This window comes from Sceloporus undulatus, chromosome 9, assembly GCF_019175285.1.
Source record: "Sceloporus undulatus isolate JIND9_A2432 ecotype Alabama chromosome 9, SceUnd_v1.1, whole genome shotgun sequence".
Lineage (NCBI taxonomy): Eukaryota > Metazoa > Chordata > Lepidosauria > Squamata > Phrynosomatidae > Sceloporus > Sceloporus undulatus.
Window position 1 is genome coordinate 5686091 of NC_056530.1, and position 63301 is coordinate 5749391.

At 42.3% G+C, this 63301-nt stretch overlaps 1 protein-coding gene across 1 annotated transcript; it reads right to left on the reverse strand.

Moving 5' to 3' along the window:
* Positions 1–27226: 27226 nt before the first annotated feature.
* YTHDF2 (YTH N6-methyladenosine RNA binding protein 2) lies at positions 27227–58736 on the reverse strand. The gene is made up of 5 exons (XM_042440435.1): positions 58454–58736; positions 58127–58151; positions 54794–54873; positions 42807–44396; positions 27227–28100 (listed from the first exon to the last, which is right to left on the reverse strand). The coding sequence occupies exons 1-5, from the start codon at positions 58478–58480 to the stop codon at positions 28077–28079; spliced, it is 1746 nt and encodes a 581-aa protein (XP_042296369.1). The 5' UTR covers positions 58481–58736; the 3' UTR covers positions 27227–28076.
* Between the last annotated feature and the right edge of the window lie 4565 nt (positions 58737–63301).

Here is a 63301-nt window from a genome sequence, read left to right on the forward strand (position 1 = left end):
GTACGCACTTCTTCCTCTATGACTAGGCCTCAGCCCTGGCTTACCCCCATCATTAAGTTTCTCTGGTCCTGCTCTAGAGCGGCCGAATATCTTTGGAGAAAGTCCAAACAGTGGGCTGACTTTATTCATTACAAATTTGTTCTTTCTTCCTTCTCATGTGCCCTCTCTATGGCAAAACAGAATTATTACAAATCATTGATCTCTGCCAATGAGAGGCGCCCGCAGCGTTTGTTCTCCACCTTCAACACTTTGCTTAAATCTCCCTCTCCTCCTGTCTCTTCATCATTCTCTACTAATGACTTCGCTAATTACTTCATCTCTAAGATTACCACCATTCGCTCTGAGATAGTCCCTCCCGATTCTTCTTCTGCTCATAATCTTCTATCGCCCTCGCCTAAAAAAATTTATGTGTTTCCTCCTGCTTCTTTGGATGAACTCTCTATACTTCTGAACTCTTGCAAACCTGCAACCTGTTCTCTTGACCCAATTCGTACTCGTCTTCTAATTTCCATAGCTCCCTCTTTTCTGTCCTTGCTTCTCCATATCTTCAATCTCTCTCTCTCTACAGGCTCCTTCCCTTTGGACTTTAAACATGCTCTCATTTCCCCAATTCTGAAAAAAACCTTCTCTTGACCACTCCTCTTTGTCTAGCTATCGTCCGATTTCTCTTCTTCCCTTTCTTTCTAAGGTTTTGGAACGGGTTGTTTATTCTCGCTGTCTTGAGTTTCTTGAAGCCAACTCCATTCTGGATCCCTTTCAGTCTGGTTTCCGCCCAAGGCATTCTACAGAGACAGCTCTCACTAAGATCTCGAATGACCTTTTACGGGCCAATGGCCTTTACTCTGTTCTCATCCTTCTTGATTTGTCTGCAGCCTTTGACATCGTTGATCACTGTCTTCTAGTTGATATACTCTCTGACCTTGGGTTCTCAGACTCTGTTCTTGACTGGTTTAGATCTTACTTGTCAGGCAGATCTTTTGCAGTGGTCACAGGTGGTCAGACTTCATCTCCTGTTCCCTTATCTGTTGGAGTTCCCCAGGGCTCTATTCTGGGTCCCCTTCTGTTTTCTCTCTACACATTGTCCTTAGGTAAACTCATTAGCTCTTTTGGTTTTTCCAACCATCTGTACGTCGATGACACCCAGTTGTATCTTTCCACCCCTGACCTTTCTCCAAGGCTTGAACACCAAGTTTCGGCTTGTCTCACAGTGGATGTGCCATCGGCGTTTGAAGCTCAACATGTCCAAGACGGAGCTTCTTGTCTTTCCTCCTAAGTCCACCCTTCAACACTCCTTTTCTGTCTCTGTGGACAACATTTCTATTCAACCAGTTCAGCAAGCCCACAGTCTTGGTTTTATCTTTGATTCTTCTCTGTCGTGTATCCCTCAGATCAGACCACAGCCAAGGCTTGTAGATTCTTTTTATACAATATTGCCAAAATCTGACCATATCTCTCTGCCTCTACTGCCAAGATCCTGGTCCATGCCCTAGTGGTATCACGACTTGATTTCTGTAACATCCTCCTGGCTGGGTTTCCTCTTTCTCACCTCCGTCCTTTAATTTCTGTCCAGCATTCAGCTGCACGCATTATCACATCCGCCCACCGCTCTGACCACATCTCTCCTGTGTTGGCATCCCTTCACTGGCTCCCCCTCCCTTTCCGCATTCAGTATAAGCTCCTGCTGTTGACCTTTAAAGCCCTCCATGGGCTGGCCCCTCCTTATTTATCTGACCTTCTTTCTCCTCACCTTCCCACCAGGGCCCTCCGTTCTGGTAGTCAAGGTCTGCTGTCCCAGCCCAGGATTTCCTCTGCCCCATCTCAGATTCGCCCCTTTTCACTTGCTGCCCCTCACTTCTGGAACCTTCTTCCCCCGCAAGACACAAGGGCCCTTATCACTTCTTTAACCAGCTTCAAAATGGAGCTGAAGACCATCCTGTTCAGAGAAGCGTTCCCAGGCATTACGTGATTGTCACTTGCTATTTGATGTTCTTTTTGTTGCCTGTTTTATTGAACCATTTCCTGTATTGCTATGTATTTTATATGTATTATCCTATTATTTCTTAGATTGTACGCCATAAGCAGTTTCCTCTTCTATATTTATTGTTTTATGTACAGCGCTGTGCAAATCTACAGCAATATATAAATATAATAACAGCATTTTCCTTATATACAATATTACCATGAGGCAACCACTAAGTCCAGCCTCTTCAGACAAGTTGCTATGCACCACAGACAAGTTGCTGTGCATCACAGTCACCAATCCATCTTGAGACTGAAGACATAGCATGTTTACATTTAGTCTTAAGTTGATCTTGAACGTCCAGCTGCTGCTCTGGACTCCAGCTGTAGCCAATTTAGGCATCTGCAGCCATTGCCACATCTGAACATTTTTACCTTCAATATACATTAACATGCTTTGCTGGCGAAGAATATCGCACTGCACTGTTTAACACGGGGAAAAACCTGTGGGCCTCAGTGTTGTTTGAATATGACTCCAGATCCCATCAGCCCCACTATTGGACATGTTGTAGTAGCTGACTGGCATTTGACATCCAGTAATATCTGAAGGACCACAGGTTCCTCTCCCTCATTTAAAGGGTGTACTTGCTATGTGCCTACAAGTTGACACTGACATCAGGTGATCCATCCCTTCTGTTTTCTTGGCAACAATTGTTTAGAGGTTTGCTATTGCCTTCTTCTATGGCTGGGAGAGTGTAGCTTGGCCAAAGACATGAACCTAGTGGGTTTCCATGGCTGAGAAAGGATTCAATCCTGGTCTATCCAAGTTCAAGCTCACATGGGCGATTTTTATAAAATAAAATAAAAAGTAATCAAAGTGTTCCCTCTGCTGGTCTCATTCAGAACCACAAGTTCTATTTGCAATTTAGACAAACTTGAGATGTAGGAGAATTTCCTGGGAGTTTATCACATGGGAGGACTTTCTCTTAATTTCAAATGAAAAGAAAGTGGGGCCAGAATGCATTCACGTGAATTCATTAGTTCAGCAAATTTACGTGAATGTGAAATGCATTCAAGCTGGCTTCCCATTGCCCCAAAATAGCATGCCATTGCCCAAATTTGCATGTGGTAGTCTATCATGCAATAATGTGAAACCCCATGATTGCGCTCGGACTGACTTCCCATTGCCTGAAATTGCATGTGGTAGTCTATCACACAATAACGTTAAACCCCATGATTGCGTTCAGATTGCCATTGGAGTATACTTCCAATTTCCCTTGTCTGATAAACTCCCTGGTTGCATTTCTGGCCTAGAGGGAGTGAAAGAACAGGCCCAGTGCCATCGGGCCTGGCCTCAATTAAGAAGAGCCCTCCCTGCAGTCCATCTGCCTTGGTCCAGGCCTCAGAGGGAGAGAAGAATGCTGGACATGATACCCTCCCCCCCACCACCATTCCCTTCTCCTTTTGTGTCCTGTCTTTTTAGATTGTAAGCCTGAGGGCAGGGAACTGTCTAGTATTCCCTCTGTTGTAAACCGCCCAGATTCCCAGTGATTTGGGCGGCATATAAATAAATGCTATTATTATTAGTAGTAGTAGTAGTATGGCTTTGCACAGGCGCGGATTTGTGGGTGCCAAGGAGGGATTCTACCCTGTTATGCATGGATTCATGGTTATCTATTGTTGAACAAGATCTGCAGTGACGAAGATGCACATCACTTGACAGACAGTTCAAAAGAACAACTACAGTGAAGTAATAGTAGGATAGCAATTATTTGGTAAGAATACAAAAATTCAAAATGTGACTAGAGTAATGAAATGAGAAGGTATATTAAGAGCTAAAGGTAATGTATTATTTAGGATAATAAGAAAACTATAATTTAGTTAAAAGTAGCAAGGGTTTAGTAATAGAGGACATTAGAATTATATGCAAAAGTAACTGTTGAAGTGTAAGTAAAAAATTAAGGTGTAGTTAAAATAAACAAAATGGGAAGTAGGAAACTCATAATAGAATGGATGAGATAAAGGATAGATTATGTGATTGGTAAATGGAAGGTTATTGATAAGAGAGGCTTAGTATGTAGTAGAAGATAAGTGTAAGAGAAGTAAGAGTGAAGTGTGATAGAGGTGGATTAAAATTAAAATAGAATGGAGAGAATAGAGAGGATAGAAGGGTAGAAGTTAAAAATGACAAGATGAGGAATGAAAGGAGTAAGTTGGGAAGAATGAAAATAGAAGGCTACAGATAAGAACAATAGATAAGATTGTATTTTTGATGTGGAACAATTATGTAGAGGGAAATTGAATTTGTAAGCATAAGGACAGGTTGCTCACCTGTAACTGTGTTTCTTCGAGTGGTCATCTGCGAATTCACACAAATGGGTTTATTCTGCGCCTGCGCAGCAATACTCGGAAACTTCTAGAATCTCTGGGCAGAAAATAGTTTGCAACGTTCTGCAACTTTTTGGCAGTAGCTCCGCCCACCTCTATATAAGGCCCCTTGCGGTCCCGCTCTCTTCAGTTCCGAATGAGTCGCAAGCGCGGTAGTGACTTTAGCTAAGAGCAGACACTGAGGGGAGGATGGACGGGTTTGCATGAATTTGCAGATGACCACTCGAAGAAATACAGTTACAGGTGAGCAACCTGTCCTTCTTCTTCGTGGTCTCTGCGAATCACACAAATGTGTATAGACTAGCAAGCTATAGTCAATGGAGGAGGGAGTATCAACATCATGGTTAACAAAAATCACTGAAAGTATGACAATAACTCATAATAAACGTCTAACCAACAAACATACTGTGGTTTTATTAGTACAAAGGTTCAGTGAATGGCAGAAAGTAACACTGCCCTCCCAAATGCTGCCTCTTGTCTGGCCCTGGCATCTAGCCTGTAATGTCTGATAACGGTCAATGGTTGGGACCAGACAGCAGCCTTACAAACGTCCTCCAAAGAAATACCAATCAAAAAAGCGGAGTACGTTGCTACCGCCCGTGTTGCATGGGCTCGAACCTGACAAGGTACCGGTTTGCCAGCCAACTGGTAGCAGAGATGAATGGTATTGACCACCCACTTAGAAAACCTCTGGGCTGACACCGGCAGTCCTTTCTTGGCTTCAGAATAACAAACAAATAGTCTCTCTGAATGCCTTGTACCAGAAGTTCTATCCAAGTAAAAAGCCAGTGCCCTGCGGACGTCCAGAGCATGAATCTGGTGTTCAGAGTCTGTGGTCGGGTTCGGGGCCAGGGTCGGCAAGACAATGTCCTGGTTCATGTGGAATGCAGACACCACCTTAGGTAGGAAGGTGATGTCGGTACGGAGAACCACTTTGTCTTTATGAAAGCGCAGGAAAGGCTGGTCAGCCCGTAGAGCACATAGCTCGCCTGCGCGACGTGCCGACGTAATGGCCACTAAAAAGGCTTTCTTCCATGTCAAGAGTCTTAAGTCCGTGGTGGCCATGGGCTCGAAAGGTTTGGAAGTTAGCCGGTTGAGGACCATATCCAAGTTCCATGCCGGTGCTGGGTTGGATACTGGAGGGTGGAGATTATTGAATCCCTTGAGGAACCTTTTTATGAGGGAGTCACCAAACAAAGATGGTTTACCCTTGAATAAGTAGTGGGAGGAAATTGCAGAGAGATAGCATTTGATAGAACTCAAGCAAAGGCCTGCATCCGACAGAATCATAAGGAAGTCCAGGACTGTCGGGATGGAGACCTGAGAGGGATGGATGGCTCTGTCCCGTAAGAAAGCAAGAAACCTGGCCCATTTGTATCTGTAAGACTTTTGTGTAGCTGGTTTCTGGGCTGCGAGCAACACCGCTCGGACGTTGGCAGGTACTGTTGTCAACACTGTATCCTCCATGCCACCAATGGGAGCGAGTGCATCTCGGGATGGAGAACTTGACTGTCATGTAGTGAAAGCAGATCCGGCCAGTGATTGAGTCGGAGATAGTCCTGTGCGAGCCGGAGAAGCGGGGCGAACCATGGCTGTCTGGGCCACCATGGAGTGACCAGGATCGCATCCAAGTGGTCCGCCAATATTTTCGAGAGTACTCTTGTGATGAGTGGGAACGGGGGAAAGGCGTACAGTAACCCTTGAGTCCATATGAATTAGAAGGCATCTCCCCTCGAGCCCGGTGCTCGGGTTCATGAGCAAAAGGTCGGTCTGTGAGTGTTGAGATGGGTGGCGAACAGGTCCATTACCGGTGACCCCCAGAGGGAGAACAAATGATTGACCACCTCTGGGTGTAATCTCCATTCGTGACAAGTCGTGGGTGACCTGCTGAGTTGGTCTGCGAGGCCGTTTTGGTCTCCAGGCAGGTGGATGCATTGAAGCAAGATCTCGTGAAGGATGCACCACTCCCAGATACGAGAGTGACTGCTAACAGTGTCCTCAATTTCGTGCCACCTTGTTTGTTCAAGTAATACATCACGGTGGTGTTGTCCGTGAGCAGAAGGACCACTTTTTTTGGCAAGGACGGTCTGGAAGGCTCTGAGTGCTTTTTCCACGGCCAGAATTTCCAGCACGTTGATGTGTAGGGCTGTCTCTGTGGGTGTCCAGCTGTCCTTTACTGTGAGGTCCAGAGTGTGAGCGCCCCAACCTTGGAGGGAGGCGTCTGTGGTAAGTGTGACGTCTGGTTGGGGTGGGATGAAGGGCATGCCCGAGCAGACGTTGTCGGGCTGGAGCCACCACCGAAGCGACCTTTGTACTTTTCTCGGGATGGTGAGCATTTTGGAGGGGGAGTCCCGTGCGGGATTGAACACGGACAGGAACCAGGATTGAAGGAGTCTGAGTCTTGCCCATGGAGTAACGAAAGTGGTAGAGGCTAAATGTCCCATCGCGACTTGGATGTGACGAGCTTGTAGTCGTCTGTGACGGATACAGCGCAAGATTGCCAGACAGAGGGCTTGGAATCTTGTTTGTGGAAGGAAAGCCTTCTGTTCTACCGAATCCAGTGTCGTGCCTATGAAGTCCATTCGTCTGGCGGGGGTCAGATTCGACTTTTCGAAGTTGACCTGGAGGCCTAAAGCAGTGAGAAGAGAGAGAGAGAACTGGACGTCCTTGAGGAGAGCCTCCGGGGATGGTGCGGTGAAAAGTCAGTCGTCCAGATACGGGAAGACAGTAATGCCTTTCTGTCATAGATATGCTACTACGGGCGCCATGCACTTTGTGAAGACACGTGGGGCTGTAGAGAGTCCTAATGGAAGGACCTTGTACTGGAACATCCTGGTCCTGACGGCGAATGCAAGAAATCTGCGAGGATCCTCTCGAATGGCGACATGAAAATATGCGTCCTTCAAATCGAGCGTCACGAACCAGGCATCTTTCTGCAAAAGTGGCAAGATAGAGGCAAGAGTTACCATCTGGAAACGCTTGCAAATGATAAAGGTGTTCAGGCCTCGTAAGTCCATTATGGGCCTAAGACCGGAGTCCTTCTTTGGGACAGTAAAGTATCTGGAGAAAAAACAATATCGAACCCGAGAGGGGTCTACAGGTTCGATGGCGCCTTTTTGTAAAAGGGTGCGCACTTCATCGAGAAGGGTGTCCGAGGGGACAGTGGAAATCAGAGCTCCGGTGGGAGGGAGCTCAGAAAACTCAAGGGCATAGCCCCTGCGGACGATGTTAAGTGCCCAAGAGTCCGTTGTGATAGATGCTCAGGTGTCAAAAAAGGGTCTTAATCTATCACCAAAGGTAACGACGAGGTGCACAGGAGGGTTTCAGAACCTCCTCTTTCCCCAGGGATCCTTTTTCTTGTAGGCCTGCTGGGATCTGGGCTGCGATGGTTGACGTCGGTCAGGAGGGGCTGAAGGTGAGTGAGAGGGGCGAGCCTGGGGGGCTCTGTCTGGTTGGTAGGCCCGATCCTGTGTCTGGTAACAGTAGTGGGTTGAAGGGTACCAGGGGCGGTGCATACCATATCTTTGTCGTGGTGATTTTGATGAAGAGGCCGACATGCCATGCTTCCTTGCTGCGGTCTTCATTCGGTACCGGAAGCTCAGCTTCTCGTCGGTCTCTTTGTTGAATAGCCCTGAGTTGCCAAAGGGCATATCCTCAATCGCCGCTCTTGCCTGTGGGGTGAGATCCGAAGCACGCAGCCTGGCATAACGGCGTACCCCAAAAGCACCTTAGAGGCACAGTCCGTGGAGTGCCTAGCAGAGATGATTTGTTGGCCCGCCATGAGATGGATTTCATTGCGGAGTGCAATCATCATCCGCCATCTGTCTTCAGGAAGTTCATTGATGGTGGGGTCCATCTTCTCTGTCAGCAACTGGATATAGGCCCCCATGCAAGCTGCATAATTGGCTATCTTCATATCCAGTGCAGCAGAGGTGTAAAACTTTTTGGCAAGGCCGTCAAGCTTCTTGCTGTCCTTGTCAATCTGTGAAGAAGATGGCCGCGGTGCAAACGCGGTCTGTGCCCCTTCCACAATGGCCGAGTTAGGCTTGGGGTGATTGGAAAGCCAAGATGGTGCTGATGGCATCACCCTATATAGGTTTTCAATCTTGCGAGAGGTGGAGGATATGGTGGCAGGTGTATCCCATGACCTCTTCGCAATTTTTTCTAAAGACGGTTGGTAAGCCAATGCCAGTGATGCCGGTGCTGAACCATGTATTCTCCTCTCCACGGGGTCGAGAGCATCTTCCTCGGGATGCGCGACCTCCACCTTGAGAGCGTCGGCCATCCTGATGATACGGTCGGCAAAAGCTCTCACGTCATCAGTGGGGGAAGGCACTGCGGGCTCCACGAATGACAGCAGAGACTCTGTATCAGAGATGGGAGAATGTGAGCGGGACTGTGTGTGGGATTAGGACCGAGAGCGGCTCAGACAGACGACATCCAACGAGGTGTCCCTCCTAGGTGTTGAGGGCAGTTTGGAGCGACCATCATCTTCGAAGACCGTGTCGAGCTGGTGAGGAGACCTTGGTCTGGATCTGGTGGGTCCCGGAAGGTTGCGCCGGAGGTGCGAGGCTGACACAGGCAGTAGGTACGGGCCCGAGTGGTGGTCGTAGACAAGGTCCGGGTAAGAGTCAGAAAGGTCTTGATCTGGGAGATCCTTGTCTGGTCGGTCATAAGCCGAAGCCTCATCTGCCTCTGTGCCAAGGGTGGCTCGGTATTTACGAGAGGGGGAGCATATCCGGCGTCTGTCCCATGGTGGGGAACGAGAACGAAGCTGTGATTCATCCCGTGACGGGGAGCGAAATCTAGGTCTGGCCCGTTGGGGGGAAGGCGGAATGTCCGAGTCCGGGATTTCCCCTTCAGACTCAGAGGAGCCATCCAGATTCACAATTTGGAGGTCCTCAGTTGGAACTGACAGGTGGCTGGAGGTGAGAACCCTCGGCTCCAGTGGAACTGAAACCGACGCTGCAGGTAGCGATGGAATAGGAGTCGCCGTCGGCCTGGACTCCGGTGACGGTACGGCCATAGGTCTCGAATCCGGCGGTACCGAGACAGTGCTTGGAGGTCCCTTACGGCGAACCTTGGTCGGCGGTGATGCCGATCGAGCCCTTTTGGAGCCGCGGTCCGTGGAAGAGGACTTGGGGGGTTTTTGTTTGTCTCCCTGCCTTTTCTTGGAGGGCTTGGAAGGCTGTCCCTCAGCATCTCCAGAAGCCGTAGCCGCAGAGGGCTGATTCAAAACTTTGTCATAGAGGGCCGCCTTGAGGGTCCGGTCTCGGTTCTTCAAGGCCTGCGTGGACATGGCCTTACAGTGGGGACAGGTACTTGTGATGTGGGTCTCCCCCAAACAAAGGACACACTTATCATGGCCATCAGCCATAGGAATCTTCACCCCACAATTGGTACACCTTTTAAAGGAGGCCATAACGGCCGTTCAGGTCTTTCCCACTGGGAAAACCCGCTGGCGTAGACGGTCAACGTTTAAAGCGGAGTCCGTAAGAATAGTCAGCCGTACCAAAAGCCAGTCAATGTCCGTATCAGAGTCCGTTTGAGAGTGGTCAGTCGTACCGAAGGTCAATGTCCAGAGATTCAATCCAAGAATAAGCGATGCTATCGAAGTTCCTTGAGCTGCTAACGCGGCGGAATGAAGGAACTGAAGAGAGCGGGACTGCTAGGGGCCTTATATAGAGGTGGGCGGAGCTACCGTCAAAAAGTTGCAGAAAGTTGCAAACTATTTTCTGCCCAGAGATTCTAGAAGTTTTCAAGTATTGCTGCGCAGGCGCAGAATACACCCATTTGGGTGATTCGCAGAGACCACGAAGAAGAATCTATGTTACTTGTGTGTGTGTATTGTGTATGTGTAAGTATATGTATGTACATCTGCAATGAAATTTATATTAAAAAACAACTACAGACTATATAACACAACTTGGGGGAGTGGGGATATCCAGAAAGTTTTATGTAATTTTGCATTGTCTCATTTGTTATTTTATTTTTAATAATAAAATTTAATTTAAAAAAAATGCCGGCTCCAACCACCATTTTGAATCGGTTCCAAATGAAATGTGAACATGAAGTGGGTTAAATTGCCACTGACACCTTCGGTCGTGGCAAGCACAGCCTGAACATTTATTCTGTGTCAAATGGATGATGTGATCTGAATCAATCTAATGCTCCGCCCACCTCTATATAAGGCCCCTAGCGGTCCCGCTCTCTTCAGTTCCTTCGTGAGTGTGAATGAGACCCAAGTATAGTTGACCTCCACATACTACATTTCAAATGGTGAAATGGTTCTGAGGACCTGCATCCATTTAATGGACACATCTGTCTAGACTGTACTGTTAGCTACTGAAAGGACATAGAGAATTTATTTGCATAGACCAAAGGATAATTTCAAGACGCAGACAAACAATTCAAGATCACACACCACACAAAAATAAAAACAGAAGACTGCTACAAAAAAGGCAATTTGACTGATGACTTTTCCCAAAGAGAAACTACTATTTAGCCTAAGTAAATACAATGTTTCAGAGAAGCGTGAGAAAAGCTAGAGTGCCAGCAGTTAGCCAAATAAATGCTGTTGAGTCCAATAAACGCAAAACAGATTTTCTGTTGTATAAATTACATTTGTCTGTAGGCAGCTAGTGCTGGATATCCATACCTAAATAGCAACAAATACTGTAATTCAGGATACCTCACTGCTGCAGAAGCTGCCAATATTTAATAAAAGCAACAAAAACCCAGATTCATAGTAAGAATGATCAAAGAAGCATACTTTGAAGGGTCCAAGAGGCTCATCTAGTCAACTCCCTGCCATGAAGAAATACACAGTTTAACTAGTCCCGAAAGATGGCAATCCAGCCTCTCTTTAAAGACCTCCAAGCACTCTCTAAAATTACCTGGAGAGTCTACCATCCTCCAATTCATGAATGCATTTATTCATTTTCAGCAGTTCGCAGAACTCTTCTCCAGCACCACATTTTAAATGAGTTGGGGCGTTTTGTTGTTTTTTGTTTTTTTTTGCCTATCAGCTTTCTGTGAGACTTGGGATTACTCTGACCAAAAATCCACGGCAAACTTCGGGTAGATCAGAAAGTTTATTGTAAGGACTAAGTAGAAGCATTCCTGGCCACGTCTTTGTTGAATCTGAAGAACTCCAAATAGAGACAGAACCTTAGAATTCCCCAGACCCCTCCCTTTGAGTTGGGTCCCTTCGGTTTAGCCTTTGATGTAGAATTTGAAGAGATCCAGGACATCAATCCTGGAAGCCAGGTAGAGAGCATCTGGATAAAAATTAAAGGGCAAGGAAACAACAAGGACATTATTGTGGGAGTCTGCTACAGACCCCCAAGTCAGACTGAGGAATTGGATGATGTCTTTCTAGAACAGATAACCACACATTCAGAAAAGAGAGATGTAGTAGTGATGGGTGACTTCAACTATCCTGATATTTGCTGGTAGTCAAACTCAGCCAAATGAAGGGCGGGATATAAATACCTAAATAAATAAATAATAAAATCCTCAAGGTCTAGCAAATTTCTCACTTGCCTGGAAGACAATTTCATGGTCCAAAAGGTGGAAGAGGCAACAAGGGAATCAGCTATTTTAGATCTGATCCTAACCAACAAGGATGACCTAATTAATGGTGTGCAAGTGGTGGGATCCATAGGTGGAAGTGACCATGTTCTCCTGGAGTTTGTTATACAATGGAAAGGAGAAGCCAGGCATAGCCAGACACGCATCCTAGACTTTAGGAGAGCAGATTTTGCTAAACTTAGAGAAATACTGGGGGTGATCCCATGGTCAGGAACACTAAAAGAGAAGGGAGTTCAGGATGGATAGGAGTTTCTGAAAGGAGAGATACTGAAGGCACAATTCCAAACAGTTCCAGTGAGAAAGAAAAATGGGAAGTGTCTCAAGAAACCAGGATGGATGACTAAGGAACTTTCAACTGAGCTAACATTAAAAAGGGACATGTACAAGAAATGGAAAAATGGAGAAATCACCAAAGAGGAATTCAAACAAATAGCTAGCACATGTAGGGGTAAAGTCAGAAAAGCTAAAGCACAGAATGAACTCAGGCTTGCTAGAGAGGTTAAAAACAATAAAAAGGGCTTTTATGGCTATGTCTGCAGCAAAAGGAAGAAGAAATGGTAGGGCCACTGCATGGAGGAGATGGCAAAATGCTAACAGAAGACAGAGAAAAGGCAGAATTACTCAACACCTTCTTTGCCTCAGTCTTCTCAGAAAAGGCAAAGGGTGCTCAACCTGAAGATAATGGAGCAGAGGACAGAACAGGGAAATTTCAGTACAGAATAAGTAAGGAGATAGTAGAGGAATATCTTGTTAATCTAAATGAATATAAATCTCCAGGACCAGATGAACTCCATCCAAGGGTATTAAAAGAACTGGCAAATGTAATATCGGAGCCATTGGCAATAATCTTTGAGAACTCCTGGAGAACAGGAGAAGTCCCAGCAGAATGGAGGAGGGCAAACGTTGTCCCCATCTTCAAAAAGGGGAAAAAAGAGGATCCCAACAATTATCGTCCAGTTAGTCTGACATCAGTACTAGGAAAGATTCTGGAGCAGATCATTAAACAGAGAGTCTGTGAACATCTAGAAGGCAATGCCATAATCACAAAAAGTCAACATGGGTTTCAGAGAAAGAAGTCATTCCAGACAAATCTTACCTCTTTCTTTGATAAAATTACTAGCTTGGTAGATGAAGGAAATGCTGTAGATATCATATATCTTGATTTCAGTAAGACTTTTGACAAAGTTTCCCATGACATTCTTGTTAACAAGCTTATAAAACGTGGGATAGACAAGGCAACTGTTACATGGATTTGTAATTGGTTGACTGACCGAACGCAAAGGGTGCTCAACAATGGCTCCTTTTCATCCTGGAGAGAAGTGACCAGTGGGGTGTCCAGTGGGGCTTTGTCCTGGGCCCAGTGCTATTCAACATCTTTATCAACGACTTGGATGACAGAATTGGGAGCATGCTTATCAAATTTGCAGATGACACCAAATTAGGAGTAGCTAACACTCCAGAGGACAGGATCAGCATTCAAGATGACCTGAATAAACTAGAAAATTGGGCCACAGCTAACAAAATGAACTTCAACAGGGAGAAATGCAAGGTACTGCACTTAGGGCAGAAAAATAAAATGCACAGATATAGGATGGGAGACACATGGCTGAACGAGACTATGTGTGAAAGGGATCTGGGAGTCCAAGTAGACCACAAGCTGAACATGAGTGAACAGTGTGATGCGGCAGCTAAAAAGGCCAATGCAATTTTAGGCTGCATCAGTAAGAGCATCGTATCTAGATCAAGGGAAGTAATAGTGCCACTCTATTCTGCTTTGGTCAGGCCCCACCTGGAATATTGTGTCCAGTTCTGGGCACCACAATTCAAAAAGGATGTTGAAAAACTGGAACGTGTCCAAAGGAGGGCAAATAAAATGGTGAAAGGTCTAGAAACCATGTCCTATCAGGAACAACTTAAGGAGCTGGGGATGTTTAGCCTGGAGAAGTGAAGGTTAAGAGGTGATATGATAGCCCTGTTTAAATACTTGAAGGGATGCCATACCGAGGAGGGAGCTGACTTGTTTTCACTTGCTCCAGAGACTAGGACCCGGAGCAATGGATGCAAGCTACAAGAAAAGAGATTCCACCTCAACATTAGGAAGAACTTCCTGACAGTAAGGGCTGTCTGACAGTGGAACAAACTCCCTCAGAGTGTAGCGGAGTTTCCTTCCTTGGAGGTCTTTAAACAGAGGCTAGATGGCCATCTGTCGGAGATGATTTGATTTGGATTCCTGCATGGCAGGGGGTTGGACTGGATGGCCCTTGCGGTCTCTTCCAACTCTATGATTCTATGATTTCTCCCTTTGTTCTGAAGGGGGGAAAGAAGGGGGGGTTGGCCATTTGGTTCCTAGTTCCTCTACCAAGTAGAGATCTAAGGCTGTATGCACCTTTGGTATCAGTTTCCCAACAACCCCTCATAAAACTGCCTAACTGCCATGCAATACGTGACCATCCGGCCCATTCCTCATGGTGGCAGCCTCCCTATTCTCAAAGTGACTGTCTATCTATATCTCTACTTCCTCTCTATATATGCATATCTATATCTTCCCTATTTGTGGGTGAGAACCTATTCCCTGACCCCCCACTCTGCGGTTTATCTATCTATCTCCCTATCTCCCTATCTATCTCCCTATCTCTCTCTCTCCAAACCTCATGGCAGAATACACCCTGAATGACTGACTGAAGGTGGATTCTGACACTTTCTTCACTATCCAGCTTTCGCAACCATATATAGAAATGGGAAACACAATACATGGGCAATCCTAACATTAGTATTCAATATCTGTACACTTCAGGATCTTGTATAGTTCCTTCACAGTGCCTTTCCAAGTCCTAAGCTTTCTTCTGTTTTGAATTGCAGTCTCTATTCTGATTACTGACTGAGCCAAGGTATAGGAAATCTTGAATTATTTCAATGTCTTCACCATTTACTTTAAAGTTAGCTAAATTATCTGTGGTTATATATATTTTAATGACCAACTGTAAACATGGCTTTGCACTTTCTTCCTTGGCTTTCTTCAACAGCCATTCCAAGTCTTTGCTATTTTCTACTAGTGGAATAATGTCATCTGCATTTCTTAAATTGCTGGTGTTCTGTCCTCCAATTTTCATGCCTCCTTCTTCCAAGTTTGGTTCTATTTTACGTATATTACATTGTCTACTACATTGCTGAAAAAGATCTTGCAGTCAAGAAGTTATTTCTAATGTTTTAGTGAAATCACTTTTCTCATCATTTGAATCCATTGGTTCATCGACTGTGTAGCACCACACATGTCAAAAAAGGAAAGAAGCTAAATTTCTACACGAAATCCTTTTGGATATTTAAATATAGTTTTGAATTGTTACCGTCAACTTGGTGGAAATGCTTGGAAGGGAGTGGAAAGGAGTAGTCCTGGGAAAAGAGATGCTTTGGCTTGAAGATGAATGGAGGGCAAGCACACAAAAATGTTTCACTTGGTATGTACCTTTAATATACTTTGTAACAGAAATTACTTCAGTCCTGACAACGTCGTTATACCGTGAACTTTAGTTTCTGAATAAAGCTTTCAGAACGTGCTCAAGTTTGTATTCATGAAGTGAAGTTAACCAGTACATGTCACATATCCAGCTCCTCAAGCTGTTTCTCATAGAGTTTGGTTTCCAAGCTAATAATAATAATAATAATAATAATAATAATAATAATAATAATTTATTTCTATACCGCTCTTCCGGAACGATCAAAGCGGTTCACAGATCTGTAAAAATTATACATCGTAATTTTTACCAGTCTCTTGTTCCTCTGGACATGTTTAAGGTTACCATAATCTTTCTTGAACTGTGGTGTCCAAGTGAGCTCTGACCAAAAGCAGGTAAGAGTGGTACTATTATTTCCCTTGATCTTGTCAGGAGTTGCATGTTCACCTTGCCTGCCATAATATGTTGGGATATTGGTGTGATGGATTATACAGTAAGAAAGGTTATTGCTGAGACATGATGATCTCAACAAAGGTGCTGAGATAATAACAGAAAGGAGGTGAGCTTCAGTCAAGATTGTTCAGAGGTCATTTCTATGGGACAATCTAGCTCAGTGGTCCCCAAACTATGCTCTTTAAGGAACTTTGGACTTCAGCTCCCAGCATCCCAGACTATTGGCCAATATGGCTTGAGGCTACATCTATGAAGGGGCAGTATGGGAATGAAAGGGATAAAATGTGTTAATAAATATAACAAATAAGAATTAAGGTGGACATGATTTGAAATTGGTCACAGTTTAATTAAGGTATGTTAGGCACTTGCTATTCTATTCTGACAATGAGTCTCTGGACTGAATCAGTAGCTTCTAAGAAATGTTTGTTGTTGTGAAGTTGAAGGCTTTCATGGCCAGCATCCATAGTTTTTGTGAGTTTTTCAGGCCATGTGGCCATGTTCTAGAAGAGTTTATTCCCGACGTTTTGCCAGCATTTGTGGCTGGCATCTTCAGAGAATGCTGACCTGGAAGAGAGACACTAATCCTCTTTTGCATATCCTCCCACCCTGAGGCCCTGCCATCAACAACAGAATACACAGATTAACATGGGAATTCCTCCTTACCCAAGGTGACACAGTGTGTGTGTGTGTACTCTCTCTCTCTCTCTCTCTCTCTTTTTCCCCCCAGGTCAATATTCTCTGAAGATGCCAGCCACAGATGCTGGCAAAAGGTCAGGAATAAACTCTTCTAGAACATGGCCACGGAGCCTGAAAAACCCACAAAAAACTTTGTTGTTGTTGTTGTTTTGTTTAATTACTGAAGCTTTTTGTTTGGATTTCTGAACTTAGGATCCTGCCAATTGTGACAATCTGGATGGTATACTCCATGTGATGTGTCTTGGAAATGCACTAGCTTCTTTGGCCACTGCCTCACACTGCTGTGGTCTACTAAAAAAAACAAAAACAAATCCTATTCAAACCATGTGTGGCCCACTTTAAATCCTCTCCACTAGTACATTAGCTCTCCTCTCCTGATTTGGTATTATTGACAAATCTGATAAGCATGACCTCCATTCAATATTGAAAAATATAACGCTTAGAACAGGTAGCCACTAGTCACTTCTCTCCAAGTTGAAGAGAAAACATTAGTAAGCATACTTTGGGTTTTGATGCTGATCTTTGACCGTAATAAAGAATTTCAATATTTTGGGTTTGGTTGATCAACCAGTTACAAAACCACCTAAGAACTGCACTAGCCCATACTTTACCAGCTTTGTGCAAGATAGGGTGACTGTTGTAAGCCTTACTACTGTACCAATATAATCCTTCTACATAAAAAGGCTTCTTCCCAATCTTCAAACCTAGAGTACTCCATAAAATCAATTTAGCATGAGAAAATGGATCAAAACACTGCTGCCATGATACTGAACACCTAAGTTTTCCAACTGCCAGAAGTACAGAAAGAGTAAAATTATTCTTACAAACCCAAACCAACCATGAGACAGGAAGATTTCAACACACTCCAAGATGGAGCATTCAAATGCATATGAAATATCCCAGTGGCAACTACAAACTAATAAATAGTCAAGCCCTAAGTCTGAAGAAACTACATCTTCCTCAAGTAAATCCTTGGTTGTGTACAATGCTGCATAAGTATTGCACCAAAAAAATTAATTTTTTGAAATATATTACATTAGGATAAAGGGGAATGATAGTGGATAGTAGACCTCATCTCTTCAGAGACCTACCAAGGAGAAAGACAACCTTGTTTCCTTAAATTAAATGGCAAACTGGACTGGAAATAAGAAATAGATTTGGCATCTCCAAGACTGAAATAATTAAAATATCTATATGGAAGTTGTATTTCAGAAAGAGATAAATATCGTCTCTAATGCTAGATTTTAAGCATTTTAATATGTGACATTATAAATGTGTTGTTGTTGTGTCTTTGACTCACTTCTGACTTATGGCAACCCTAAGACGAAACTATAATGGGGTTTCCTTGGCAAGATTTGTTCAGAGGTGGTTTGACATTACCTTCCCCTGAAAAACGCTCAGCCAACATCTCTTTAAAGAACTCCAAAGAAGATGAGTCCACCACCCACTGTAACAGCTCTTACAGTAAAAAAGTTATTCCTAAAGTTTAGGTGGAATATTTTTTCATGTAATTGAATACACTGGTTTGCATATTAGTCTCTAGAGTAGAAGAAAATAAGTTTGATCCAACTTCTACAAGACATCCCTTCAGATACTTAAGACAGCTATCATGTAATCACTCAATCTTTTGTTCTTTAAGCTAAATATACCCAGCTCTCTAAATAGTTCCTCATAAGGCTTGGGGTTTGAGACCCTTGACCATCATCAAAACTACAGGCCTGCAAATTAGACTGAGTAACTGGATGACACCTTTCTAGAACAAATGACAGAACTACTCAAGACCTTTGCCTCAGTCTTCTTACAAAAGCAAAAGGGTGCCCCAAAATGGAACACAGGATGCAGTAGGGGAAATGCAGCACAGAATAAATTAAGAGGGAATACAGGAGTACCTGGTTAATCTAGTAAAATGTGGAATAGACAATGCAACTGTTAGCTGGATCTGTAAATGGTTGACCAGATGAACCCAAAGGGTGCTCAACAATGGCTCCTCTTCATCCTGGAGAGAAGTTACTAGTGGGGTGCCTCACAGGTTTTTGTCCTAGGTCCAGTGCTATTCAACATCTTTATCAATGACTTGGATGAAGGAATTGAAGGCATGCTTATCAAATTTTCAGATGATACCAAATTAGGAGTAGCTACTACGCCAGAGGACAGGATCAAAATTGAAAATGAGTTTAACAGATTAGAAAGCTGGTCAAAAGTAATAAAATGAATTACAACAGGGAGAAATGTGATCTACACTTAGGCAGAAAGAAAGAAATGCAGATACCGGATGGCTTGACATGTGAAAGAAGTCCTAGTAGACCACAAACTGGAGTCAACAGTTGTGATGCGACAGCTAAAAAAAAGTCAATGCAATTCTAGGCTGCATCAATAGAAATATAGTGTGTACACCGAGGGAAGGACAGGTTGCTCACCTGTAACTGTGTTTCTTCGAGTGGTCATCTGCGAATTCACACAAATGGGTTATTTCTGCGCATGCGCAGCAACTCGGAAACTTCTAGAATCTCTGGGCAGAAAGTCATGTAACTTTCTGCAGCCTCTTTGCAACTTTTTGGCGGTAGCCCCGCCCATCCCGTATATAAAGCCCCTGGTGGCCCGCTCCTCTTCAGTTCCGAATGAGCCGCAAACAGCGCGACCACAAGCGTTGTTAAAGGAGCAGACACTGAGGGGAAGGATGGGTGGGTTTGTGTGAATTCGCAGATGACCACTCGAAGAAACACAGTTACAGGTGAGCAACCTGTCCTTCTTCTTCGTGGTCTCTGCGAATCACACAAATGGGTTAGACTAGCGAGCTGTAGTCAATGGAGGAGGGAGTGTCAAGAATCAACAATGAGACAACAAACAATAAAGTATGTAAACCAAACAACTGTGTAATTTATTAACAGTGCAAAGATTTCAGGTTTTAGTGCATGGCAGAGAGTAACACTGCCCTCCCAAAAGCTGCTTCATGCCTGGCCCTGGCGTCCAGCCTATAGTGTTTAATAAATGTTGATGGCTGGGACCAGACAGCAGCTTTGCATACATCCTCGAGTGAGATCCCTGTCAAAAAAGCCAAGGATGCTGCTACCGCCCTGGTTGCATGGGCTCTAACCCGGCCTGGCAAGGGCTTACCCGCCAGTTTGTAGCAGAGGTGGATAGTGTTGGACACCCATTTGGAGAACCTCTGCGGTGAAACCGGCAGCCCCTTCTTGGCTTCGGAGTAACACACAAACAGTCTCTCCGAACGCCTGGAAGCAGACGTTCTGTCCAAATAGAACGCCAGTGCCCTGCGGACATCTAGGGCATGGAGCTGGCGTTCAGAGTCTGTGGTCGGGTTAGGAGCCAGAGTGGGCAAAACAATGTCCTGGTTCATGTGAAAAGCAGACACCACCTTTGGCAAAAAAGTAATGTCAGTACGGAGAACCACCTTGTCTTTGTGGAAACGGAGAAAGGGTTGGTACATTCTGAGGGCACACAGTTCACCAGCCCGGCGGGCTGATGTTATAGCTACCAGAAAGGCTGTCTTCCAAGTTAGGAGTCTAAAGTCCGTGGTAGCTAGGGGTTCAAAGGGCTTAGAAACTTGTCGAGCCAGAACAGTGTCTAGATCCCACTGTGGCAGAGGGTCGAGGACCGGCGGGTGCAGATTATTAAATCCCTTAAGGAATCTCTTTATAAGAGGGTCCCTAAATAAGGAGGATTTGTCCCGAAACAAATAGTGGGAAGAGATGGCGGACAGGTAGCATTTAATAGAGCTTAAGGAGAGACCTGCCTCAGCCAGTGTCAGGAGGAAGTCCAGGACTACTGGGATGGAAACACGGGATGGAGGGATGTCCTTGGTCTGTAAAAAGGCAAGGAACTTGTCCCATTTGTAAGCATAGGACCTTTGGGTAGACGGTCTCTGAGCTGCCCTAATTATATCTTGTACGCCTGGTAGGAGTGAAGTCAGGATCGAATCCTCCATGCTACCAATGGGAGAGACTGCATCTCTGGGTGGTGAACTTGCCCGTCGTGGAGGGAAAGTAAGTCGGTCCGGTGCTCTAGGCGAAGATGATCTTGGGCCCGTTGAAGCAGAGGGGCAAACCATGGTTGTCTGGGCCACCACGGGGTGATCAGGATCGCATCCGTGGAGTCCATCCACATCTTTGCTAGTACTCTGGTCACCAGTGGAAAGGGAAGCAGCTCCAGAGAATAAGACCCGGACCAGTGGGTTCAAACTACAGGAAAAGAGATTTCACCTCAACATTAGGACAAACCTCCTGACAGTAAGCACTGTTCAACAATGGAACACCTTCTTTCTTTGGAGGTTTTTAAACACAGGCTTGATGGCTATCTGTCAGGAGTGCTTTGATTGTATATTCCTGCATGCCAGGGGGTTGGACTTGATGGCCTTGACATCTCTTTCAACTTTATGATTCTATGATCTTGTTGGCTCTTTTCCAAATAATACCAGCTTGCCAATATCCTTCTTGAACAGTGGCACCCAGACCTGAACACAATAGTCAAAGTGAAGTCTGACCAAAGCAGAATAGAATGGCACTGCTACTCCTTTTAAACTCTTGTTGTTGCAGCCTAGAATTGTATTGGCTTTTTGGCAGCTGCATCACACTGTTAACTCATGTTCAGTTTATGGTCTACTACAACTCCTAGATGTACTACTATGAGCCCCTAGATGTACTACTTCACATATACTACTTTCCAGCTCTGTCTTCAATCCTAAATCTGTGCATTTCATGTTTTCTGCATGTATCTTACATTCATTTTGTTAGTTTTTTTCCTCCCAGCTCTTCAGCCTTTCAGTCATTTTGAATCATCCTATCTTCTGGATACTAACTAAACCCCAATACAATGTCATATGCAAATTTAATAAACATGCCTTCAATTCCATCATCCAAATCTTTTATAAAGATGTTAACAAATACTGTGCCCAGGGCAAAACCACGAGACATGCCACTATTCACTTCTCTTCAGGATAAAGAACAATAGGTGGACATTCTCTGGATTCAGTCTGGCAACCATTTACAGATTTAAAAAAGTATGTTAACCAGCATGCTTGCAAGGCTTTCATGGGGGTCTTCGTCAAAGCCAGGAAACCTAGATAAACTATATCCAACAACACCCCCTTAATCTAACAAGGGAGATTGTAACTCTGTTGAAATAAAGAAAAAAAGGAAATAATGTAACTTTGGCAATAATCGTTTTGGAGAAACTCATGCTGGCTCTTAGTAATATCTGTCCGAAGTGTGCACAGACTAATTTTATTTATTTATTTATTATGCTGCCTTCTGCTCAATGTGAGACCCAAGTCATCTTCCAAAAACAGCCAATTCAAAATGTTTACAATATTTTTAAAACAATTAAAATCCCTGCATTCAAAACTATAAAGTCAGGTTAAAGCCATACAAGGTAAAAGCACACAAACAAACAAACAAATTTCACTGGTTAACCATTAAAAGTCTGCTTAAATAAAAACATCTTTGCCTGCCAGTGAAAGAAAAGCAGGGGAATGGACAGCCAAGCCTCCCATGGAAGCGGATTCCAGAGGGGTAGGTGCAGCCACTGAGTAAGCTCCCTCATGTCCTCACCAAGCCTGTGATGGCAGTAGGAATTCCCTAACTGTTCAATTTGTTTTTGAACCTTTCCTGGTACTGACATCAAACACTCATCAGCAGTTGCTCAGGTCCTTTTTTGCACTTTTTGAAGACAGGGACAACATCTGCCCTCCTCCTGTCCTGCAATAATTTTCAAAGATGACTGAGAATGACTCTGAGAGTGGAACACACTCCCTCGGTAGTGGAGTCTCCTTCCTTGGAGGTCTTTAAGCAGAGGCTAGATGGCCATCTGTCGGGAATGCTTTGATTTCGATTTCCTGCATGGCAGGGGGTTGGACTGGATGGCCCTAGTGGTCTCTTCCAACTCTATGATTCTATGATTCTTTGATTTACCATGAAGTCCAGATTCCAAAGGAAAGATATCACAAGGTGAACGTTTTGAAAGATCCTCTCTCCACTGGATTACAAATGGAGAAAAATTATTTTCTCAGAAACAAATATTACTCTTTTAGCAGTAAATAGGATACATAAAATCTACTCCCCTTGGCCATTTGTTAATTTCCAAGAAACAGGTGAATAATTCAGAAGAATACGCACATCCTTGAATATCAAGGAACTTTCCAAAACCAAATTTACTTGTATGATTACTTCCTTCCAAAATGTAGCTACCATGGAAAAACTCCCAAATATATGTGTTAACAAAACATTAGCAGGATTACGTTAATGCGTAATGTATTACGATTACGAGCGAAGGCAAGCCGGGAGGAGGAGGAGACAGCTGGGCACGCGTCCCAGCCGCCACCTCCTCGGCCTTCGCTCACCGGGAAAGGGCCCTGCAGAGCCCTTTCCCGGCGAGCCAAGGCAAGCCGGGAGGAGGAGGAGGCTGCTTGGCACCGCGGCGACGGCCGCAATGACAGGCTACCCCCGCACCCCTTCTCGGCCTGGAAGCAGGCTGAGGCTTCCTCCCAAGCCGGGGAGTAGGAGGAGGACCGTTGGCACCGCGGCGATTGCCGCGATGCCAAGCGGACCCCGTGCCCCTTCCCGGCCTGGGAGCAGGCCGAGGCTTCCTCCCAAACCGGGGAGGAGGAGGCCCCTTTGCACCGTGGCGATCGCCGCGATGCCAAGCAGCCCTCGCGCCCTTCCCAAGCTGGGGAGGAGGACGGCAAGCCAGGAGGAGGAGGCGGCTGGGCACGCGTCCCAGCCGCCTCCTCCTCGGCCTTTGCTAGCCGGGAAAGGGCTCGCCCTTTCCTGGCGAGCCATGGCAAGCTGGGAGGGAAGAGGGCTGGGAGGAGACAGACGTGCACGAGCCTCTGTCTCCTCCTCCCAGGCGCCATTTTCTGGCTTCCCGCTATGCGGGAGGCCCGAAAATGGCAGGGAGGAGGCGGAACGGGCACACGCCCATTCCGCCTTTTCCCTCGCCCCCCATGCCTGGCGAAACGGCGCCGTGTGCCACGGGTTCGCCATCACAGAGCTAGGTATTCCTTTGCCACCTCTTTACCTACTCTAGGCTGTAGTTTTCTTACTGTATTATTTACTCCATTTTCACCTGTCAGAGCACTGTTCTCCTTTTAGAGAAGTTTGGCCTTTTCTCTGTCCTATTGGCTGCCCATTGTCTTCTCTATGCAGTGGCCCTACCATATCCTTGTCCTTCATCTGAATATAACTAATTTGGGTGTTTTTTTTCACCTCTTTAGCAAGCCTGAGCTCATCCTGAACTTTATTCTACTCACCTCCTCCTACATCTACTGACAATCCTCTTTGGTGATTTCCTCCTTCTTTCATTTCTTATAAATATTTCTTTTCACTCTCAATTTATCTGAAATTTCTTTGTACATCCACCCTGGTTTCTTCAGAAACCTTCTACTTGTTTGCTTTCTTGGAATTGTTTGCAACTCTGACTTCAAAATCTCACCTTCCGGAAACTCCCATGAATGATAACCTCCTTTCTCTTTGAGCGTTACTGACTTTAGGATCTCACCCAGTATTTCCCTATACTTACTGAAATCAGAGATAGAGTGTATGTCTCTGGTTCACTCTTCTATCTGTACAACCAATCTTTAATCTTAAGAATCATTCAATTGAGACAGAGGACATGTCTATTGCCTCAGTAAAGACATGGATTGCCTCATGGGGAAGGACGATCACAAAGCCATATATCTTGATATGTCCTATTTAAAGTAAAATAAAAATACATGTGCTTTTAAACCTTTCCCTCCCCAACCCTAGCCCTAGAAACAATTTGCTGGTAGTACCACAACTAACATTAATTTCTGCACTTGTGCAGTGCACAATATCATCCTGATCATACAGAATATGCAAGTCCTCAGAAGCTTTAAATGTAGAAGCCAGTTCATTTTCAAAGTAGGCTACGCAAACACAAAAAATCCATAAATCACTTTGGAAAATCACTGTAAATTATATGCTTAAACAGCAGTGTTTGTGCACACATTCTAATCAAAGGGTCACATTGCAAAGACTGCCAAAGAAAGGCCAGCAGAAGAAATAAAGATGAAATTTTCTGCCATATGTAGCTTGAAGGTTCACTCAGTTCTTTTGTCATGTCTTGGTCAGGAACTGGTTAACACTGCCATGGCAATGAAGATAGACAAGTATGCTATTAATACTTAATACCAATGCTTAATACTAAATGTGTACCTTTCTAATGCATACTTGGAATACTGCATCCAGTTCTGGATGCTTGGAATAAAATATTCAGATAACCCACTTGACAGAATTAAAAAGACATTTTACTTCCATGTACTTTCACAAATACAATACTGATCTTTCATTATTAGTTTTCATATGCAAAGTCAATCTGCACAGAATACCTCACCACAGGTGCTTTAATGCACAGAAGAGGTGAGATGAGGTAGATCTCATACCACAGAAGCAAGAAACTCAGTGGCTTTAAGAAACAAGAAGCTAAAACACTTCACATACTAAGGATCCACAACTCAAATGTATTAAGAGACCAATATGAACACATTTTATATCTCTTATGATAGTCATGTACTGTATAGAAAGAATTCCCACTAAAATGATCAATTTCACAACTTCCAAGTGTTGTTGTGAAATAAAAGCACCTCGTCTCAGAGATTCACATGCCGAGAGGCTTACAATCCAGTTAAGAAATAACGTATGTGTGGAATCATGCATACATTTAAATCTGGGAATGGCTAAAATGCATACAGTTTAAAAATACACATAAACCTATTCAATGGAGAAAATATATACAAAAAGCTTATGCTACGAAAACTGCATACAAATTTCTATGCAGAAAAAATCTCATCATGAAACAACCACAGGATGGGACAGGAATGAATACAGGTGAAATGTAACAAAGTACAAATAGAAAATGCCACATTCCTAGGAATGAATACAGAACATGACAAACGGCAATGTCAGAGAAGGCTATGATCTGTCAAATTTCACTATGCAGCAATCTTCCTGACGTGAAACATGTCTAGATCTGTTTAGTGTATGCATAGAAAATCTTTTTGAGTTCCATCCCAGATGAAATGCAGATAATTAAAACAAAATAATTCTAGAATGTTATTCTGAAATTGTTATGCTGGAGAAAGAAAAAAACGAGGAAGAGGAAACCATGATGACAACCACAGATGATTCTCAAGACATGATTCTGACATTTTAAAATAATTCCTTGTTTCTCTGTAATTGTTTTCCAAGCTTAGCTTCTCACTCAAGAGTCAGAAACTTTCAAAAGAAACTATAAAGATGGCAATCCCAAGAATAACAAAGAAAGCACTAGAATACACAAAAGGTACCTACATACTTCAAACACAGGACTATCCCTTGCCTTGGATACATCTTTAACACATAAGCCAAAATTGAAAATAGGTGTTTGTGTACTTTTACCAAATGTAAAACTGAGAAACCATGAAGGCGAAAAGGAAAATGGACAAGGCACATTTGTTTGCCTTTTTTAAAAAACAGAATATCTATTACTTATTACTTTCGCACCAACCACACACGATCCACTCTTTCTCCTTCAAGTATCCATAAGGGAAAAGCATTACAGGGTCTCATGTGGAATCCTATGTTTATTTGGTTGTCTTTACAGTTTTGTTGCAAAGAAGAGGTGGAACACAGTCAACAAGTAATACTGGAAGACAACCAAGTTACTAAGACCTATTTTAGAGTTTATATAAGCACTTTGAGCAGATTTCTTTTACAACAGTAATTTAGTTCTGTTGGTAAACTCAGAGGTTGCATTGCATTTGCTCAAATCTCTGCACGTATTACTTCTAGAGTCTTAATCTATTTGAGAAAGCCACCATAGAAACGACTCTGGAGACCTGGGTTCAAATTCCCCTTACGCAAGTCACACACTCCCAGTTGCAGAAATCTCCATGATAGGTTCTTCTCTTCATCAGTTGCAAATGACTTGAAGGCACACAACAACTATTTGCATGCATGCCACACTACTACATGTAACTCTGTGTAAGCTGGAAAATAAGAAATGTTTCTGACAAAACAGGAACACAGAGAAAATCATAGTAGAATTAAACACAAAAGCACAAGCAGCACCTCTATACATCAAGTCACAGGGCTGCAGTTCTGAGTCGGTCATATTTTTGTCACAGTATCTCAATCTTGACCAAGCTCTCTTGTCCTTGGTCTCCCATTCAAACTCACCAGATTTAATTTAAATTCTTCAGTAAGCTAGTATTATTCCATATGACAACTTTGTCCAGATGTGATAGAGTGCATATGAACCTCAGGTACAACAGACAGAGCTTCACACTTGTTATAGGTTTTTACCAGTAAGAGTTCATAATCACATAAACAGAAATGCCTCATCCCACAAGTAAAGCCAGTCCATTGTATTAAAGAAAATCAATACAGTAATATAAATCAGGTGTGCTTGCTTGTAAATACAGAAACACAGTTCTAATTAGTGGCATTTCTGATTGACTTCAATGATTACCTGTGATGTTCATATAGGTATACAGAACTGCTTCCAATAATGCGTTACTAAAATGTAAAAGACTAGGCATAGCTTATGGATCAGAGGAAGGAAAACTTCATTACAGCTCATTTTACCTGAATTTATTCCTCATATGCAGCCTTTGCATAGCTATGTACAAGCACTGAAGCAGTAGCCTACACACTAAAAACTAAGGGGCCAAGAAGTGATGCTCAATAGGATCTCACGTTTATTATTGAGAAGTGATTAATGGTGAAAGAAAGGCAGCGCCCATTCCTCATTGGCTTAACAAGAAAACTGAAGAAACATTCACTACACATTACAATATTTTTTTTCCAAAATTAATTTTCCTGTAAACAAACATGTTTTACCACTGTTCTCAGCCTTCAAATCAAATCAAGCCAGACTTAATCTGTAATCCATATGATGCACAAGAACAGAACATTTCTTAGGACTTTTGTATTTGACTTTTGAGAGAAAACGAACTATCCCTCAGACACGACCGTGTAGACAAATTCCATTCAGATCTTCTAGGCGTAAAAACCCCTCAAATTCTTCATAAAATTCCTCTTCCAGTCCATGGAAAAAGTTATCCATTCCACTTTCCATGGAAGATGTCCAAAAGAAAGTCACAACTCGGTGTTCCAAGTGCAACAACAATTTAAAAAAAAAACAGTGGGAAGAGGGATTCAGAAGGCCAGGAAATCAGGGAAGCAGCAGGGTTTAAAAATTAGAGAAACGGGTGGACTTTAAAATCCAATAACATAGAAAAAAGTGGGGAGAAAAACCAAAACAAAATTTATGCTCTGAAATCACAACCAAAGCCAAAAGAAGGGGACAGTTTTCACCTCTACTCTACCTAGAAGGGATGTTTTTGTTTAAAGTCCTATGTCTCTTGTGAAATTCCAATACATTTTTAAACAGTTAAGTTTGTAAGAGTTTGTATGAAGTCAATGAAATAAGTCCTAATTCTTTCTGGTATAGTTTTTCTTCCTTTCTGAAAGATACCCAAGATGCAACACTTCTGCTGCAGTTTCTGAGGAAGGATCCAGTTATTTACTTGACACGGCCTTGGCGCTCCTATATGAAAGGGAAAGAAAAAAGTAACAGTTAGTGTAAAGCTTTAAATTAGACTTCTGGTCAAAAACGTAACAGGAAGCTATTCTTTATACAGACATCAGCTGAATTGAATTTTGAATATCCCCAAAGTACACACCCAAATATCCCAAAAATGTCTAGGTAAATCCTAAACAAACACATTTGGAGATATTTTAGCAACAAAACATTCACCTTCTGCACTATATAATACCTTCCACTGGGTCTTTTCCTCCTGCATGTTCTAATTACTAAGCAATTAGAGGTCTTAAACAGATAATGATTTATATTGTACTTTTGTCTGAACTTCATGTAGCCAAAAAGATAAAATTTTAGTACAATCACATACAGCTCTGTGAAATTGCTCACATTTTTAACAACTGCCTCTTCCATAATATAGAAGGGGGGAGACAAATATGTAATACTTGGTAGGCAAACTGCTACCTCTACATCAACTGACTGCTAAGACACAATTTTTTGGCATCTTCAGAGAAGCAGTGTGTTCATACAACCGGACACACCACTTAAGTGGTGTTCTTTAATGAAGCTACCTATGTTTCTAAAAGAAATAACAAGTTGATTGTTCTTGCCTTTCCCTATGTTACAAACAGCCTTAAAAACTGTCATGCTTCCCCAGTCTTTAAATAAGAAAGACCAATACTATGCAAAGAAAGGTGTGTGGGTTTCATTTTGGAGTTTTTAGGTTCAAAATTCTATGAATTGTTGAGACTCCCTAAAAAACCTTGGACAAACAATATTTTTCTTAACCAGACCTTCACAGTGCTGCGGTGAAAAAGAGGTCCACTCTGTACACTGAAAGCTCTAGAGAAATGTTGCAGTAAAAACGCTGGCAGCACTTTTAACTCAAAATGTGAAAGATGTAATTTAATTACCTCATCTCTGAAACTGAGAAATTAGTGTGGATTAACCCAAGCAGATCAGTATTGTTTCATGTCTGAAAATAAGTCTTGCAGGCCACTTGGGTTGATGATGCCAGAGTGGGCAGAATGGGATGAGACAACAAGGTTGGATTTTTTTACAAACTACAGTGTGACAGACAGCAATATGCTTTCAACACAATAGATTAATGCCAGGCAGCTAAGTAGCAGCACTAGATGAGGCACACCCTTCAACTGCTCAGGCATTACTGATCCCCAAGCTACTAAGAACACCATTTATCACACATTTGATGTTAAGGCAGGGATGACAACATAGCAGTCTGTTCCCACATAAAGCTGAAGAAATGTGAAAATAAGCTTTAAGCCACAGATGAATCCAAACTTTAATGAAAGAGTATTTGACAATCATCAATTGGCTGATGCTTCAGGTCAATATCCTACTAGTGCACAAATTTCCTGGGCACAAACTTTGAATGTTGGTGATTGTACAGCCTATGAAGAGCCAGCTGTAACCTGTTTAGTGTTCCAAACTTCTAGCCATGCAAACACAACTCAGTATACAAATCAGTCAATCTCTCAGGACATTGCAATTACTATAATGTAAAACATTAGAAACCATCTAGAACAGTGATGGCGAACTTTTTAGGGGATGAATAATAATAACAAAAAATTTAAAAATATATTTCTATCCTGCTTTTTGCCAGGCAATCAAAGTGGCGTACAACAAGCTAAAATACATCCATATATACATAGTACCCCCTGCCCTTAAAACAAGATTAAACAATATAAGAGTAAAACTAACATGCTAAAATCCAATTAATCCAAATAACCATGGACAGAGTTTGATTGATGGGAAGTCTTATTAGTGGTCGAGTATTTTATTCCGGGCCTACTGGAAGAGATCTGTCTTAATGGCTTTTTTGAAGCTCTCTAGATTGGTAATTTGATGGATCTCATCCGGCAGACCATTCCATAAATTGGGAGCAGCTGCAGAAAATGTCCTCTGGGAGGTCGCCATTAATCTGATCTTTAAGGGCTGTAGTAAATTCCTTCCAGAGGACCTGAGTGTACGGGGCAGATTGTATGGAAGCAGGTGATCCCTTAGATAGGCTGGGCCCAAGCCATGTAGGGCTTTAAAGGTGATAACCAACACCTTGTACTGTGCCCGGAAACTAATAGGGACCCAGTGGAGAGACTTCAATATTAGTGTTATATGGTCACTCCTTGCTGTTCCTGTGACCAACCTGGCTGCCATATTCTGTACCAACTGGAATTTCCGGACTAGGCACAAGGGTAGCCCCATGTAGAGCGCATTGCAAAAATCAAGTCTTGAGATTACCAGCACATGTACTACGGTTTTGAGGTCACCCCATTCCAGGAAAGGGTGCAGCTGGCGTATCAGCCGAAGCTAATAACAGGCGATCTTGACTGTTGCATTCACCTGATTCCTCATCTGAAGCGACGGGTTAAGTAGCACCCCCAGACTGCAAACACAGTCCTTCGAGGAGAGTGTGAACCCCTCTAGGATTGCTCAACATCTGGTTTGGGGGCCCCTATCGTAAGTACCTCCATTTTGTCTGGATTCAACTTGAGCTTGTTTTCCCTCATCCAATCCATTACTGCCTGAAGACACTGGTTGAGAGGAGAGATGCCATCTGTCGTTGTTGCTGATGACCGGGACATGGAGAAATATATTTGGGTGTCATCTGTGTACTGATAACACCCAGCCCCATATCCACAGATGATTTCTCAGAGCGGCTTCATATGGGGACAGGATGGCGCCTTGAGGGACGCCACAATTAAGCTCTGTTTTTGAAGAGCAACTGTCCCCGAGCATCACTTCCCGAGAGGAAGGAACGGAATCGCTGCAACACAGTGCCTTCAATTCCTAACTCTCTTAGGCGTTCCAAGAGGATGCCGTGGTCTATTGTATCATATGCCGCTGACAGGTCTAGCAGCACCAACAGGGTCACGCTCCCTCTGTCAATGCCAAGACAAAGGTATTCAGTTAGAGCGACCATGGCAGTCTCCACACCATACCCGGTCCTGAAGCCCGTTTAAAACGGATCAAGAAAATCAGCTTCATCCAAGACCATTTGGAGCTGAACAGCAACTGCCCTCTCGATCACCTTGCTCAAAAATGGTAGATGAGAAACAGGCCTATAATTTTTCATGTCCAGGGGGTCAAGGGAGGGTTTTTTCAAGAGCAGTCTAACGATCACTTTATTCAAAGAGGATGGTATATGACCCTCCCCAAGGGAAGCATTGATGATACGTCTAAGAAGTTCCATCAGTGCCTCACCCCCTGGACGATGGGCAGGGATCAAGAGGGCATGTTGTCTTTTTTTTTTAACCTTTCCAAGGATCTTGTCCACGTATTCAGTACTCACTAGCTCAAACTGATTCAGTTTAATCTCATAAACGGATTTACTGGACACCTCATTAGTCTGTTTTGTTTCAACATTGGTGTCCAAATGGGCTCTTATTTGAGAGATTTTGTCTACAAATTAGTTGTTGAAAGCGTCGCAGCAGGCCGTTGTTGGGTTAAGTAGAGGGTTCTGGATAGATGGCATCGCCGTCAGTTCCCTCACCACCCTAAACAGTTCTGCCGGACGAGACTTTGCACATACAATACGAGCAAACGAGGAGAATCTCTTTGCTGCTTTAATTGCCTCTCCATAAGAACAAAGGAATTTGTTATGATGAGTTCTGTCAGATAAGGGTCCAGATTTCCGCCAATCGCGCTCTAGTCGTTGTCCCACCCGTTTCGTATTCTTCAGTTCTCCGGTATACCAGGGCTTCCGATTTGAGGGGAGTCGGAAAGGACACGCAGGAGCGATTGTGTCGATGGCCTTAGTAAGATAGGTGTTCCACATATTCACCAAGGCTTCTACAGAATTACCGGCATTATCAACCATCAAACCCTCTAGAGCTTTCTGGAATCCGATCGGTTCCATTAGCTTTCGAGGGCGGACCCATCTAATGGGTCCTCCACCCCCGAGGGAGCAGACAGTGGCTCTTAGTTCTGCCCTGACCAGGAGATGATCCGTCCATGATAATGCAGAGGTATTAACTACCTCTGCCCACGGATATTCCTGCTCCATACTAAGGACCGCATCGAGAGTATGACCCGCACAATGTATTGGCCTGTTGACCAATTGGGAAAGGCCCATGGTTGTCATGGATTCCATGAACTCCTGAGCTGCACCTGTTAAGACTGGTGTCGAGTGGGATGTTGAAATCACACAGGACTAAAAGTCTGGGTGACTCCAACAGCAACTCTGAGACCAGTTGCATCAGCTCGGATAGCAAGTCTGTTAAGCAACGGGGTGGACGGTATACCAAAAGAATCCCTATACTGTCCCTGGTCTTCAAGCGTAGGTACATACACTCGAGGCGGTCAGTCTTCCAGACAGGTATCCTGGTTGGGATGAGACTGTCTCTATAAACCAGAGCCACTCTGCCCCCTCGCCCACTTTCCCTTACCTGCTCAACAACAGCATACCCAGCTGGGAGAGCTTGATTCCAAGTGATGACACTATCTTCTCCTAGCCAGGTTTCTGTAAAACAAGCCAGGTCGGCATTCTCATCCATGAGGAGATCATAGATAATATGAGTGCCCAAACGAAAACGTCTTCCAGCACATGGGGATTACCCAGTGCTGGGGGGGGGGCTTCTGCCCTCTGGGGTGGGGCTTCAGGGGCAGGGCTCCCCCCCCCATCCGAGCCTTCAGCTGCCGCTCCAGAGACAGCTAAAGGTCTGGGGGGGAGGAAGAAGAGGAATCGGGACACACCACTCCTGGCCTCCAGCCGCCTCCCCCCCTCACTATCCCCGGCCTCCAGCTGCCTCCAGAGAGGCACCTGGAAGCTGGAGAGAAAACTGGAAGCCAGGAAGGGTCCTCCTGTGCCACCTCCAGCTGCTTCCGGAGAGGCAGCTGGAGGCCGGGAAGGGTCAGGAAGGAGGAGGAACAAGCGTACGCTTTTTCCTCCTTTTCTCCCTGCTGTTTGCAGGGAGAAATGGTGTTGCATACCATCTGTGGCACGCATGCCATAGGTTCACCATCATGGATTTAAAATCTAGTTAGAAAAGCACCTATCATATATACTCAACTGTAAGTCAACCTCATGTATAAGTCGAGGGCAGGTTTGGGGGTCAAAATAATGGATATTGATATGACCCATGGATAAGTCAAGGGTAAACCTTATGTAACATGTAACAAAGAATCTAAAGGAAGAAGCAAAGGAAAATAATGCCAAAGAACCTACAAAATTCCAGCAGGCATACTTTTTTGTGATCACATTAAAGTCTGGATGGATGAGAGACTAAAAGAGGGTCAGTGCTTCCAGGACAGATTATACTCTTGCCTTTAACCAGGGGATGGCTATTTTTTTGTAAGAGTCAAAGTGCAGTACCTACCTACTCATGGATAAGTCGACTCAGGTTTTCTGGGTCAATTTTTTGATTAAAATTTCTAGACTTAAACATGAGTATATACAGTAAGCCCAATGAAATAAACCTATAAAATTATCTTCTTCATCCAAAAATGAAAGGCCTACATGAAGAAATGCCATCTGGTGAACTGAAAGACCTAGATGAAGAAATGATGTTTAAAAGACTTTAAGGACTGTAAACATTAATATACTTTCAGGTGGAAATCACTGTAATTCTACATGGGATAAAAAGTTATGTCCATGGTCAGACACTGGATATTATGGGCATGAGAGAGTACTGAAGCTGTAGAAAATCCCATCAACACAACTACTGTATATATTAAATCATCTTCATTTGTATCCAACCTAATGGAACATACCATACTAATTTTTTTTATCACCTGCACTAGATGTCTATTCTAGAGGAACTAGAAGGCAAGCCAGCTCCAACAGGCCTTGCCTGAAAGAAGAAGAGCCCTCCCTCTAGCCACCATCTTGAGAAAGAGGAAGGCAAGCCAGCTTTAACAGGCCTCTGAGGGAGAGCAGATCTGCTGGACTTTTCCCCTTCCCTACTGTCATTCCCTTCTCCTTTTGTGTCTTGTCTTTTTTAGATTGTAAGCCTGAGGGCAGGGAAATGTCTAATTAACAAATTGTAAGCTGCTCCGATAGCCTTTTGGCTGAAGAGTGGGGTATAAATAAATAATAACAATTATTATTTATTATTATTATTATTATTATTATTCAACTGAAAACCTAATTTACAGTTCTGTAATGAACTTTTAAAGGGTATAATAATTTTGTTGATCCAATTCATTGCTATGCTTTTTTTTTTCAAATGTGGAATCTATAAAGTACTGATCACCCTAATCCAGGTAGGGAAAGTGTGGGCTGCCAGCCCCAAAAGTATAGCCCCCAGCCTCTGGAGTGCCCTTGCAAAGCAGAGACTTCCAATGTTTTAAACAGAAAAATATACTTGTCATGCCTTGGCATGGACAAGCTTTGGCTTGCTGTGGCAAAAAAATGTACAAAACGTTCCCACCCCCCTCCTTCCATCCCTGATTCACTCCAGTCCCAGTTTAAAATCTCATCCCTGTCCCACATATGCTCCCACTCCTTCCTTCCATCCTCTTCACTCCAGTCCTGGCTTAAACAAATGTCTAAATAAGCCCTTCAACCTTTCTGCAGTTGCCCAACCCATACTTAATAAACAAGACAAATTTATGCAAAGTATTATTCCCTTGAAAAAAATGAACACTGGACAGAAGAAAATCACATACTGGTGGAAGAGGAGGCAGAGTTCAACAAATGGATCTTCCATAGTTTCATCCTATTTCATCTGGTAATTAAATATGCAAGAGATGCACAGCTTTTTATGGCATATATTGATGTGAGTGTAGCTTTTAGTTCTCAAAACAGAAACCATCTCTGGGGCAAAGCACCAAAAATGAATACTGATTTGAGATTATTCTGTTGAATTAGAGTACAGTGGTACCTCGGGATACGAAATACCCAGGTTACGAAATTTTCGGGATACGAAAAAATCCCATAGGGAATTATTGTTTCGGGTTACGAAAAAACTTTTGGTGCTTTTTTCGGCTTTTTCGCACGGAATCGCGGCTTTTCCCCATTAGCGCCTATGGCAATTCGGCTTACGAAGGCTTTTCGGGTTACGAAAGCGGCCGCGTTACGAATTAATTTCGTAACCCGAGGCACCACTGTACTCTTTAAGCTGGCAATGGCAAATCATATCTGTTTCTTGTCTAAGAAAAAGCCATGAAAATGCATGGGGTTGCCAGAGGTCAACAGCCAAGTTGAAGGCTCCACAAGCACTCACGCATGCAAGCACTCACACACGCAAGCACTCACACATGCAGAGAAATAACTCTGAAGGTCCACACTAGTTCAAACTGTGTTCTTATTAAAAAGGTGCCTACATCTAAATGAGTTCAATAAAGCTGTATTTTAGTCCATATTCTTTTACATTTTTATATAAAGGAAACAGTAGGGCCATTGTGTGGAGATGATGAAATGCTAACAGGGACAGAGAAAAGGTAGAACCACTCAACACCTTCTTTGCCTCTGTCTTCTTACAAATTGAAAAGGATGCTCAACCTGAGGAGCATATGACACAGTAGGGAAATTTAAACACTTTAACAGTTTACTGACAGTTGTTCACTGTTAGACCAGTATCCAGTGTCAGTTGCTTCTTTTTAATCACTTTATTTTATAATGCAAAAAATGCCATTCAAAAATAAATTCTTCAATTAATGCAAGTTCAACCATACCAACTCCGAGAATACTGTACTTTGTATGTTTTTTATATATAATCTACATATATTCAGATTTATTAAGCATTAAAAAATCTATAGTTTTTGTGGGTTTTTCAGGCTATGTGGCCCAAAAAACCCATAAAAAACTATGGATGCCAGCCATGAAAGCCTTCGACTTCACATTAAAAATCTGTTTTACTGAATGCTGTAAATCATAGCAAAGCCTAATTACTTTGGATTGTTAATGTTAGAAAGCATTAAAGCATGGTTGATCAAACTTTCTGATACATAAAATAATGTTTCACATTATTAATAAGCATGATTCAATTTTAAGTAAAACATTAACACAAAAAACTGGTTAAAACAAAAAAGTTTTTTAAAAAAACAAGTGGGTTTTTCCAACTCTGATAGGAGCATTCTGGAATTTCAAATGAGAGAAACTCAACCTGCAGTTTAATTCTAAGCTAATTATAAAGTTATTTTAGTGAAAAGAAGGAAATAACTTATTTAAGATGTTAATATGCTAATGCCAATAAATGGATATTGGAATTGCCAGAAAAATTTATTGGCGTTATTTGTAAAATGGAGAATTCCCTATTGTCTTTTGCTGGTAGAAACTGAATAATATGATAATCCATCTATTGCAATAAGAAAACAATACAACTTTTGATGGGTTCTGAATATTAGTAGGGACAAATAAGTAGAATTACTTGCAAGGCATTTTGCCATAGAGTATGTAAAACTATAGAACACATAAACCCATTGGTAAAAAAGTTGGAAATCAATGTTTCACTTGTTTTCTTTCTGTTTTTGGGATATACACTGGTGCCTCGGGTTACGAAATTAATTCGTTCCGCCATTCCTTTCGTAACCCGAAAATTTCATAAGCCGGAAAGCCTATAGCTGCACTTTGCAGCATTTGAATTTCGCGCCGAAATGAATTTCGTAACCCGAAAAATATTTCGTAACCCGAAACAGTTTTTGCCAATCCAACTTTTTCGTATCCCGGAAATTTCGTAACCCGATCATTTCGTATCCCGAGGCACCAGTGTAGATAGATAGACAGATAGATACACACACACACATACCCCAATTTTTTATATATGTAGCTGTTCTCTAGTTTGTTTCCCTACCATTTCTAGTTGTAGTTTTATTACACTGGAAATCTCATCTAATTATTTTTTTTAATATATAGAATTATGCAGAGTCCTTTTATCTGACATCTTACCCTACTGTATTGATTTTACTGATTGGTTGTATAGCTTGATTTACAATTAGTGACTGTATGAGCCATACAAAAAGTAATACAAGAAATTGTGAGCTATTTGTAAAATAAAATAATCTGGAGTAATCTGGAATAAAGAGAGGTGTTTATTTTTATTTCTCTAGTCCTTAAGAAATCGCAAATGAGAAATGGAATGCTTTTTTTCAAGAGGCCCAGTAGACTACTAATGCTGTTGCATTCCTTTAAGTCAATTCTTACTTACAAGGTTTTATCATAGGTTGTCTTTTTTGTTTTGTTTTTGCAAGTTTTCTTAGAGCGGAGCTGCCTTTGCCTTCCTCTCAGGCTGAGAGGGTGTGAACTGCACAAGGCAACCTAGTAAGCTTCCATGGTTGAACAGGGCTCTGAACCATGGTCTCCAGAGCCTTAGGCCAATGAACAAACCACTATACCACACTGGCTCTAGTCTTGTGAAGAGCAACCCATATACTCCTACATTCACTTCTTAAAGGTAAAGGTAGCCCCTTGACATGAATGTCTAGACATAACTGACTGTAGGAGGCAGTGTTCATCTCCATTTCTAAGCCGAAAAGCCAGCATTGCTCTGGTGGTCATGTGGCCAGCATGACTGCACTGAAAGTTGTTACCTTCCCACTGAGAAGTGGTACCTATGTATCTGCTTGCATTTGCATGCTTTCAAACTGGTAGGCTGGCAGAAGCTGGGACTAGTGACAGGAGCTCAACCCATCATGCAGCACTTGGGCCTCTAACTGCCAACCTTCTGACCTTTCGATCATCAGAACTGGCATCTTAACCCCTAAGCCACCGCATCCTAAATGGCTGAAACTACCACTGTCATTATTCCTCCAAGCTGTTTTCCTTCTAACCTTCTATGCTAAAGGAGAATCCAATGTGTGTTACTAGGCTTAAACTAATCCTTCAAATTAGCAAATATCATGCTTTTTAACAGCTGGAAATCATGTCAAAGTAACAGCTAAGGCAATATTCAAACCACCAATGTTTATTCTGTTCCATATCAGAAACAGCAACTGCAAACTATTCAAAATTGGCTCGAAGGATTAGACATAAATACCAATAAATGTGAAGTAATTTGTGAATTACACTTCCAAGCCCCAGGGAAAGGGACATGATTTTCAGAATCAGACTGGTATCAATATTTAATAGATTTTAGGCAATAAAAAGCAGAGTATTTGTTTGGATTTAAAAACATAGTATTTTTAATCATGGTTTTCACACACACACACACCTGCGCAGCACACAAAAGGTCCCAGGTTAAATCCTCAGCATCTCCTGTTAAAGGATCAGGTGAGTAAGTTAAGAAAGAACTGACAGAAGATCATGCCAGTTAAAGTAGACAAAATTAGGCTAGAAATTGCTCCACCTAGAAAGTCCACTTCAGCTAGACATGTTCCTATGATTCAACTGCTTTTCTGTTCTAAAGTTAGAACAGTAAACTCTAATGAAACCGAATCAAGATATTGTTAAAACACTGATCCATTTGCTAGGTGCAAACATAGTTTCTGAATTTGTAAAAGTAACCCTATCAATATTAAATCTTTCTTAGTTTTGCATTTATTGCTCCAATGAAATGCAAAATCCATTCTGCTAGGTGAAATCTTATGTTGGCACAGGGTTAGGAATCATGCAGCCTTCTAAATGTTGTTGAACTGCAATTTCAGTATCCTTCACCCCAACCAATGCTAGTTAGAGCTACTCTGCTTTGCAATCCAAAAATATCAGGAAGGCCACATTATTCCTACATCTGCTCTAGAGCATCATGACAACAAGAGGGTTTAACATATACATGAAACCGCTGGGAGAGTTTGTCCGGAGTTTTGGGGTGCAGTGTCATCAATACGCAGATGACACTCAACTCTCCTACTCCTTCCCACCTCAATCCAAGTAGGCTGTCCTGGTCCTAAACCAGTGCCTGCCTTCAGTAATGGACTGGATGAGGGCAAACAAACTGAAATTTAAGCCAGACAAGACAGAGGTGCTCCTAGTCAGTCGGAAGGCAGATCGAGGAATAGGGACCCAGCCTGTGTTAGATGGGATCACACTCACCCTGAAGACACAGGTTTTCAGTTTGGGGGTACTCTTGGACTCAGCTTTGAACCTGGAGGCCTGGGTCTCTGCTGTGACCAGGGGCGCTTTTGCACATTTAAAACTTTGCGCCAGCTGCACCAATTCCTTGAGAAGCCAGATCTGGCCACGGTGGTACATACCTTGGTTACATCACATTTGGACTACTGTAATGGGCTCTACATGGGGCTGCCTTTGAAAAGTGTTTGGAAAATTCAGCTGGTTCAAAGAGCTGCTGCCAGGCTGTTAACAGGGGCAGATTACAGAGATCATACAACACCCCTGTTGAAATAGCTTCATTGGCTGCCAGTTTGTTTCCAGGCACAATTCAAGGTGCTGGTTATTACCTACAAAGTACTATATGGCTCAGGTCCACGCTATTTGGCAGACCGTTTCTCCTGGTATGAACCGGCCCGGACTCTGAGACCCTCTGGAGAAGCCCTTCTCTCCGTCCCAACACCATCACAAACACAGTTGGTGGGGATGTGAGAAAGGGCCTTCTTGGTGGCTGCTCCTAAACTCTGGAACTCCCTGCCCAGGGAGAACAGAATGGCTCCGTCCTTGATGGTCTTCTGCCGGCAGGTGAAGACTTACTTGTTCACACAGGCGTTTAAGGAATTACTATAAGGACAGGCTGGGATATTGGACCAGTTTAAAAATTTGTTACAGTTTTTTCTTTTTGAAATATGTTTTATTTTTAATAACTATTTGTTTTAATATTGTAATAATTTAATTCCTTTTTAATGTACTTATTATTATTATTATTATTTATTCTTTAACTTAATTTAATTTTTTTATGTTTTTAATGCTGTGAAGCCACTCTGAGTCCCAGTCCTGGGAAGAGAGCAGGATACAAATAAATATAATAAATAATAACAAATAAGAGGGTGATTTGTGCAGTAAAATATATGTCTGGATTCTAAAGGCTGGAAAAATTAGAATCATAGAATCAGAAGAGACCGCAAGGGCCATCCAGTCCAACCCCCTGCCATGCAGGAAATCCAAATCAAAGCATCCTCAACCATCCAGCCAGAAAATATAATTCCTATAAAGTTAATCATTTCCAAATACAGTCCTCCCTCCGTTCTCACAGACTTGGGATCCACGTCCCTTGATTATCTGCACAGGGCAAACAGAAGGAGTTAAAATGGGGGATGTGGGGGCTTGAATATGAAAGGTTTTCCATTTTTGTGGGGTGTCTGGAACAGATGCCCCACAAAAACAGAGGGAGGGTTGTATTACAGTGCTACTTTCACAGATGTTACAATTCTAATAGGCAAGTCTCTATTTAATGAAACAATTGTACTTGTTGATTTTTTTAAAAAGTTACATATCAGCCAAATTGAAATCCTGAAGCTTCAAAGATTAATAATGCAAAATCTCTTAACATCCTTCTACCAATGCAGAAACAAGAAGCTTTTAGGAGCAGGACCTCCAAAATAAAAGATGAACTGACATTTAATTGGTTTGATATTTAAAACTGAGTATGAGAGTAACCGGTAACTAGGCAAGTGAAGAGGTTAAAGACTCGGACACACACAGCTGCTTTGCACTGAATAGTCATGTGACACATTAATAGAGCAAAACTCTTGCTTAACAAATGGGTCTTAAAAGGCAGCAATCAAATGAGTCTTAATCTATTCAAAGTTAGGTTATGTTCTCATAACATCTTGGACACATCTAGAACTGACCCATACTGATTATGTAGAAGTAAATTTGCAAAGTACAATTTCAATATGCATCAGTCTTGGCTGCAGAACAAACCTACACTGATTTCATTAGAAAGATCACTTTTGCTTAGCAAAATCTCTAGGCACACAAATATATAGTTTTCGGTGGTTTTTTGGGCTATGTAGCCATGTTCTAAAAGAGTTTATTCCTGATGTTTCACCTGCATGTGCCAGCCTGAAGATGCCAGCCACAGATGCAGGTGAAACGTCAGGAATAAACTCTTCTAGAACATGATTCTATGGCCACATAGCCCGAGAAACCCAGAAAAAACTATGGATGCAGGCCATGAAAGCCTTCAACTTCACATTGGAAATCGACACAAATCTTCTGCTTTTACCCATTTGAGGACACATTGCTTATCTTCAAAATGAAAAAAGGCCCAGATCTTTTAAGTTAAAAGCATATGTTTCAACAACCATATCAGCATTTAACATCTTCTGTAATGCTGTTTATATACTACCTAAATGTTAATAAAGTAATGTGTGGAACCATCAAAAATACAACTTGGTTTTAAAAAAATAAATAACTATGATTCTATGCTTTATATTCTCATGCTTGTCTGCTATTCTCCATTGCTGTACCTTTTGTTAGATCTACAACTGGTCACAACTCAAAAGTCTTATTTTATCCACACTAGTTTCATTTCTTTACTAATGCTTTGACAACATGCATGCTCTATTATAAAAATTACACGGGAACCCCAATTTACAGTCCTGATAAGATTACAGTCACCAAGGCAGCTGAATGCTGTTGTGTTTTTAACTACTGTATGTTAATTTTATGTTTAATTGTATGTTAATTTTATAGTATTTTAATTGTTTTAAAATTTTTATTGTACAATTTTTTAAATGTTTTTATCTTGTGAACTGCCCTGGGTCCCTTCCTGGGAGAAAGGTGGCATAAAGATGAAATAAATATTATAAAATACTCATAAGTGGTGATATACATGAAACAGGATCATATATCGGAATCTTTGCCGTTTTTAACCCGCCTTTTAATGTTTGCTTGGGACTGAGTTAATCATGTTTAAACCTACTGTAATTAGTGAGACAACTCAGTCATAATAACAAACATAAAAGCCAGTTATTAAGCCATGACTTAAGTCTGGTTCCAAACAAAAAGGAGGAAACAATGTCTCTGCCAAATAGTTACTTAAATACACCAAATATATTAAGTATTTTTCTCAATTACCTGAATACAGTACAAATCATCCTGCAACTAGATATGCCTAAATGAAGTTTGGACTGGTGTTTCCCAAACAGCAGTCTCAATGCCACAAAGTATCTTTTGAAACTGAGATGAGTTTCAAACGTAATATATTGACATTAGTTTGGTGCATGCTACTCAGAAGTAAAAGGCTTTGGGCGCGTTGAACTTATGTCTCTGCCATTGACAAGCAATTTTCCATCAGTCACTCAGAGAAAACAAGCCTGTTGTATAAGTTTAGTCAACAAAGTGGCAACTGTAAAGAATGGTGAAAGAAACAGACAACCATAGATGCATTGTGAAAGCAGCTTTCAAGTGGTCTCTAGAGGGCTCAAATTCTTTTTATGTGAAGTCGGAGGCTTTCATGGCCGGCATCCATATATTTTTGTGGGTTTCCTATTTTGTTTACTTCGACAAGAATTACCTGACCTGGTTGTTTCATTTCATGTGTCTCATTTGGAAGAAAAGTGGAATATAAGCAAAATTTAAATAAATAAATAAATAAATGTGTATATTGTTACTCTGTCATAAAAAAGTTTGCTAAATCATGTTGAATTACGCTTATTTTTTGGTGGTTTAGAAAACTACCCCATGTTATTTCTGCTTCAAGTGCCAAATTTTCTGTTAAAAAACTAATTTCCAGAAACCCAGCTATTTAATCAACTGATGTAAAGCTGTACCACAATTGTATACCCTTATTTATTTTATTTATATGCTGCCTTTCTCCTGGAGTGGGACCCTGTTCACCATGGTCAGCTCCATAATATACAACCAGACCTAACTTTCCTTTGTCTCTCTTCCTAACTAAATCCTGGATGTTAAGTAGTTACCTTTTTCACATTTTCTTCCTCCTCTTGGCGTTTCTCATAGTGTGAGAAGTCATCAAAGATAGAAGTGGTGTGCTTGTAGGTAGCAATGATTTTCAGCACCTGCTTCGCCTTTTCCAGAGGCACCTCTTGAGTGTCCCTGGAGTTGGTCACTGGTTTATTCTCATTGTTTTCTAGGCGAATGTGTCGCAGCTGACTGTTGGGAACGTCCTTGACAAAAATCCACCTCACATCAAAGCGTCCCTTCCACTTGTCCTGGGACCACACACCTGCACATGTGTTGTAGTCCACAGCAGACTTCATTTCTGCAACTCCGCAGAAATGACCACTGCCATTGACACTGAACAGTAAGTAAACAGGACCTTTACCGTTCATTGATCGGTAAGCAGCATCCAGTCTCTTATTACCATGCTCTGTACTGCACCAGATATTGTATTTAATAGAACGATGGATATCATCCTCAGAGTAACTCTTTATGATGAAAACCCGGCCATGTTTTGGGTTCCAGTCAAAATCCTTAGGATTGTAATTGTTGATGGATCTCAACTTCTCCAAAACTGGATGCGGCTCCAGAGGGGCAGAACCAGAAGTGGCTTGAGACTGTCCAACTGTAGTACCATCTACTCCATTCTGGCCAAACCCATTGCCACGGTTACGAGGTGCAACCCAACGAGCTGGCTGAGCTGCCTGTTGCTGCACTGCTAACTGAGTTGGCTGGGGTGGTGGTGGTGGCGGCAAGGGTTGTGGCGGCTGTCCCCCTGAAGGCTGCACAGTTGGTGGGCTGTTACTCATCTGCTGACCCATTGGTTGGGGAGATATCTGGGTTGGGGGCTGACCAATATTCTGAACTAAAGCCTGGGAAGGGGTTTTTGCCACTGGCCCTTTGTTATCCCAAGTTCCAATATCCAAGTTATGTTTTATGGGGGGTGGTGGAAGACTTGATCCTGAAATGCCATTTTTAGTCTTCAGCTTGGGCTGTTGTTTTGCAGGTTTACTAGCAATATCAGCCCAGGATGCTGGTTTTGGAGGAGCGATGGTAGTTGGGGGCAGACTGTTAGAAGCTACAATGTTACTGGCAATGGATCCACTGCCAACAGCAGAGCCAACAACTTTTGGAACATTGCTTGCTACATCAGTGCTGCCTAGCTTCAAGGCTGCCATCCCTTGGTCTATGGTATTCATGCCAGGTGCCTTATTCAGGGTCTCACTGGCAAAAGCAGACTGTCCCTCAATCATGGCTCCACCCAGTGAGCTTGGTGCATAAGCATAGTTACTGCTATATCCAGAACTTTGGGTTGATTGCCCCTGAGAACTGTTATTGCCCCAAGCTGAGAAGTCAATCCCACTTGGAAAAAAGTTAAAGCCATGCTGTCCAAGAAATGGTGTGCTGCCAAGAGCCCCTGGCTGTCCAAACATGGCATCTGGGAGAAAGTGAGGCTCTCCATTGCTTAGTTGTCCATAAGATGTTAAGTAGGGCATAGGTGGATCACCCCCAGTAGACCAAGCTGCTTCGCCTAAGGAGTAGGAGAATCCAATGGATGGGCTGTAGTAATTCGGCAGGTAGGAATCTGACATTGCAGTATATGCGTTGTTCTGGAACAGAAAACCAAGACTGAATAATCAGATAAAACAGCACAATGCAGCAAATTACATTAAATGCCCTTACATGTCTTTCCCTCAAGTCATCCTTCTGTGACAGAATCCTTCAAATTTGTCATTAACCAGGAAGGATATCTGATTTTAGAGTGAAGTTCTTCATAAAATAAGGGTATCCCAAATTTTATCTAAACATAAAGCAATTTCAAAAAGTACCCTGGCACAAAAATACCCATTTGTCTAATGGTTTGCACTTTTTAATACAGTAGATAAATGGATAGATGGGTGACAACTATTACTGGATTGATTACAGGAATGATTAACCTTTTTATACAGTATATCAAAAACCATGTGCTAGCACAGTGGGCAAGGATATTAATATCTGATACACAAACAGGAAAGTAGAGCCTGGGGGTAAAATTCACTAAAACACAAAATCTCCAGAATGCTGGCTGGGAGATCCTGTGAGTTATATAGTCTTAAGACATTATCTTCCAAACTCTGGAGCAAAATTATAGCTGGATCCAGACTTTCATCTTTGTCTTTCGATTTTAAAGATTACAGCAAGTTCCAAACTAGCTCAATGGTTAAATTTGGCTGATACTGAGAAACATTTGGGGATTACTGATTTCAGTACATTTCACCAATGACAAAAAGCAAGCTGTTTCTCCCCTAAACTAACACCCTCAGTGGCAAGAAATGTTCAGATGATGGTTGATCACTTACAATGCCAAATTAAATGTACCTCACCTGTAGTCATCAGTATTATAATAACTACTGTTTCAATGGGTGTCTGCAGTTTAAACACATGAAATATTTTTCAGCAACTAAAAACTTTCAAGATTAACCTGACAGTCTTTCATTTACTGTCTCCACTTACTTAAAAAACCAAAAACCTTCCTACATTTTCTACCTAATATTTTAGAGGGGGAAACCCCCTGAATTCACTCTAGATTTAGCAGAGGCAAGCCACATAGAAAGAAATATGAGGGAATGATGGAAAGTTTTTGGCCTGATCCACTTCCCAAAATCTGAGCATAATTTTGTCACTGTAGCCCGTACTCTTTTGTATTGTAAATAGCCATTTTGTAAGATCATAGCGCTAATTTCCAAAGTTTTTCAGGTCATTGATAGTACCATGCAACAAAAAGTGTGCAATTATCAAGTGCTGAACTCTGGCTGTCATGAAGTTGTCTTCCTGCAGAAGAAAACTGCAAATAAAATCCATAAGAATATGATACAAACACTAGAGTGACAAGTGTCTGTCATACCCAACTGCGAAGAAGTTGTGTGCCAACTTTCAGCATGGCCAAAGATACAGGAAGGTCTGGGAGGCCTTAAACAGTGTCAACTCCAGAAACTGTTGTAAGTGTTCGTGACCTGGTTTTCACAGGTTGGTGAAATCTCAGTTAAAATTGCTGAGATACAAGAAATATCCCAGGAATGCACTGCGTTTACACAGTGAGCACTTGATATCCACTGGGATTTAGTTCCAGGATCACAGATCCATGATCTATGGATGCTCAAGTCCCATTAAATAGTAAAATGGTCTAGTAAAATAGTGTTCCTTATATAAAATGGCAAAATCATGGTTTGCTTTTTGGAATGTGTGTGTGTGTATGTGTGGATACAGAGGGCTGACTCTAATTCATAGCTATGCAGAAGCTGTCAGCCAAGTGGGTGTCAAAATGTTTGAATGCTGTCCAGAAATAAAATAAAGTGGATATCTACAAGTTGATCTTGTGGCATTTTGAAAAATCTAGTGATTTTTTTTAATGACTTATCACTGTTGGTGCAACATGGTTTACACACTATGATCCAAAGACCAAACTACAATCCTTGCAGTAGCAGCACTCAGGTTCTCCATGCCCAAGAAATTCAGGGCACAAATGTCAGCAGGAAAGATGATGGTCAGTTTTTTTGGAAGGTGTTTTGCTAAGTATCTCCAGAAGGGCCAAACAGTTAAAGCTGTGACAATTCAAGAGGGCATTGAAGGAAATACAGCAAGGGATGCGGCGGAAAGGTGTTCTTTTTTTGCAGGACAATGCCACTGCTGCTCACAGAGCCAGTGAGACAATGGATGCTTTGAAGAATTTGGGAGTTGAATACACAGACCATGCACCCTACGCGCTGAATCTTGCTCCATCTGACTATTTCAGTTTCAAAACTTTAAAAAGAGTTTGAAAGGAAGGAAATTTAAGTACCAAGTACATCAAACTTTAGGGTATGTGGAACAGCAGATATGGCTCACTTTTCAGCAACCTTGCATAGAATCATAGTTGGAAGAGACCACAAGAGCTATCCAATCCAACCTTATGCCATCAAAGCATTCCCAACGGATGGCCATACTGCCTGCTTAAAAACCTCCGAAGGAGGAGACTCCACCACACTCCAAGGGAGCTCTTACCATTACAAAATTCTTCCTAATGTTCAGGTGGAATTTCTTTTCCTGTACCTTAATTTGAATCCATTGCCTCATGTCCTAGTCTCTGAAACAGCAGAAAACAAGCTTGCTTCACCCTCAATATGAAATCCCTCCAAATATTTAAACATGGCTGTCATGTCACTTGTTAATCTTCTCTTCTTCAGGCTAAACATAACCAGCTCACTAAATTGTTATGAAGCTATGGTGCTGGACAGCTCCCATGAACCTACACAAAATGTCACATGACTGTTTATTTATTTTCAAGTTAATGTTTTATTTATCTGTATTATATACTTCCACAAAAATTTTCAAAGCAGCATTTTAGCCTAATGAACAACTAATACCAGTGTGAGAAAAAAGTGATTTGCCCCAAATCGCCTCCTAAATTTGACACTTAACTCTACCTTACTTAAGATATAAATACCACAGCTAAAAGCTATTTCAACACTCATCTGTATCATATAGAATATTGACAACAAGGCAGTATTCCTACAGGAACAGGAACACTCCTTCCTTGAATTAGCTTAAGCATCTCATTCTGATTTACTTGTTCACTGTAACTGTCACTGATTTCAAGGGTGGTTTCCTCACACTGTTATAGGAACTAGAAATAGCAATAAGCTATGCTGCCTCTTCCATCAGTATGAATATTTTCACTCAGCAAATCTCACATTCTCAAACTGCTTAATTCAGGAATCAGAAAAAAGCTGCCCAGGCCCCCTATGTGGCTTCCAACTCCATGCCAAAAAAAATGACTGCACATGGTAACTTCAGGACTTGTGATTAATGAGGGGATACCCCTCACCATCTGTTCCCACGGCTCCCATGTGCTGCAAAGCTGCTTGCAGAAATCTCCTGTGCTCCCACCATGAAAGGGGGCAGCTTTGGAGGAGAGGGAGAGTCATTGGCAAAGCCAAGACCTTTCTCCAATCCTGGGAGTCCTTGCCATATTCATGCTTCCAAGGCAGCAAGAGAAAACGAAGAGAAGAAAAGGACTGGAGTGGCTGTAGTGAAGAAGTTGCAGAGCAATAGCAAACACTTCCTACTGGATCTCCCTCTGAAGCCAGCTCTCTCTATTGAGCCGGCAGACCCTGAGCTAGGGAAGCCTGAGCTAAGGATGGCCCTTCACCCATGCTCTTGGGGTTCTCTGCCATAGGCACCACCAAGGAAGGGGGGAAAAGGCAGGAAAGAGAAGAAGGGAAGGCCAAGAAAACTATCAAACCGCTTTTGGCGAAAGGAAAAACTTCGCTGGCTCGAAGAGACACGTCCTGCTAGGAGCATAGGCAGGAAGAAGACTAAGGCCCAGGGGGGCTCGCTCCTCCCTATCTAGGGGCCGATCCTTGTTCTATTGTCCCTGCCTACAGGAGCGAATAAGAGGAGCTAACCCAGAATACAGGAGGTTAGGACCCTGTCTGCTGGGAAAATATGTATTTTTCAAATCTGGTAATGAACTTCAGTTCCAGTTCCAATCTCTTCTCTTTTTTGGCAGAACTGAAGGAAATGTAGCCATAGGAGCAAATGGATTTACATAGCTCCCTGAAGGATACATAGCAAACCTAGTTCAGAAGCTGTAAAAAGGATACTTTCCTAATATTTAAGTTTCACAATACCCTTACCCTGCTAACATATGAAAAGGGACTAGGCATTCTAGTCTGTTGAACATAACTACTGTATATACTCATGTATTCGTCTAGAAATTTTAGTTAAAAATTGACCCAAAAAATCTGAGTCGACTTATTCATGGGCAATGTAAATACTTTAACTCTTATTTAAATATGAGCCATCCCCTGGTAAAGGGCAAGAGCATAATCTGTCCTGGGAGCACTGGCCTCTCTCTATTATCTCATCCATCCAGCCTGTAAAGTTGAGCACAAACAGTTATGCCTACTGGAATTTTATGAGTTCTTTGGCATCGTTTACCTTTGCTTTAGATCCTTTAGATCTTTTAGATCCTTTGTTATCTGCCCCTAAGTTTTACCCTCAACTTATTCATGGGGTCAGAGCAAAACCATAATTTTTGCCCCAAAACCTGACCTCGACTTATACATGAGATCAACTTATAGCCAAGTACATATGGTATTTAGAATAGTTATCTCAAGAAGTTAGTAATTTATTTCTCTTGTGTACCTCTGTAACTGCAATCTTCAGTTTTGCAACCTAATCTTATGCCCACAAGTAAATTTATAGAAATTAACCAACCACGTTAAACCTGTGAAGTAGACTCACTATTGCTCTAAAGTAGTGATTTCCAAACTTTCATCCTCCAGATCTTTTGGAATTCAGCTCCCAGAATTCCTGACTGTTGGCCAAGTTGCCTGGGGCTTCTGGGGGTTGAAGTCCAAAACACCTGGAAGAATAAGGTTAGGGAATCACTGCTCTAAACTCTACCTTAACTGCTATTATTATTTTTAAAAATCAAATTCAACATTTTGGCTCCTTCAGCAAACTTCACAGTCCTTTAAATAAAGTGCACTTAAGCTGAAAGCAGCAGTTCTCTTAACCATGTCAGAAGACTTTATTTTAAATGCAAAAGAGAAATTAACATAAATGAACGTACCACTGTATACAGAGACTCTAAAAATGTAAATCTTAATTAAAGTTAATTAAAACAGAGTCCACCACCACCTACGTAGACTGAGGAAACGTGCAGATGGTAAGAGCAAAATGTCATCCTATCTCCAATTCACTAGAAATGGGCCAATATGGATGGTTTATCTATCTATAGCATAAAATCTATTCCAGAACTCTCAAGAGGCAGGGATAGAATACGACATACCAGAAAACATAACAGCTATTGCCAATGATCTGGCCAAAATATTCAAACATCAAGAAGATTTTGGCCAAGCTTCACTACTAGTTATCCTCACCATTGGCGTAACCAGCATATATCCCCTTGATTTACCTACTAAAGAAATTTAGGCCCGTTAGACGGACGTAAAGTATGTCCCCAGGACGTACTAGGGTTAAGAAAGGGTGTCCAAAATGGCGGCGCCCTATACACATGGGCACTGCCATGGCGATGTCACCACCGCGGCACCTCCAAACGGGGCGGCACAGAAATGATGTCCCAGTGCCGCGCGAGGGCACCTGGGGTGCTCTTTCCACGGCGCCAGAAGGAGCTCCATTTTGGAGTTCCTTCCAGGATCTGCATCACTGGCGCAGCCTCTACACGGCTGTGCCAGAGACGCAAATGAGAAAGGGGCCGAGTGGCCTCTTTCTCAGCGTCCCCGCCGCAGTCGGGTGTCCTTGGGGTATGAAGCCCCAGGGACACCCCTTTCCAGGCCGCGAGGAAGCGGCCTTTTACCACTTCCCCGCGGCCTGGAAAGCGGTGGATCGGGGCCTTAGAGGCTGCCACTGTGGCAGCTGAGGCCCCAATCCGGCGGGGAAAGGGCCGGATACAGGCCGCCCCTTTGGGCGGTCTGCAACGTGCTGAAGACACTCATGATTGTACGAAGACAGTTCTTTTTTCATCTCTGGCAATGCTAATCTTTTACTGTTGAAACGACAGTTTATGATGCAGAAATGTTTCCCTACCAATACAAAGGGCTAGTTAATCACCTGAGTTACCTATACAGTACTCAAAGAGTGAATTACATCAGTCCTATTAAAATTAGATTAACATCTGCTTTGTGAATGGAGCATCTCTTCTTGTAGGCATAAATGTAGGTTATCGAATTAACATTTAAAGTAAGGGTGAACAATTGTGGAGCATGCATAGGCTAATTTTTGTCCATGTGTTAGGTTTCTTTCTCTTAAAAAATCTGCTGAAAAGCAGTGCAAAACAAAACTGTAAAACTGTTTGGTTTCGAAGTTGGGGCAATTTTCTCCATTGGACAGAGGCTGAGGGATGTTTCTGATGTAAAGGAGTGTTCTACCTTGGGCATTCTCCACTCACCCCCTATTTTGAATGGTGTGGGGCCTCAGTGGTGCGAGAGGGTCTGGTGGGCAAGAGACACTGGGGGCTACATTCTCAGCCCAATTTAGAGGCACGACCTGGATTTGTGCATTTTTCTTAGTATTTCCTGCCAATTATGATGCACATGATTATCCGAGTCCAGCTATAAAAAGGAACCATATGTACATCTTTTCATGTGTCAAGCAGACAAATAACTGGGTGATTTTCCCCCAAACATGAAACTTAAGACAAGATCACAGTGCAAAAAATCAACATTGTTCAGGCTTTAAGGCTGGATAAGGACCTAAATACCCTAAAGGCACAAGATCCTGTCTGATCTAAGCAGGGTAAGCCTTGGTTAAGAGTTGCATAGGAGCTGTAGGGTTTATTTCAGACAAAGGAATTGGCAAAACCACCTCTGTGTATTCCTTGCCTACAAAAACACTATGAAACCCATAGGGTCACCATAAATCAACAGGCGACCTGAAGGCACATATATAAACATACAACAGCTAACAACTGTTGATCATCCTGGATTAAGCAGACTGCAAAACTGATTATCTGTCTTTCCTGAATTTTTGCTACTCTTAAGTTTCAATCAGCTATAGCATAAAAATGGACTTTAGGGTCTGGATTAATGTTTCCTTTAAATAATTATAATCCAAATGGATCTTTCTTTCTTAAAAAGTGTTCACATGGTTTGTTATCACAACTTTAAGCAAAGTCAGACATTTACAAAGCTAGTTAGGTGTTTCAGTAATTCGTGGATTCTTAAGCTGTGGTTCATAGATCTCTAGGGGCGGGTAGAGAGGCTTCAGGATGGAGTCGGAAAAGTGCAACCCACAGGCCACAATCAGCTCCCATGGCCAAGAGCCCCCAGAGTCAAAGGATACTGTCCACCTCCCATGCCCTGTGTGGGTGTTCACCCCATTCTGGAGCCCACTGGGCCAATTTAAGGCTCTGAAATTGCCCTTTTAGAAAACCAGAAACAACCCAATGTGTTTATAAAAACACCTCTCTTGGGCCTAAAGGTATGGCAAAAATGTCCCCATAATACAAGAGGGCATGGGGGCGAGTATTGGGGGGCAAAACATTTCCCCCCCCCCAATCTGGTCTCCCAGAGGGCTACTGAGGCCCCCTAACCTCCCACAGCTGCCCACATCCACTTTAGGAGGTTCTTGAACCAGTTGCAAAAATATGACGGTGTTAACATTTCTTTCCTGTTACTCCAAAAATTGTGTTTACGTGTATTACTCTAGAGAGAAGTCCATATTGTTCATAAGATTCTCAACTAGGTCTATAACACAAAATGGTTAATAACCACTGCACTTCTAAAGGAGGTCTTATGGCCAACCTTTCCCTTGTGCTCATTGTAAACTTTTGTTCAAGTAATGACTGGATCCCACCTCTTCCTCTGGTTAACATGTACTGTATATACTCATGTATAAGTGTAGAAATTTTAGTCAAAAATTGACCCAAAAAATTTGAGTCGACTTATCCACGGGTCAGTGTAAGTACTCTAATAAAAAGTGTTCCTTAACTCTCATAAAAACAGAAACCATCTACTGGTGAAACGCAAGAGTGGAATCTCTCCTGGATGCACTGACCTCCCTCTACTCTTTCATCCATTCTTCAGTGTGAACACAGTTATGCCTCCTGCAATTTTGTTACTTCTTTGCCATTGTCTTCCTTTGCTTCATCCTTTAGATCCTTTGTTACATGACCATAATTCTTACTAGCGACTTATTGACGGGTCATACCAAATTCCATAGTTTTGACTTCAACTTGTACATGAAGTCAACTTATAGTCGAGTATATATGGTATATACACAAAGCCAATGAGCAAATTCAAGTGAAGAGATGCCCTAAGTCTACTGCTGACACCCATTTCTTTCCATTTCATCCAATCAAAGTCCTGCAATCAGTTTACTTGACATCCAGGATAAGTGGGGAACAGGATAAGCTAACTGGAGGTGAAACCATGAGTGATTTCAGAAAAACAGGAACATACAGAATGAATGGAGCATGGTGTGCACCAAGTTCTTTCAGGTTTAAATTAATGGAGCATCCCTAGATCTCTTGATTTTGCAAGAGCTCCCACAGCATTTTTTTTTAAAAAAAACTTTTTATGAAGCCAAACACTGAAAAGAATCTGCTACCTTTTCTTCCGGATTCAAATATGACAATCATCCTGTAGGTTTTCATTTATCTGAAGACCGATTTCACAATACAATGAACTGCTCTTCATGACTGCTCTGAAACTGCAACTAATCTGATGCAAATCAGTGGCTTGGAACACATTACAATAAGCTTTAGGACATATGCCTGTGTGATCCTCTGGGAGCAATTCAAGATACTTACATAGATACCAGAAACCGTAAACAGGTCATATTCACACTACACCCTGACATAGTACCACAAAGCTAACAAAGACCATGCCTGTGTGTACTATAATCCACCATGGCATGCAGCAATATATACTTGAACATAACAATCAAGTTCTCTCCCAGCAGGTTCCAACAAGTTTGAAATCTTGCAAAAGCAGGAAAAAGTAACTGACATGGTGTTTTCAGCAGCCAAAATTAAAGGGATATTGAATTTTAGGGATGAGATTTGAATCTTCAAATCAAGAATCCTGGATCTTTTAATCATTCCTCTTCTACCCTAAATTAGCTTAAAAAACTGTTTACTGTTTTTGAGAATATTTTCTAAATGCAGTCTACTAGCACTAAATCATTCTGTTTTATGATCGATAAGAGAAACGAAATCGTCTACAAGATACAGAATGGATATTATTGGAAGTAAGTTAGGATCTATAACTAAATGGAGCAAAGTACTTTTATTTGAACTGCAACTGTAAGTGTATTTAGTGTAATGTCTTAAAGAAGTCAGCAATATTTATTTATTTATATATATATATGAGAGCCGATGTGGCATAGTGGTTTCATTGTTGGACTATGACTCTGGAGACCAGGGTTTGATTCCCAGTTCAGCCATGAAACTCACTGGCTGACCTTAGGTAAATCACACTCTCTCAGCCTCAGGGGAGGGCAACGGCAAACCTCCTCTGAACAAATCTTGCCAAGAAAACCCCATAATAAGTTTGCCTTAGGGTCATGATAAGTTGGAAATAACTTCAAGGCACACAACAACAACATTTATTTCTAAAAAAATACATTTGAGATACCGCTATTTAGCTAAACCACAAGTCTACGTATAAATACTGAGAAGTGTGTGTAAATAAGCTCAATAGAACCTTTTCCTTAAAAGACATCTTAATTATTGTAGCTTTGATCCCAGTAGAAATTCTAGTGTTTGTTTTCATTTGATAACTGATAACCATAATAGGATGGATTGGAAGTCTCTCATTCATAGGGTTGCCATAAATCGAAGTTGACTTGGCAGCAGTTAAACACCACCACAAAGCCAATATATATACTTATAATAGCCCATTCTTCCTATAGAAAATTCAAAATACAGTGGTGCCTCGGGATACGAAATGATCGGGTTACGAAATTTCCGGGATACGAAAAAGTTGGATTGGCAAAAACTGTTTCGGGTTACGAAATATTTTTCGGGTTACGAAATTCATTTCGGCGCGAAATTCAAATGCTGCAAAGTGCAGCTATAGGCTTTCCAGTGCTAACGGAAAGCCTTTTCGGGTTACGAAATTTTCGGGTTACGAAAGGAATGGCGGAACGAATTAATTTCGTAACCCGAGGCACCACTGTAGTATACATGCAACTCCCTTGAGAATAATAATGAGTTCATTTGAGAGAGGAGAGACTTTTTATGAAATATGGGAAATAACAGTTTGTTCCAAGGCAATAATTACATTCAAACTAAATTCAACAAATTGTTACCAAGTGCTCCACTACATTTTTACAGATAAGCTGCATATGACAAGCTATAAGACACTAGCAAGTGTAGAAATCCTGTCAGTTAATTAAGTGAACGTAATCTCACACGCCAGAGAAACATACAGTATTGAAAGCTAGATTAAAGTAGGAAAGGGTCTAATGAATGGGCATCATGCACCATTAGTAAACAAATAGGTACATTTTAAGCACTCACCGGTCTGGCCTGAGGACTCAAGTAAGGTTCAATATCATCATCATTTAATCCATCTTTCTGATGTACTGATCCATTTTGCACTAAAGACAAAAATTTGTAACAATGATTATTCAGTATCAATATGAATACTATATGTATTTGTAACAAGATACCTAAGGATTAATCTTACCTGGGGGGGACCTTTATCTCACCTGTGAGTGTCTGCCAATTGCTGCTCATTACTAAGAGAATATGCTCACTTTTCTTTATTAATTCAACATTGATCCCTGGCACTGGAAATAATTTTGGGGCTAAAGTACAAATTAAGCCCTGGAATATCTGTTTTCCTGAGTAACACACAGTGGAATTCTGTTTACAAATGCTACACTAAAATGAACTCAAACAAATTCATTGGCAAGAGCTCCATGGGAATCTTCTTTGGTCCGGTATAAAAATTCAATCTGGAAAATATGAGTAAACTGTTAAGGCTCCCTTCTCTGCCCTTGGAAGGCTTCACACAAAGCTTTCCTAGAGTGCTTTACAAATATTTTGGACTGTATTACCTAATCTTTCTAGCTAAGGTAGATGGGGCTTGTAGTTCTAAACATTTGGATGGCATCACATTAGTCTGCCTTCCATATCCAGATTCTTTATCCATTGATTCAACCATCCATGGTTTGAAAATACAGTCGTCCCTTCTGATTCGTGGAGGATCCATTCTGCCACCCGCCCCGCCACAAATCAGGAAATGGCCAATATTGGAGTTCCATTGATTACAATGGTGGGGCGCTCCCCTGCATGCGCCATTATGTCCCTCACGACTTGCTGTCCATGAAAGACTGAGGGATGCGAACAGCAAGACCACAAATCGAGAGGGATGACTGTATTCACAAAAGATATACACTCCAAAAAGCCAGGTTTTTTGCATTTTATATAAGGAACACCATTTTACTACACCATTATATTTAACAGGACTTGGGCATTCACAGATTTTGTCATCTACAGGAGATTTTGGAACCAAACCCCAGTGGATACCAAGGGCCCACTGTAGTCCTGGTCTAGAGGCAAAAACAACAAACTCTTCCAAATTCATTTTAACAGAATCAGCCACTGCCACTTTTTAAAACACTTTCCACCCAGCTTTTTAAAAGATGAGTCAGTTTTCCAATTAGCCCTGAAGGTTCATCTAATTCAAATTAAAGGGCCCAGTAGCTGAGTAAACATTTGCTTTCTAACAAGCCTATTTTAAATGTCTTCCCGGTCACTGATTTTGACCAGTTTAGACTTAGTAGGGGCAAATCTATACAGGTCATGGAAGCAAGGTTTCAGCCTCTACTAGCATAAATTCTGTATATACTCATGTATACACCCAGAAATTTTAGTCTCAAAATTGACCCCAAAAACCCAAGTCAACTTATCAATGGGTCAATGTTAGTACTGTACTTTAACTCTCATTTTAAAAAAGGAACCATCCCCTGGTGAAAGGCAATAGTATAATCTGTCCTGGAAGCACTGACACACTGCTATTCTCTCATCCATCCAGACTTTAGTGTGAGCACAAACAGTTATGCCTTTGTTTTTCTTTGTTTCATCCTTTAGATCCTTTGTTACATGGCCCTAAGTTTTACCCTTGACTTATCCATGGGTAATATCAAAAATCCATAATTTTGGTCCCCAAACCTGCCCTTGACTTATACATGAGGTCACCTTATATTCGAGTATATAATGTATGTGTGTATGTAAAAGTGCATGTATGGGAGAAGAATGCTTACCTGTGTTGGGGAAGTGTGCAATAAAGGAAAAGTAAACATTTAAGAAAGAATTTCTTGACCTGTGTTGGATTTCTGTTTCTTTGCTACTATTGCATAATGTATCCTCAAAAAGTTCAGTCTTACATCTCATGAAATAATGTTCACTAGCATTCTATATCATGTATTATATGCATTACAAATTGATATCATTCAATATATGTGTTCCATGCAGGAAAAAGTTGGAGCATGTCCAAAGGAGGGTGACTAAAATGGTGAAAGGTCTGGAAACCATGCCCTATGTCTGTTTTATTGAATCATTTCCTGTATTGCTATGTATTTTATATGTATTATCCTACTAGAGAGGCCCCTTCCCCACCCCCTTTCCCTTCTCCTTTTGTGTCGTGTCTTTTTAGATTGTAAGCCTGAGGGCAGGGAACCGTCCAATTAAAAAGATTGTATGTACAGCGCTGTGTAAATTTACAGCGCTTTATAAATAAAGGTTAATAATAATAATAATAATAATAATAATAATAATAACAATAATAATAATAATATGAGGAACGCCTTAGGGAGCTGGGGATGTTTAGCCTGGAGAAAAGAAGGTTAAGAGGTGATATGATAGCCCTGTTTAAATATTTGAAAGGACGTCATGTTGAAGAGGGAGCAAGCTTGTTTTCTGCTGCTCCAGAGAATAGGACCTAATGGAGCAATGGATGCAATCTGCAGGAGAAGAGATTCCTCAATATAAAGAAGAGATTCATGACAGTGAGAGCTGTTTCATAGTGGAATATGATGCCTTGGAAGAAGGAGTCTCCTTCTTTGGAGGTCTTTAAGCAGAGGCTGGATGGCCATCTGTCACAAGGAGGTGCTTTGATTTGAATTACTGCATGGCAGAATAGGGTTAGAGTGGATGGTCCTTGAAGTCTCTTCCAACTCTATGAGTCTATGATCACTCAATGTGTTCCATACAGGAATACACAGACTGAGTGTGATAAGGTTGGACTGGGTGGCCTTTTGGTCTCTTACAACTCTATGAGTCTATGATGACAAGTTGCTATATCTTTGAGTTCCTACATGTCAGAATGGGGTTGACCTGGGTGGCCTTTGATTTGTCCTCCAGCTCCATGGTTCTGTAAGGCTGTTATCACTCCATATATGTTTTTCATGCAGGAATGAACATGGCAGAGTGGGGCTGGTCTGGATGGCTCTGGAGGCCTCTTCCAACTGTATGAATCTATGCTTCTGAACTGGTGTTCCATGCAGGAAGACACAGATTGACGGGGAGTTCCTGCATGGCTGGATGGCTCTCCCAACTTCTATGAGCCTATGAATATGGAGGGAGGTATGGCTCAGCGCCTGTGCTCCATGCAGGAAGAGACAGGTCTCCTGAGACCTCCAGCCCGAGAGGCGGGCCCTTGGGAGGCTGCGCCAGGAGCACGTGCGCCGCCTGGGGAGAGGAGGAGGAGGAGGAGGAGGGCGGCATCCCGGGGTCGGCAGCCCGCTCCCTGCGGAGGGAGGAGGGCGAGCGGAGGGCCGCCCGGGAGCGGCCTTGGCCCCCTGAAGCCCCAGCACCTGTGCCTCCCTCCCTGGTTGCCTCACTCACCTTTGGTGCCTTGGCCCTTCGGTCTCTGGCGGCGGCGGCGGAGAAAAAGAAAAGGAGGGAGGGAGGGAAGGAAGGAAGGAAGGGGAGAGAGAGGGAGAGGGAGAGAAGGCAAGAGAGGCGTAAGTCATGAGGCGGCAAAACGAGGCCCCGCCGAGGACGGAAGGCCTCTGGAGGAGAAGGGGGAACCACGGAGGAGGCTTGTTTGCCGCGCGCTCCTCCCTCCCGCCTAGGCCTCAAAAGCCGGGGCCTTTCCTAAGCCACGAGGCCCTCTCCCTCCCACCAAGGCCCGACTCGGCCCCCCTTCCTTCCTCCTTCCTCCTCCTCTACCTGCTCCAAGAGGCTGCTGGCCGACATGACTCTGCGTTCGGCGGCGGCGGGGTTCTGAGGTGAGCGGAGCGCTGCCTGGAGGGGGAGCGGAGCAGAAGCAGGAGGGGCGGCGGTTTGCGGCGTATGATCGGCGGCGGCCGCTAAGGCTTTGTCCGGGGAAACGAGGAGGAGACGCACCGCGCGGCTGGCTCTCGGCTTCCTGGCGGACTCTGGCTGGCTCCTCCGACGCTCTAGCCCTCCGGCCCTTTGCCTATATAGCGAGCCCTCTCTATGGTGCTGCTTGGACGGAACGACGTGCGCGCTCAGGCTCGTGAGCGCGCGCGCACGTCAGGGAGGGAAGGCGGCGCGACGTCAGGGAGATGGCGCGCGCCCCTCCCTTCCTCGCGAAGAACTGAGCATGCGCGAGGCTTCGGTGGGCGGGGCAACTCTGAGGGAGAAAGTGTTGCCAATGTGGTGACTTTCACACGAAAACGGGGACTTTTCAGGGCTTTCCGTGTGATTTTGGTGCCTGGCTCAATTTCAGTGCATTTTTGGTGACTTTTGCCCATTTCAGCTCCAGACCTGACTCTGAGAGCGAGGCTACAGAGCAACCAGCCCTTTGGAGCGTCACACACTCACAGTTTTCAGCCAATCAGAGAGAGGACTGGAGAGTGGGCACCGCCCCCGCCCTCAGCCCCTGACTCCCTCTTAAGTCTAGCTTTCCTAGACTTAAGCGTATTTCCTCAGATGCATGGGAATTGTAATTCATTGTGGCACCAGAGCTCTTTCTCACGAAACTACAATTCCCAGGGTTCCCTAGCACTGAGCTAGGGCAATTAAAGCGGTCTCAAACTGGATTATTTCTGCGGTATGGATTGGACCTTGAGCATTTTTAATAACCAAGGTCCAAAACACACTGCAGAAATAATCCCGTTTGTGACCACTTTAACTCTCCTGGCTCAGTGCTAGGGAATCCTGGGAATTGTAGTTTGTTGTGGCACCAGAGCTCTTTCTGATAGAGAAGGCTCAATGTCTCACAAAACTACACTTCCCAGGGTTCCCTAGCACTGAGCCAGGGCAGCTAAAGCAGTCTCAAACTGGATTATTTCTGCAGTGTGTCTTGGACCCAACTCAGGCTGCATCTTCATTCCAGAGACAATCCAGTTTCATACCGTTTTAACTGCCATGGCCCAGTGCTATGAATTCCTGGGAATTGTAGTTTGTTCTCACACCAACGTTTCCTGAGAGAGAAGGTTAAATGTCTCACAAAGCTAGAATTCCCAGGATTCCCTAGCACTGAGCCAAGGCAGTTAAAGGGGTGTCAAACTGGATTATTTCTGCAGTGCGGTTGCAGCCCAACACGTTTCTATTTGGCACAAAGCTCCCTGGACCCCCTTCATGTCAAAATAAATATCTTAAAAGTATTAGAAGGACTGAAAGATTCTTTGGTTGGTTTTAATGGTAATTTTGAGAGTTGAAATAAGTTCCAATTATTTTTATTCAATTAGGGCTACGTTTTAATGCCATATTAACATTACGGGGACTTTTCGGGGACTTTGACTGAATATTTGGTGAGATACGGGGGGATTTGGTGAGTTTGGGGCCAAACGTTTGGGGAATTATCTTCGAGGCTTGTTGGCAACACTGGTTCTGAAGGGAGGGAGGCCTTCTTCTGGTGGCACCTCTGAGGCGAAGACTGGAATCAAAGAACTGACCCAAGACACAGCCCTGTTGCTTTTCTTACAGCGCCTTTGAACCTGGCTGGAATAAAAAGAAATAAGTTGGCAACATGAGCTTTCCTAGGCTTCATTCCACTTCCTCAGATGCATCTGAGGGAGGAAAAGGTGGTTAATCATAGAGTTGGAAGACACCTCAGGGACCACTCAGTCCAACTCCATTCTGCCATGCAGGAAGACCCAACCAATCTGTGTGTTCCTGCATTGTATATTGAGCACTCCCTGTGACAGCCTCTGCTTAAAGACCTCCAAAGAAGGAGACTCCACTACACTCCGAGGAAGGAGTGTGTTCCACTGTCAAATAGCCCTTACTCTCAGGACGTTCCTCCTAATGTTGAGCTGGAATCTCTTTTCCTGTACCTTGCATCCATTGCTCTGGGTTCTATTCTCTGGAGCAGCAGAAAACAAGTTAGCTCCCTCCTCAATATGACATACCTTTAAGTATTTAAACAGGGCTATCATATCGCCTCTTAACCATCTCTTCTCCAGGCTGAACATCCCAGCTCCCTCAGTCTTTCCTCATAGGGCTTCATGGTTTCCAGACCCTTCACCATTTTGGTTGCCCTCCTTTGGAGACATGGCTCCAGTTTCTCAACGTCCTTTTTGAATTGTTTTGCCCAGAACTGAACACAGTGTTCCAGTGAGGCCTGACAAAAGCAGAATAGAGTGGCACTATTACTTCCCTTGATAAATAAATAATAATAAATAAAACTTTTATTTCTATTCCGCTTTTTGTAGAAACAATCAAAGTGGCTTACAATGTTAAAAGAATACACCATACATACAAAATACCCCCCCCCCTTAAATCTAGACACTATACTTCTATTGATGCAGCCTAAAATCGCATTGGCCTTTTTAGCTGCCGCATCGCACTGTTGACTCATGTTAAACTTGTGGTCTCCTTGAACTCCCAGATCCCTTTCAGAATTGCCGGACTATCTAAATATCTCACACAGTATTCAGGAACGTGGACATTACTTTCGCTTTCTGTTATTGTTACAGAGTTCCTAATAACTCTCTACTTGTAACTTAACATCTTTTTCAGAATGAACAACTTCAATCTATTTCAGCCGCAAACTGAGGCAGCATCCACATGGTAGAAATAGTCCAGTTTGACACCACTTTAACTGCCATGTGGAATCCTGGGAAATGTGGCACTAGAACTCCCTCATAGACAAGGCAAGGGGTGACCAGATGTTCTCCTTTCCCAGGACCTGTCCTCCATTTCACCCTTCTGTCCAGGAGGAATTTCAAATTATCCTCCATTTTGAGCATGACAAAGAAGAATGAACTTCTATTGGTGTTTTTAGTTTTTATATTGTAATGTCTCACATTTTTCTTGAATGTCCTGCGTTTTGCAGGGCCTTTTCCTCCTTTGCAGTTGTAACATCTAGTCACCCTGACAGAAGGCTAAATGTCTCACAAAACTACAATTCCCAGAATTCCATAGCTTTGAGCTAGGGCAATTAAAGTGGTGTCAAACTGGATTATTTCTGCAGTACAGATGCTGCCTGAAAGGATGGTCATACTACATTGTTATAGTGCTCTTATTCCACTATAGCTGCCTCCTATGGAATTCTGGGATTTGTAGTTTAGGGAAGCCTAAGAGCTTCCTTGCTGAGAATTTTAAATGTCCCTCCTTAAGGATTCCACAGGAGTTAAAGTGGAATAATAGTAATATAATAATAATATAATAAATGCATATTAAATCTATATAATAGTAATATAATAAAAATATAATAATTAAAATAATAATAATTTTTATTTTTTATTTATATACCGCCTTTCCAAAGGATCAAGGTGGTTTACAAAATTACATAAACAAATAGACTTATATGAAGATATCTAACAGATGGTACCTTACCCCTGTTAGAATAGTTAAAATGTACAATTTGATTAATGACAATGTTGGAAATGTCAGAGGGAAAAGGGCTCTTATCACCATATGTGGTGGGGATGCCCCAAAATTAAAAGGTTTTGGGGGGGAAATTCATTATACAATACTGTACAAAAAATGTTCTGTGTAAAATATCCTATGGCACCGGAACTCTACTTGCTTAATATGACCTCATTTTTGGGAAACGAAATAGAGAGAACACATTGGAAGATCGTCCTCTACTTGGTAACAGCTGTTGGCAAAATAATGGAGAAAAATGGCAGTTCCAGACTTAGATGAATGGTTACAAAAAATATTGGATCTCAGAGAAATGGATAAATTGACTATGATATTGAAAAATAAAAACGAAGAAGTTAAGAAATGGAAACTAATAGATGACTTTCTGAAAACGTATTGGAAAATATAAAATTGGATTACTGGTTTATGTTATAATAATAACAACATGGATGAAAGGGGCATGTAAGTTATGGAGAGTAATAACACAGAAAATGAAAATAATGGATATTGTGAAAATATGACAATTATGACAAAAAACAGGGAAGGGAGTTTTGTTAGCCAATATTATAATTTATTGTAATTGTAATGAACATCATAGAACAAGATGTAAATAGAAATATGGATATATCGACATTGTAAAATCAGATGTAATGAACAATGGCTTTAATCAATAAAAGCTAAAAAAATTACATAAAGAAATACATAAAATATATAAATGATTTACATAAGCAAATACATAAAATCCTTAAACAATACATAACATATACAAACTAAGAGGCCATCCCTCATCCCTTTACTAAAATACAATGATCAAATTACAGTTTAAATTCATTACATTTTTAAAATAGATAAACTTAAAACAAACAGGTTAAATTTTAAGTTTAAAATAACAGTGTGGTGTGATAATGTCTACAATATGATATATATATATATATATATATATATATATATATACAGAATATATATATATATATATATATATATATATATGGTGTGATGCTACAAACTTCTTTCTTCTGGTCTCAAAGGTGCTGCAAGAATCCTTTAGGTGCTGATACAGACTAACACAGGTCTTTGAATAATGCTTTTTTTAAAATGCAGTGGTAATTTTAAAATCCAATAAATATTTTGAAATGAACTATTTAAAAAGAAAACTTTCCTCCATTCTAGCTCTGAGGTTTATCACACGGAGATTTTTAGAGCTTTTGCAGGTCAGTTCTGACGTGACTGTGCTTCCAA

Excerpts from the sequence above, each read along its gene's own strand:
- YTHDF2 (XM_042440435.1), bottom strand. The coding sequence starts at position 58,480 with ATGTCGGCCAGCAGCCTCTTGGAGCAG. Across the intron at positions 58,152-58,453 it reads CCAGCAGCCTCTTGGAGCAG|AGACCGAAGGGCCAAGGCAC; the intron begins GTAGAGGAGGAG and ends CGCCGCCGCCAG. Across the intron at positions 44,397-54,793 it reads TGAGTCCTCAGGCCAGACCG|AACAACGCATATACTGCAAT; the intron begins GTGAGTGCTTAA and ends TTTCTGTTCCAG.